Genomic DNA, 59,692 nt, shown 5'->3' with positions numbered 1-59,692 from the left:
AAGACGCTTTCTTATTCTTATTATTTTCTTATTTAATTACGAATTGAAAATGATGAACTTGGTCAATCATAAGTCATTTGGCTCAGAATAGTAAGGATTTCTACCACTTACAGACTCTGAAAACCACATACTTTTATTCCAATAAACTGGAACCAATCTGAGAACACAGACAGCAATGCTTCTTTACAGAGATAAGCCAACTCCCGCACTACTCAACCTTGACAGCAACTTTTATTGATTAAGCTGTCAATTTAACTTTTTCTTTGTCTTTTCACTCTACTTGCATATAGTGATTTTTGCCTTGTCATGGTGTGAAAACACAGGTTTCTGACAAAGTTAACCTCCACAAGACCTGGATGCTGAAACTGAAGTGTTTGTACAACTTTACAAACCAAACTATTTGACAGCTGAAGAACTTAAGATGGCAGTCAATACATGACAAAGCAAAGTTTTTTTGTTTTGTCTTATTGTTGTTGTTGTTGTTTAACATGTGTTACTTATCATTTAAACAAAGGGTGAAAGAGGAAGTGGAGAAAAAGTGAACAACTGCAACAGGAAATGAGGAAACAGTTCAAACCCCCTAAATATAAAATGATATTTACACAGTGTATGACTCAAAAGCTGTATTTATTTATTTAGGACAGTGCATGTTAATGAACATAAATGTAAAAAAAAAATTACATGAATGTAAACATACCAGATTATAGCCAAAGGCTAATTTCCATCTGTTGTCCTTAAGCATAAAAATAGACATAATTCATAAAAATTCATCATTCATTCATAATAAAAACTCCATCACCAAACTTACACATACACACCATTCTGTTCCCAAATAAAACATTAAAACTATACAACTTATACATGATCACACACTGTTATTCATCCCAGAGATGTGTGTTTATTGCACACAGATGATCATGACATAGTCTCATATCTTGATACAGGGTTTCTATAATTGTAGGCAAATGTAGTAATATATCAGCCTACGCACTGGTTAAATAGAAATGTTCATACAACTTCCTTCACCTTTAAGGTGATTGACTGAATACAAAATCTGCACATTGCTCTCGTGCAGCGGACCAGACCCTCAGTTTGGAGCAAAAACTCCAAACCAGGTTTAAATTTTTCCTTGAGCTTTCCTCTGAACTGTAGTTTGTCACTGCGTAGCAACAGTGAGGACTGCTTACTGTAGACTCAGTGCTGTGACACTTTGTTGAATCAATGACTGCCTCATTAATGACTGTTTATTCTGGTGTGCGTGAGATATAACTGTTATTCAAAAAAAGGCTGGCCCTTTTTTTTTTACACCCATCAATGCAAAGACCATGAAGTTTACTGAAACCGGATCTATTTCACTGTGTATATATCATGTAGAAACCTCATTGATCATTTTACATGAAGTTTTACAAAGCCTTTCTGAGCTTCAGTGTTTGTATGTGGGTTTAGTATGTTAAGGCTCGGAGTAGATGTTAGATCAGCAAATCTGATCATGCAAATGATTCACACTTTATCTGCATACGTGAACAGAAAAACATGCAAACGTGCAGAGGACGGATGAGTGGCAACTGCAGTAGAATGAACATGAGTGTCTCATCACTTCAGGACTCATTTGTTTTTGTCTTTTGATCCAGTTTGCTAATGATTTATCTTAACGGAGCAAAAATTATTTTTCTAAAAGGAAGAGAATAACTAAAAGAGTTGAGCACATACCACCAGACATATCACCAATGCTTTCATGTCTGATGTCTCCAAGCCTGTTGTAAAAGGACGCTTTGATACTTTGGTACTGTAAAAATTTGTGAGATGACCAAGTAATGCATTCATTGCAATGAATTTCATTCGTTGTATTGGAGGTGCAATGGAGAATCCTCAGTTCTTTAGTAATGGATGAAATGTACCTAACCAATAGAGTTCCTGCTTTAGAGTGCAGCTCCTGAAGGTGAATTTTACAAAACACAGCCTCCAATGAACAGAGAGGCTCGCAGCTTTGAGACGAGACCTGCAGTCGCAACTATGTTTTTCTCCAGCAGATGTCGGTGTGGTCGCACAGGCTGCTCATCGCTCAAAGAGGTGGTGCTGCAAAACTTTTAGCCTATTTTGGAAGAATAAAGATTTAACTTACCCCCCCCTCCAATGATATACATATGAAAATATGTATATGAGCGTGGTTCTTGGGCACCATTTAGATAACATTCTCACATGTTTATATATCGTTGGATGATGTTTCAGGAAAGATTGAAATTCCACAGCTCACTATAATTGCATGCGTCACTTGCTCATTAGTTCATATACTGATTGGTACAAATGGCATTCACACGGGTCTGTGTATACTAATGAGTCCATCTACGTTATAATTGAGAGCTTACAGACGTGCTGCTGCTTAATGGCTCAAAAGTCTCCGAGGTGTAGGGTTATTAAACATAATCTATCAAAATCATGATCAGCCTTTATGAATGCACCCTTGTACATGTGGAGCTATTATTTTTCAAGGAAAACGTGAGTGTGTCCTTTCTTATTGGTTTCAATGAAAACTTTCACTTTCATTTTGAAGAGCCTTACAAGAATATATCTAAATAATCTGCATAATACCATCTGGTCTAGTTACATGATAAATTCTTATCTTCGAGTTACCAGTTTAATTACACCATAAATGCTATGTGCACGCTTCAAGATTGGCTGTGGTAAATTTGCGAGAAATCCATTTAGCTTTTTTCTTTTTGATTTTTCTTTTTAAATTGGCACCATTGAACATTTAACCTATTTTTAAAAAAAACCACAAAAAAAAAAACATGCGTAGTGAGCAGTTTGCCATCATCCTAATAACCTAATTGGGCTATAGGTTATCTCTAATGGGAGACATTGTTTGTGCACTGTAAAAACATTTATACTCTCTTAACGGTGCGCACACCCTCCCTTCCTCTGTCCCTCTTGACTTGGTGACAGACCTAAAAGCCTTTTGTTGCAATCTTAGCCAATGGAGGCGGATTACGACATCGGGCAGCTGAGATATATAAAGAGCGCCTTTTTGACCGTACTTGCACATTTTTCAGTGACACCTCTGCACATACTCACACCTCCGTGGACTAAAATTGTACAGAAAACAACAATTAGCTTATACTGCACGTGAGCAGGCTATGCATTCACCAGGCATTTAACTTTCAATCAAAGGAGCTTGTACCGACACCCTCTGCGCGCACTTTTTTTGTTAAAAGAAAAAAAAAGAAAAAGAAAGAATATTACAAAAAGAGAAACTTCGGGGTGATCGTATTGGATTAGATGCATGTCACTTATTCTTTGCCGTTTGTAGGCTAAGACGAGGAGCGGCGCAGATTCGAGAGACGGGATCTAACGGAATAAAGTGCGTAAAAAACAAGCTAAGGAAGGGGAGGAAAAGTTGCGTTTTCTGTTGTCCACGCATCGTCATGCCGAGGTACAACTTCTTACTGTGCTTGATGGTGCTCATCTCCTTGGGACAGTCGGGGAGCGATGAGCCCAATCTGCTGCTGCCTCCTGCCAGCGAGACGCCCACGGATGCCGGGCTATCTCTGCTGGACGAGGACGCCGGTTCTCACGAGTGTTCCGCTTGTGTTTGGAGGGAGCAGAGCAAAGTGCTGAGACTGGAGACCATCAAGTCCCAGATCCTGAGCAAACTGCGTCTGAAGCAGGCGCCCAACATCAGCCGGGAGGTGGTCAATCAGCTGCTGCCCAAGGCGCCCCCGCTCCAGCAGCTTCTGGACCATCACGACTTCCAGGGAGATGCTTCGTCCCAGGATGAGTTTATGGAGGAGGATGAGTACCACGCCACCACGGAGTCCGTGATTACTATGGCCTCTGAGCGTGAGTAATAGTTTACAACCTAACAATGATATTGTCTCCAAATGCGTCATGCGCGTAATTGCGGAGCAGTATAGGTTCAAGTGGCTCAGGCCTGCTGCGGGGACAGTCGGTGACCTAACCTACTCTTAGTGATTGAGATTAAAGGAAACTAACTGGCAAAATTAGACAGCTGTCAAAAAGAGGGGATAATGTGTGAAACTGATAAATCAATAACTGGTAGCACAAAGAACCTCATCACTCTGAACGGACAGCGCCAATATGGCTTGATTGACTTTTGTCTTCTTGACGATGATGATGATGAAGCAGAGTGTTTAATATTTAGCTGCTGGACTCCTAGCTGTCACGTTTAAACTCTCCATTTCTCCCATAACGTTTTAAGAACACGAGGCATGGCAGAGCCGTTTGAATGTCAAGTGCATTATTAATGATAATGCAGCATTTGGCTGGCAGTTGCATCACTTTATCCTTTAATGTCTTCCTTTGCATAAAGACCTTAAATTCTGGAGTTATCACATCTCGAGGCCCTCTGATTATTGTCCTCTAACAATTTGCTTGCCCTCCCATTGTTTCCCATAAATCCACAGATAAACCACAGGCAGGCCCCCTCTGAGACATTTTATAAAATTACTTTTGAACCCTGGCAGCTGTGCTCTATCGCTCTTTTATAGGAGGCTCTACCGGTTCCCCTGCTGTTCATCGCAGTGAGAAAAAGTGTGTCCAAAAAGCTGCTATTGTTCGCCTCATGCAGCGGCCCCCCTCGGCCGCACTTGCCTTTTAAATGCGAAGTTTATAGGCGCAGCTCGTTTTCTTTTTTTTTTCACCAAGAGTACACAAAGACAGAGAATCACTTAGGGTCGAGGGGAGTGTGTGACCTTTTCCTGGTGAAGCGCCGGGTTCAACAACATTTACACACGTAATATATTCTGCACAAGGCGGATGAAACACTCTGCAAATAATCCTTTTTTTTCACTCCCTGGTTGAACAAAGACCTATATATATGTGTGTGTGTGTGTGTGTGTGTGTGTGTGTGTGTGTGTGTGTGTGTGTGTGTGTGTGTGTGTGTGTGTGTGTGTGTGTTTACTGCCACTCACCTGTAATGGAAAGCACCACCTGTCTTTGTCATTATAAAAACAAAAAAACATTAACTCAAATGTCAGCTATTGAAATGTCCTCTAAATTGCTCTATTTCAATGCAAGTTAGAGGAGGCCATATGTGCTGTTTAGTTCTCACATTATTAACATTATTTTGAACCTCAGACATCCTTCAAGTTTTCTGTTTGCGTTGATTGTTGTAACTCATAAAAAGGATATCAGTGCACAGATGATGTCTTACCGCAGGTGAAAGATTTGATTTGATTTCAAACTGCTTAATATAAGCAGCAGTTCATAAATACGTGAGTGCGGTCCCTGTTTCCCCTTTTGTTACCTGCTCACAAACACATGTAGAGTGTATTTGGTTTGTTATTGTTACCTCTCTGATTGGCTGATTAAGAAATCTCACATTCGACTGCATTGCTGACACACTCAATGTACGTTCTGGGAAACACAGTGACTTCAAATTATATTTTTACCCCCGGTTTCCATCCTCTGCACTACCTCACACGCATACATATTCTGTTTCTAATGCACACACACACACACACACACACACACACACACACACACACACACACACACACACACACACACACACACACACACAGTGCAAAGGGATTTGATATCTCATCAAGCCAGAAAAAGGCATTGTGTGAGCTTATTGCGCATTTCTGACAGCCCCACAGTGGCTGATTGACATTACTGCTGAATCTGTCATGTTAGGGAGCAGCACTTCCCCTCTCATCTGTTTGCCTCTACGCTGTTTTTTTATCATCAGCTCAGTCTCTCTCTCTCTCTCTGTATTCCCCCTCACACCCGCCTCCACCTTCTTCCCCGTTAGCCCCCTCTCTCCTTCCTCTTTTTTCCCCCCCGGTACTCATGGAAGAATTGAGAGAATGAGCGCATCTCCTTTGCCTGTGGCGCCTTAGTGATCCCACAGGATTAAAAGTGCCCTTTTCTGTCTCTCTGATAGAAGGAAGACTTCAAACACTATTCCCTGTGCACCTCGAACCCAATCACCCTTTCACAGTCGTGCACACTGCCTTTGATTGGGCCACGGGGGTTCACACAGTACATACTGAACTGGACTTGTGCCAGAGTTGCTTCTTAGTATTCACTCAAGGTACGTGGGTGCCGCAGTGGGGGTTGAGAGGGTCCATGCTTCCTGGTCTGTAATTACTATGAAATTTCATGGAAAAGTACATCTATTTATATCATAGTGCGGCACTTTATGTACTGAAACATCTCCCCTCTGTACAGCGTGCTGTTTAGGTAAACCGCTCCGCTTGTTTCCCTCACAGAAAAAGTGACTCGGCTTTGATCAGCGTGTCAGAGAATCTTTATTAACAAATGCATGCATGTGTATCTACGTGTGAGCTGCTCTATTTGTGTTCCTATTTGTTGATTTATGTGTCTAATTGTGTGTATTTTGGGGCTTGGTTTGTTTTGCCCGAGGTGGGGTGAGGATTTGACCCCACTAGTCTCTCATTTGTCACCTGTCCAAAAAACCTTCAGTCCAGACCTTCCTCTGCCACCGGCAACCTCCTCTTTCTTTTTTTTCTCCCCTTTTCTTCTTCTGTATGTCTTAATGCTAATTTGGCACACTTTATGACTTCTGCCAGCCAGTAGAAAACACCAGAAGAAGCATTACAGTAATTGCTCAGACAGTTACTGCACTTCATTTACTGCAATAGACTTAAAGGCCACAAGAAAGTTATTGTACTGCTGGTCATTCTTTAGATTTAGTGAATGTCTTTTCTTTGCTGCAAAGAGTCTTTTTTTCAGCTTATGGATATATTAGTGTGTCCAAAATGTGAGAAATGACTGGCAGTTTGCAGCAAAACACTTAAACCATTAGTGGGACGAGCACTTAAGGTTTAGAAGAACTCAAGACCACCACATTGAATGCATCCTTAAATAGCACTTTCACTTTTAAACTATTTTATCCCGACGTTTTGTTCAGTAAATAGTAGAGGCCTACATTATGCCATTTTATGCTGGCATTGTTATGTAATCCTATTCAGGTGAACCACATTCAGCCAGCATGAGCATCGGTTTACACAACTCTCGATTAAAGAGAGACATCCACACGCATGTCGAGGTATGCATGTGCCATTTTCCACATGTGCACGCTTGTGTAGACACACAGGGTGCCCACACACACCTACTCACACAGTCACACACACACTCCAGAGAAAAGTTCTCCTATTGACAAAAAGGGTCACAGAGTTCACAGCTATGTGATATATTGGAAGAGGAGACTATTAACCTCATCAGGTCTCTTTCTTTGGCAGCAAAGACGAACCGGTAGTAACTTGAACACTTATCCCCCCACCACACACACACACACACACACACACACACACACACACACACACACACACACACACACACACAAACAAGTCTTTTATAGTGTTGACCCTATAAAAGGGTCATTTCCTGAAGGTGCAGGAACCATAAAAATTAAGAGGGAGAGCGCTAAAAGGACAGAGCACCAGCAGCCGGACTGTCTTCAACTCACTGGTCAGTGTTTGCTGGAAGTTGATGACTATGTGAGGTTTTTATAGATATAGTCTCAGTTTGACGATGACACCTGTTCTCCTTGTGTAGTTGCTGGCATCAGTTCAGGGAAAGATAAACTTTGGTGTTTGAATTGTTTGGGCGCTGAGGCATGAGCGGTTTGTTTAAAAAGGAGTAAAAACTTAAGACACGTCCGTACGACTGTAGAAATTGCACAACGTACCGTCAACTTTATGGCTAATAAAATTTCAAAGGGACCAAAGTCTATTAATACGGGGACAAAATTTCCCCAGGACCTCAGGAATCTCACTCCTTCCACCCTCCTTCCTCTATTCCCACGCTCCTGTGTACCAGTCCCTGCAGCTGGCTTTTCCCCCCTGGCATTTGGAAATATACCACCTTCATCAATAATACAAGAAGAATGGATGTAAGACCGCATTAATCCATGTTTGAAGACACTACTGCACATACATATTTCCTCCTGCTGCTTTTTCAGCTGGTGTGTGTATCGCTGCTGAGTTCCTTGTTGCTTCTTTAAAGGGTTTCAGAGAGGGAGCTGGAGAAAGGTGCACCGTGGCTCATGCTATGGCTCTGGTGGGGAGGCGGAGGGAAGAAGAGAGCAAGTCCACAGGGAGCAACAAGCAGCCCAATCTTATCCTAAAGGGACAGAAATAATGGAAGGGTTTTATAGGTACAATTAAAAAGACCTGAAACAGATGTTACGTTCCACTAATAAACGAAATAATTACTTTGGACCAGTAATTAAGGCCTATATAGGGACGCGAGGGAGGAGGAGGAAAAGGGGAGTGAAAAGATAAAACGGAGCTCATTGAGGGGATTATTGTTGATGAATGTGTTCAGGCTCTGTGTGGTGATGTGTGAGGAGGTGCTGAGGATCAGTTTATGGAAGAGTCCATTAAATCTAAGGCATTTAAGCAAACGAAATGCTGCGTGGGCGCAACGTTGGATCCCACGAGGGAGCCAGTATGTTGGAAAGAGGCACAATTAACAGTGGATTACCTCATTATTATCTGCATGAAAATTTAATCAGCCTCTTTTCTGCGGCAAAAGAGAGCAGCTTCGTACCGTATTTATCACCTGTGGTTGTATTTCTCCTCACCATACCCACATCACCCGAGGACATTCATTATGGAAGTTGTGAAAATGCATGGTTTGAGTAATTTCTTTAGGGACGAGGGCCAAGTTTGATTTATATAATGTACAGCAGAATTGGATAAAGAGAAGCTCATGAAGGGAACTATGGCCATATTATGTTGATTATAACTGAGGAAAAGAGGGAAAAAAGCTTCCTCAAGGGAGGTTTGGCACAATCTGGCCACACTGACTTTGCCTTTTAGAGAAAACTCTTGGCTCAGGCTCTGACAGATTTGGGTGGCCTCAGGGATTTTTCTCAGTAGCTTAGTGAGTTCGAACTTGCAGGCAGAAGTGTTTGCATTTTGTTTAAACAGTTGACATGAATGTGTAAGGGGTAGCAGCTAAGGAGGGATGAGTTTTAAGAACAAAGGAGATTCATATTTCAGGCTGCCGGAGCTGCTGATCGGTCAGTGCGTGTTTGATTGTGTAACATATTTATATGAAACATTTGATTTCAATTTTAAAAGACTTCACATAGTGTTTCAACATGAAGTTTTTAAAAATTCACAAGACACTTAGTGTAGAAGTTCAAAAGAGGTCAGTGAGAGTTTGCTTGTGTAATATCTGCTAAAAGTTTGAATGGCTTTGTCTGTGCATTCACATAAGATGAAAGATAAATGAGGATGTCGTCTGCATAATTATGAAACGTGATTTCATTATTTCAGCAGGCATCTAAAGTGACATAATAAATCTGAGCCAGTGGCTGAAAATTTGATGAATTCTCACCTCGATTCCTTGCAGCAGTAGCCCTGGCTTTGTTATGTAATCCAGCAACAATTACATGTTGCTGGTTGAAGGGTGGGAAGCTGCTGACAGATTGTAACTTATAGCTATTTATTTTTACTTTTGTTAACATTACCAACCAAAAAAAAAAAAATTGGAAGCAACACAAAATGTTTCATAATTTGTTTTGGATGAATGATTAAGATTATTGTAAATGGAGATTAAAACTGGTGTTGTTGGGTCTGAATGGTGGATGTACTGGTGAATAGTGATATACTGTAGATCTCAGGGCTTGAACTGGCATGTAAGAGTCCAGTTCACCCCACTGGACACCTTTGGAAAGTATGAAAGTTTCTGAGAAATCAGTCATTAATATTATTTTAAAAATTAATTCTAATATTATTATTGTTCATAGGTATTTCTTTCTCCTACAGTAGTTCAAATTATAAAAATTTAAAATGTTTTCTGCCTTTTCACTATAATCTTTAAATAATAATATGTAATGATTGTAGATTAAATGATTGCACAAAAACTGAAAGATGTGCATCATTTGTTTTCTAAACAGCAAAAATTATATTTTCCGTTATTAACCAAGTGGGGCAAAGCGTGTGTCTTCATTTGTGCTCATGTTTTCAGTTTTGCTTTGCTTTTAAATATCAGCTGTGACTCAGGTGAACATTTTCAGAATCCAGATTTTCTGAGGGCGGTTTTTCAAATATAAACATACATTTTGATGCAGTGGTTTAATTTCCCATCAAACTGAGCTGTAAGTGCATCACAAACCGCTGCTACGTATCGTTTTCTCACAGCATGTCAGGTGCATTGGAATGAAAAGAGTAACATTGACAATAACTACGAATAATGTATTTTTGTACTATCAGAAAAATAATCTCTAATATCTGAGCTAATATCTGTATTTTGCAGGCTTTGCAGTGGAAGATTTCTGGTGTCTGTTTGTAGTCTGCTTGTAGTCCAAAGAGTGTTGACCAATCAAATTTGAGCAGATTTGGCAAACAGTCTGCATGACAGCATTATACGTGCCAAAATAAAATCTCAGTCAGATGAAAAGATCATTTTTAGTGGCTTTTTAAAATTTTCACCTCAAACACTAAGTGTTAGACCACCTGTGCACCTTCCTGTCCTAGTCAAGAAATATATAGAGCACTAAAGTAGACAGATCACTCCACTGCAGGGACTAAACCCTAATAACTCAGCCTGCACACACACAGTCCCTCTAACTGTGAAGAGTTTAACACCAAATGCACAACCTACTAATGTATGGTTCTCGTTTTATGCCTGTTTTTGTCAGAGAGAGAAAGCACCACCTATTACATGAAGTAGTCTGGTCTAGATAAGCCAAACCAAGCTTAGAGCTGTACCTGGTTCCAGCTCTGGTTTCATGGATCTGCATTAGTGTCATTCTCTGTTTTGTTTTGTTTTTCTTTCCAGCAACTTTCTGTGTCACGGTTATTTCTAGCTATCCAGATATATGGGGCAATTTGGAAAAGTTTCATGCAATGTTTTAAAAAATGAAAAATATTGCTACACTTAATTTCATTGAGAAGCAACAACCAGAATACGCTAGGCTGTAGTTATACTATGGCTGTAGCATGTGGTATCACTTGTAGCAGGGAGATTTAGACAATAAATCCTAAAAAATAAAATAAAATAAAATAAAATCTGTAAGTAGTTCACAGGTGATTTTATCCTTCCCCGTTCCATCGTGTAGTTCAGTGATACATCCCTGCTGAAGAACTCTTAAACAGTAATCTTACACAAGAAATTTCAGATTGTTTTGAGATAATAATGTCTGTAAACCTGATGAATATCCACCTGACTGACATATTTTTGGGGTAGCTGCAGTGAAAAGTTTGAGCTGAAGCACACTCTCAACATTTTATGTGAATAATGTGAGACATTAATAAACAGGAAGTTAAAGGTCTAGAATAGCGCTGTGTGAGTACTTCTGATTGGTAGTTTTTTGTTTTTTTTAAAAAGGTTGGCTAAAGTTTCACATAAAAGTTTTTTGTTTGGTTTTGTTTTTTGCTCTTTGGGTCATTTTAGCTCAACTAGGAAAATTTGCTCTGACTTTCCTTGGAAGTTAAATGTGTTGTTGTATAGAAATGAGTACTGTGCATGACAGTTGGGGGAATTTAATACCTGCAAATTCATTTATTTTTTATTATTTTATGGCTCTGTGTCTATTAAACTAAATAATCATCTGATATTTTAGTGTTCATTCTCACTTAAGTCTGATAGCAATTTTTAAAAAATGCCTTTGAGTCAATTAAAACCCTCTACTTGCTTGTGTAACGCATGAGAAAAGTTTTGCATTTAACAAAGCAGAACATTGTCCTGTGGCTTTAATGTCCTGCATGTATGTGTGGCTGCACACAAACACAAGCAGTGAGAACCGGGCGTGCTCCGTGCTGTCCAGCTGTCCACCTTATTGCTGTTCTCAATGCGCACTCGCTCTCCCCATCCTTCTGCCCAGCAGCCGTGCCCCTTCGCTACAAACATGTGAAACTCCAAAAAAACAATGAGTTTTACTGTGTTTGCTGAGGGCAGTTGGTTTGGAGCTGGTGTATGTTGTGCATTTATGTGTGGCTGCATGTTTCCATGTGTGTGTGTTCACTGAGCTAGAACAGGGTGCATTAGGAGGTGTCTTTTGTTGCTCCTGGGGGGCTACTGTGCTCAGTCCTAATAGGAGTCTTGTGCCTGCCGTTGTCCCCGGGAAGGGCTTCTGAATGAGGGGGTCTAACTTTACACACATACACACACACAAGTACGCACACACATCCTCCATCCTCAGCTCGAGCTCGGCCTCCCCCACCACCCTCTCCTTTCCCCTGGGACTGGCCGAGAAACAAAGAGGGAGCGGGGCTGGGGTGGGATGGGATGTTTGAGGGGGTGCACTGTGGCCCCTGTCTTATTAGAAGGGTCGTGAACGTGTCACGATGATTAATATGCCGAGGTGCGCAGGGATACCCTAGAGTCACATTTATTCAACACGAAGGCTCCCAAACACACACTCACTACAAAATGGCACATTTGCATTTCCCATTAAGAAAAGAAAATATAGATATATATGCAAATGAAACTCCTATCTAGGGTCATACTATTATGCATTATCCATGTGGACATTAACAATAGGTGACCATTTCTCTCACCACCACATCTGAGCCGCGTACTTCCACCTGATTGGTGTAATCTGCTGCACAGCTAGGCGTCATTGCAATTTCCAATGCAAGTTAGGAAAGGATATAAACAGTTTATGAACTTTGGTCAAACTATGTGGTTATTCACTATTAAAAAAGTTGTTTCTTTGCTTTATTTGACAAGGAACATTTTTGACTGATTTAAAAAATAAATTTAAGATATATAACAGATAAGTTCACATTGAGGCATACTGTGTATGTGACTGAGTGGACAGGTTGCCACAACAAAACAGTAGAAACCTTTGTAATATATATATATATATATATATATATATATATATATATATATATATATATATATATATATATATACGGACATATATACATATATGTATAAATACATGTATGTATAAAATCTATCCTTCTACTGTAGGTGCATTCCTCGGTCTCATATTACTTATTCATTGTATAACTACACCCTAACTTTCCCTCTCCATCTGTTTTCAACAGCTTACCCGGCTCAGTTCTCATCCATCCCTCAGGAACGTCACTGTGTTCACTTATTAAAAGCATTTAAATGGGCGAGGACTGTATGAAAACTGACAGATGGCATGCTGAATAAACCCTTATATTCTATAAGGCTCCTCTTACATGCATGTATAGGAGGCTAGCCATGGAACACAGGTACCCAGGGAGTCCACCAGATGTTTGATAGGCTCACCTGCAGGCCCGCTGCGTGTTGGCAGTAAAATCCATGCGCTACATATGCTGCAATTATACCACAGGGAAATAAAGCGCTATAATAATGAAGCAGGCAGGAAACATGAGGAGGAAAATCAAACAAACCTGGTTTCCTTTGCAAAAACACAGTCTCTTTCTTTCCGTCTTTAATTTGGATTTCAGTTTGAATAAAATGAGATGAGTGCTCTTACTGTAAAGTAATTAGTTTCTACTTTTCATCTTCAGTTTAGCTGACGAGAGAGGTGTTTGTGCTCCAGTAGGTGGTGCTGGACGCATAATCAGACTTCTTATCTTGACTTCATTATTGAAGTCAGTGTTAAAACACAGAGCTTATACCTGTGTAAATTGCGCAGGAAATTAAGCCATAAAAACAGTCTCTCCATAAAATTATAAGCTTTTCAACAGCGGTTACTTCAGGTGGAAGGATTAAATGTCCCACCGCTTTTTTTCTGGATCTTTACAAGCTAGACCTGCTCGTTTTGCACACGTGGAGCACTCTGGCAAGGCGTGGGATGTAATTAAGCTGCAGGCATTCATCCTCCATGGTTTTCCTCTGACTTGTGCACTAACAGGATCCATAAAGGCACAAATTGATTTCACCTATCAATGCAGTCATTGTTTAACATGACGTAGCTCATATGTTGTGCATGTGTGTTTAATAACCGGGGACCTCGCTGGATCACGGCGTGCAGGCCCTGCTTCTCGGATTACTCTGCTTGAGAAACTGACCATTTCATCCCCTCAGCATTTGTTGGATTTTTCTCACAAAGGCGATGAAATGTGTTTGCAAAGGAAGTGCTGGTGTATTCACGTCCTCATCTGCAGTGACTCAAAACAACAAAAAGTATTAATCACAAGCAAATTTGCAGAATAATTCATTACCAGTTTTGTGCTGATGAGCAAACACAACACCACCCACGTTAATTGCTGTGACCCCAGCAACCCCCCAAAAGGAACATTGTTTGTCCAGCGTGAGACACTGTATAATTTACACTCACTAATGACTTGGAAATACAGGCTGAAGGACCACGTCTGTCCCTAACTTGGCCCTTATTCAATGCTTGCCTTGGACTCTTCTAATGGACAGTCCATTTGTACCTCAGTGAATTCTTATCCCTCAATGCATGCCCATAATTAAATTGCAGTGTCCTCTCCTGGTTTGATAAACAATTCACTATTGGCTGCAGAATCTCCACCCTAATCAAAACAACAACAAAGTGATTCAGCGTTGTTATGTGTGCGCCTGAGGTTTCCAACGATTCTCTGGTGAAAAGGCGTGACGTGAAGAAAGACATATTACTATTGCCAAAGGGTTGACCTTGACCTTCAAACTCAATCTGGCTGTTAGAGCTGCCCCTCCCCAGCACCCCTGAGATGTAAAGAGGCTGACAGGTTTGACCCCTGATCCCATTTCTTAACTAGGCTGAGGTTCCAAATAACCTTTTGACCCAGGAAGCAGGTTGCCCGAGCAACCTCAGATTTAGCAATGATTGACAAGTTGATACAGTTTTTTTTTCTTTTTTAAAAAGATGGACAACCGCAACTCCTAAAAGTGCAGAATCTGTAGTTTTAATTTGTCCGATTTGCTCGGAGATAATGGACAGTTTAAATAATCTATTGTACTCTCGGCACATTATTATGCCAAATAAGTACAGAATAAATTTCCCTTAGTAAATGAATGCTTTACATGGAAATGAATGAACGAATTCAATGGATGGACGTGTCATTATATCAGATGGAGGTCTATGTAAATGACCATGTGCAGATCTGACATGTGGTGCAAATCACCAAAACACCAGAGCCCGCCCGAGATCATGACAGGAATAAATCTGGCTCTTTAAGGGGACGCCTTGTGTTCTGTGACATAACCCTTAATCCAGACCCCAAATACATTAGTAAGAAAGGGACCCACTCGGAAAAAAAAGAAACCTTGAAATGTTTTAGTTTTGCTAGTTAAATGCAGGGGTGGGCCATTTCATTATGAGTGACCCAGGGGAATCTAAGGTTACCATCTGTCCACTGGCCACCATTACAGATTCTTGTTTTTATATGCAAATGTATCTGTTTTCCAACCTTAATGTAATCACACATGTAACTGAATAGATAACTGACAGCCTTCAAGCAGACAGGCTGAGGATGGCTGTCAGTTTACTACAGACATGCTGCTTTTATTAAAATAAATGTTAGGGGGGGGTTTGTTTTGTTTTTTAACATTGTCATGCTGTAAAATGAACACCAGGTATCTCTCTCGGTTTAGATCACACTGTTTCTGTAAATTATGGGCACTTTTCCAGGTGTTTACAATCTAACATAGTAACTATAGTTTTCCCCAAAGAACCTACAAACTATTACATCTAGAATAAGAAGTATCCTTTCAAGAGTGCAACCCTTTTTAACTAATTCAGTGCTTCTGTTTATTTGTGCCATGCAGGCCTATCACAGTCGTTGGCTTTATGATCCATTACAAAGCATGAAGTAGTGCATATGTGCTTTCTGATGCCTTCACAATGCACTGTTTATTTTTATATTAGAGAGGAGAAAATCCCACTTTTACTGAAGCTTCTGTTTTCCTCTGAGTATTCATGAAAGCTGTTCTGAAACAGTAGAGAAAGAAAGCTGCAGAGTGATGCTGCAGATTCTCCTAATTAATTAATTCTTTGTTATCTTCTAAAGACCTCACATGACTCAGTTGGAAGGATGCCTTTTGTTTATTAGCAGCATATGAACAGAGCGTGCTGGTTTGTCCTTTTGATGATGATGGCGATTTTGCATTTGTACATCCAAAACACTGACCATTAAATTGCTACTACTTTATTTATTTATTTGTCTGTTGTTTTAGAAAAGATGATGATGAAAACGAAAAACCATGCGATTAGAGGTGGAAAACCAGAATAAATATGAGTACTTTTTTGCATTTAGATTAAAATGCAAACACTCTTAATGCTGGTGAAACGACTGTCCACGTGTGCTTCAATAAATCTGACTCTCCTCTGTTTCACAGCGGAGCCTCTGGTGCAGGTGAATGGAAAGCCCAGCTGCTGCTTCTTCAAGTTCAGCCCCAAACTGATGTTCACCAAGGTGCTGAAGGCCCAGCTGTGGGTGTATCTGCGACCGCTGCAGCAGACCTCCACCGTCTACCTGCAGATCCTGCGACTAAAGCCAGTCACAGAGCAGGGCAGCCGCCACATACGCATCCGCTCCCTGAAGATAGAGCTCAATTCCAGGGTCGGCCACTGGCAAAGTATTGACTTTAAGCACGTGCTGCAGAACTGGTTCAAACAGCCCCACACTAACTGGGGGATCGACATCAACGCCTTTGACGAGAGTGGCAATGACCTGGCAGTTACCTCACTGCGACCTGGGGAGGAGGGACTGGTAAGGACCCTCAGACCTGTCCCTGGGATGGGGAGGGAAATCACTTTGTGCACATGCAAATTCAGATTTTATTCAAAGAAGGCAATTAGAAGATCATATTATTAGTCGATAAGTTGGTGTTAATAATCGAACAAAAAAGTGAAAGAAAAAGCTTGAAGGCAGTAATCCTGTGCATCATTTCTGTCTCTCCACATATTTTTACTTCTACAATAAACTCTTTGAAGCATGTAGAGTAAAATTTATACACAAAATATACCAGTCGCTAGTGAGGAGCCACTACAGCTATACCGTGTTTTTTTTAATGATCCCCTTCCAAGTTTTACATATATTGTAATATTGTTTCCTAATATCAGATTAACATCAAGTACAACATCAGGATAAACATCCTGAGCAGACTGTAAAATAAAATAAAATAAAATAAAAACATGTGGTATCACAGAGACAAAAAAATGACAAGTATATTTTAAAATATACAATAATGAGATAGGAAGAAAACACAGGGGTGTCTAAGCGGACGAAATTGGAGGTCCACAAAAAGGGGAGTGTATAATGCTGTTTCAGATCGGCCACCATATTATGGATATCAACAAAGTCTAATGACGTCTAATGATACAAAAAGTTCTTTCTGTGCAAAATACTTTTCAGAAAATCTGATTTTTATTCCTTTAGTTTTAGGTAGAAATCTTTTTTTTTTCACTTTCTTAAAGATAACAACACCAGTTAAAGGACTACTCCATTTAAAAATGATCCTGCTAGGACGAAAACATGTTTATTTGCAATGGTTCACCTTGGGGAAAATGTGAAAACTTTAAGTAATTAAGACTAATTTTTACCCAGTGTTCCTTTGAATACTTGGGATTTTTTTCCACACTGCAAGTATGCTTCACTTTTTTCAATGCTAAACCTCTGATGTAATGGATGGAGCTGCTTCAACCTTAAACCTCAAAGGAAAACTCATGAACCATTAGTCTAGTTAGCAATCCCAGAGTTACTGCAACTGACAGTTACAACATCCCTGTTGGATTATGTAGGCCATCTATCCTGGTTAAGCAACACCAAATATTTACCAAGTGATTATTTGGGTCAGCTCTTCACAACACGTATCAGGGGTCAGCTCTGGTGTCTTGGCCAATAAATCGCTGCCTTCTGAGCACACAGCAGTGTGCTATATTATTCTTGGTAACCCAAGAAAAAGGAAAAGATCAAAAAGACATGCAAGTGTACAAAAATAAAACAAAACACAACAAGAAAGAAAGTCAAACTCTGCTTCTTCCTGATCCTCTGGGTCTTTTTTCTACAACAAAAGCCCTAAAGGCCAGGCTGACATGGTCTCACCCCAACAGCCTTTCAGCTTATTTCCTCTTTTCAGTGTGCTCGAGCCCAGCTGGAATCACTGTGAGGAGAAGAAGGCTTTGTAAAACAAACATGATGGAGTAAAATATTTGATGTGCTCGCCTCTGCCCAAAGGTCAAGGTTATGGTAGCCTGCAGATGACCTCTTGGGTCATGAATCAAACCAAGCGTACAGAGTCAGCTATCGATGTTTGAATAGACCAGTTTCTCTCAAAGCCCATGGAGTCAGTGCTCAAATGGAAAGTTGTGTTTCCTATTCAAAGCTGACAAATTAATTCATACATTTTAGTTAATTATGAAATGACTATTCAATTTAATTCTTTTTCTTTTCTTTTTATACTTACAAGTGTGGTTTCTTTGTATTCTTTGTACTCAGAGTTCAGTAGAAAAAGAGTTAGGGGCTGAAATGCTTGCCGTGTGAGCGAAGTGCTATGAAATCCATTTTGTTTCGTTAAAGTAGATCAAAGTCTTTGTAGAGAAAATATATTTGCTCTTACATTATTTAGTATCAGAGATTTCTACTTTCCCATCAGATCCTTTGCACACAGATGTCCAGATCACCACATGAATATTAATGATGGAGTTATAAACCGTATGTCACAGCATTGTAAATGTTTCATTTATGATAGAGTCAAGAGCCCATATGGTTTGTTAGATGAATTGAGCACCTGACATGGCACAAAGCTTACAGAATCTGCAACTGTCGTACAGGGACATACTATTTGTACAATTACTAGACTTTTATTTCAGATATCAATTTCTTATTTTAGCACAGATATTACTAGTAACAATCATTAAAGTGCCTCAGTAAGACAGTATGACAATTGACAGTAAGTCATCACTGTATGTATACAGCACTCATCTTTATCAAGGATTTTATGATATATCTGTTATTTCTTCTGTGATTTTTAGGCTACATTTGTAACTCTTCTAATGCTCATCATGTTGCTATAACAAAGTGCAAATACTTCGTTACTGTGCTTAAGTAGAATTTTGGGGTATCTGTATCTGTACTCCCTACATTTTCAAACAAGTATCTGTACTTTCTACTCCTTACATTTGCAAAACAGACTCATTACTTATGGTTTTGACAGATTTGAGGGAAATTATTATTTCATGTCACTGCGAGCCCTAGAACATCAAACCAATCTGAGCCTTAACAGCAACACATGAAAAGCAGTCCTGTTAGTCTATTAATCACTAGAGGATGTCGCATAAAAAGAGACAAAAGAGGTAAAACCACGTGTTATAATCAGGGGTTAAACTGTTTGTGTCCAGTTTTTTACAGCTGCTGTATTTCGCAGGGAGAGAAAAAAAGAGAGCTAACTTCACTCGGAGATGAAGAAAGAGAGGTTATATTTAAAAGTAAGGACTGCTCAGTGGTAGTCCTAGTGTTTTTAAAATAGGTATTGTGTCATTATGTTTTTTCAAATTGTGAGACCTGCTGCAATGCAGGTCTCTGAGGGAGACTAACTGTGTCATTTAAAGGTGGCATGAAAAAAAATCAGCAGTTTACTGCAGGATAAACAGATTAGTTTGCTGTACTCTGGTGGGTTCAAAGTAAAGAACAGTGTGTGTAACTGGTGCACAGTGGCTGTGGTGCTCATGGTCAGCGTTAGGTTACATCAAGTGTAGCAGAGATGAATTTGAAATTAAGCTGATGATGTTAAGACCCATAAAGACAAACATAAAGACTGTCATTGTAGAGAATGAAAATAGGCCAGGACAACTCATCTGCTTACATCTGGTTCAATTCAGTTGTGTAAATCCACAAGAAGCAGTAACACTCAGAGCAGTAGCAGACTAGATCAGCTGAAAACAGCCTGTACATTAAGAAAATCCAATAGAGCTCTCAATAGAAATTATTGAGAGTCATGAGTCCCTTTCCCGATGGCGAGCCATTAGAACTGATTTTAGGGTTCCTCCACATGCTGAATCACACTTTAACCTCTTCCTTACTCATTTTCATTTTAGTACTGATAGTCTGTGCTTCTACTTAAGTACAAAATGTCTTTACTTTTGCCACCTCTGCAAATAACTACTCTGAAGTCACTTTGGTGGGTTTTTGTACTTAACTCACTGAATCCATTTTGTGGTGGATTGAGTTGGTGTGATTATTGGTGTCTTTATTTAAAATGCACTGACTGCCCCCTCCCTTGCATGAGGTGAGATGTTTGCAAAGGTTTTGGACATATATATTGTGCAGGTAAAGATAATAATATTCATTCAACATTTACAGACATGTATAAAATCTTGGCCATAGCTTACAAATCTGAAGCTGCACTCTCTCTAAAGGGCAGCAGGAGGCGACACCTTAGGTTGAAAAATGCATTGATGATATTCTGATCTCAGTCAGTGGCTTTAAATCTTATTTGTAATATAGATGTTTTAGATTATGAATCCTTTTAGAGTGAAACAGAAGATTAAGCAAGTAAGGGTGGGCCGATTCTCTGCCTGCAGCACCCTGCCTGTCTATGTCAGACTCTTTATTTGTTCTCAGTTCAAGATAATAAAGAAATAGTTCAGGATTTTAGAAAAGAAGTTATTTTTTATTACCAAAGTTTGATTATAATATTTACAGTATTGAGAATATGAAGCTGCTGCAGTTTAGCCTAGTGCAAAGATTGGAAGAAGGGAGAAACAGTTAGTCAGGCTTATTCCAGAAACAGATGTCCAAGGATGCTGATTAAAACACTGCTTTGTTCTTTAATTATGTTTTTTATTCCCACAAATAAATAGAGGAAATAAACTAGAACAGAAGTAAACTGTTTCATCACAAATAGCAGACAGGCGTAACGACTTCCCAAAGTGTGGTTTTCTTTGTGTGGTTGAATATGCACTGCACAAAAATGACGTGTGGATGGATAAAATGTTCTAATCAGAGCTGAAGAAAGAAAGATTTGGTTGATTGTAAGAATCCAGTTGATGAATGGTGCAATTCCTATAATACATAGAAAATCCCAACAATCAGATAACTGCCTATGAGCAAACACTTGATAACAGTGAGAAAGAAAAACTTGGTTTTAACAGGACGAAACCTCCAGCAAAGCCGGGCTCAGGGAGGGGGAGCCATCTGGTGCAACTGTTTGGGGGTGTGGGTAGAAAGACAGGACAAAAGACACACACAGAGAGCCGGAGTTTGAAATTATTACTAATGATTACATTATTAAATTCAGAGTGTAGAAGAAATGCTCCGTGCATTATGTGGAACTAAGGGAGAATTTTTTTTATAATTTTTATCAGAATGTAAAAGCAGGAAATTAGAGGTCATCCAGGTCTATATGTCTTTAAGACATGTCTGTAGTTTAACTAATTGGTGTATGTCATCTGCCTTCATGTATAGATAAAGCTGGGTGTCATCTGCATAGCATTAAAAATGTATGCTATATCTTCTAACAATACTGCCTAAGAGAAGCATATATAATGCAAAAACATTCTCCATTCACATGAAAAAAAATAAAATAAAATAAAATAAAATAGATATGATTCATTTAGAAGTATACTCGAAATATCAGTTATCATTGCTGTATGGTAATAGGTTAAAAGAGTTGGTTGCTGTCCAGCTAGACTGACTGAGATGAGTTAAAACAGTTAATAGCACTAACCCCCAGTCACACAGGGCAAGAGTTGGTTTTACAGTACCTGGCAACCACCAGGTATTGTGGTTGCCAGGTAAAATGAGCATTCCCCAACCAGTTGTGAATTGTTGCTGGCAGTTGATGGCTAAAGCCACAATCATGTAGGCAACTTTTTCTTTGAAGGCAAAACTTCTTTATTTCTGATAGTGTCACACTTTTTACGATTTCACAAGAACTTGTACAGTAGCTGGACAGTTTTTGTAAGCCCTTCACTTCCATTCAAAGTATGATGGCAACTATATGCTAGCTATCAAAGCAATCACAGGGAACCTTTTGTCAACACCAATGACTGGTGGTTTCCATGGACGATTCTCTAGTCCTGATTGACTGGTGCTCTATTCATTTTACCCTACATTATCACATATTCAACATGGTTGACAAGACAATGTGGTTTTTACTTGCAACAGCGAAAACCACACGGAAATGTCAGTATGGGCCCGCTCCTTGTCATTCTGCATATCTATTGGTTACACAAATCTACATTACAAGGTGAAGCTTGACCTCAGCTGGCACATTCTGCTCTGCTTTTTTCAACACTGTGACAAACCATCATTGCACAGCACAGGACATAGAAAAGAATCGCTTCTAGGGTTCTTGCATTCTATGTGAAAGGCCTTAAAGATCATCAACCATCTGTCATCTTGAAATCTGACAAATCCAAGTCTGCTTTACCCATGTCTAGTGGTTAGTATGCCCTGTTACTGGAACATTTGATTTCCTTGACTCATTATACCACCAAAATGTAAGAGTTTAAAAGAAACACATACGAGACACACTAAATTCTCAGACCAAAATGTTGAAAATAACTGATGTTATCTAAATGTTTGCATTAGCCAATTGTCAGTTTATTGTATTTTCCTTTGCTGTCATGTCTCTGCTGTTGTTCTCTTATAACCACCTCTTTCTTTTTGTCCTGCCCCTCCTCCCCCTGATTCCAGCAGCCGTTTCTGGAGGTGAAGGTTCTTGAGACAACCAAACGTTCTCGGAGAAACCTCGGCCTGGACTGCGATGAGCACTCCACTGAGTCTCGCTGCTGTCGCTACCCTCTAACTGTGGACTTTGAGGCGTTCGGCTGGGATTGGATCATTGCCCCTAAACGCTACAAAGCGAACTACTGCTCTGGCCAGTGCGAGTACATGTTCATGCAGAAATACCCGCACACCCACCTGGTGCAGCACGCCAACCCACGAGGCTCCGCGGGGCCCTGCTGCACCCCAACCAAGATGTCTCCCATTAACATGCTCTACTTCAATGACAAGCAGCAGATCATTCACGGCAAGATTCCAGGGATGGTGGTGGATCGATGTGGCTGCTCTTAGGCTGCTGGAGGAAGCACATTTGTGTAAAGCCCACATTAAACCACCTGAAACCCTTTCTGAGCTCTCCCCTGGCACCAGAACCCACTCCTCGGCACCAGATTTCACTTCTGCTCAGCCACAAAAGCATTCCACTGGGTTTCCATTTGTCCAGTAATTAAACTGATTCTAACTGTACAAAAAAGTTATAAATGAAATAAGAATCAAAACAGAACTGAGTGATGGAAATACCATACATTATGAATGATTTAAAGAGGCTGTACTTGTGGAGCAGCTTTCGAAAGTGGTAAATGAGGCGCTATAGGACATATGTTAGTTTTGTGGGTTTTTAAAATATTTTTTTAATGACATCTTTGTGAAATATCCAGGTTAGTGGATTGAAATGACAGGAGACAGGAGTATTTACACTTTTAAGAGCAATTCCAGTTTTGAGGTGAGTTCGCAAATACTTCATTCCACAAATGCGTTTACTTCCAGTGTGATAAAAATGTTCTCAAAGGGGCATTATCAAAATTATTTTGCAATCCATCACTTTAACAAAAGCTCAGAAACAAAAACAAACACGATGTGAATAGGTTTAACTTCTGGACGTACCATTAGAGGAAATCCAAAATCTTCCTAAGAGTATTAGAGATATCCAAAAAAAAAAGAAACAAACAAACAAACAAAGAAAATAAAACTGCACCCTCTTTTAATGTGTATTACCTGAGTTTGACATTTTCAAGTATCTCCAAAATCTCTCCACGGCAACTTTGATTTGTTTTGTTTGTTTGTTTGTTTTTAGATTTTTGTAATTAAATATTAAGAAAGGGTTATACAGATGGTCCATAACATGTTATGTAATATGTAATTTGGCCTCTGTAATGAGAGAGGCTTTCAAATCAAACCCTTAGGATGTGATTCAAGTTCAGCCTTAATTTAAGGGGTTTAACAAAAGTATGGCGTTAACTGTTTAGGAGCTATTTTCATATATAGTTCCCCATTTTCAGTGGTTTAAAATTAACTGCATAAATTATTATAGTTTAAATATAAGAATTGTTTTAATAGTTGAATTTTTGAATTGAACTATTGTTTGAATAGTTGAATACTAAAATGCAGTCTACAGTAAAAGCTACCCTCTGAGATGCATGCTCTACTGCAGTGATGGGGAACTCCAGGCCTCAAGAGCTGATGTCCTACAGGTTTTAGGGCTCACCCTGGGTCAACACACCTGAATCTAATGGTCAGTTCATTACCAGGCATCTGGAGAACTTCAAGACATGTTGAGGAGGTAATTTAGCCATTTAAATCAGCTGAGTTGGATCAAGGACACATCTAAAACCTGCAGTCCGTAAATTGTCCAATTACTTTTGAGCCTTTGAAAGCTATGGAAACTATGGGTATGAGAACTATGATAAAAATGAATGAATTCCTAAACAATTAATTAATATCCTGAACTTCAATCACATCTTGCTTGTTTTATTTAAAATCCATTGCAGTGGTGTAAAGGGGCAAAAATCTAAAAACCATCTTAGTCCAAAAATCTATGGACCTAACTTTACTAGTTCAGCTCCACATTTAAAAACAGATACATAAACTCAGTATTGCTGTTAACCATTTGGCAAAAAAGAGTTTACCTTGCACACTGAAGTCTAAAGAAAAACTGAAATCCAGATGCACCAAGTTATTCAGTACTGTTTTGGGGAGAAGGAAGAGGGCAGGCTTTGCCTTTTTTTTTGTTTTTTTTGTTTTTTTTGTTTTGTTTTTAATTTATCCAACAAAGGAAAATCTCGTTCAGCTTTTGCAGTAAATGTTTAAAACAGAGAGTTAAATGCACTGTTTTATAACTTGAAGAGGCTCGGGACTGAATATGTAATAAAAATAAAAAAAATAACAAAACAACAAAATGCATACCCTGAAATAAAAGACTCAATGCTCACTATGTCCTAAGTGAATAATTGAGCTGAAATTAACACAAACCACGATTACAGTTTTATCACTTTAAGTTTACATTTCTTTTTGTGCAGTGTTTGTGGTAGATGCATTACTCCTGACACACCAGTTCATGCTTCTTCTTTTTTTTTTTTTTGCTAGTTTCAGAATGGATAAAAATACAAATGCAAAAGTGCAGTAATGTACTAAGACATTTTAGCTTTTATGATTTACAGCAAAGAAAACAAACAAAAAAAAGATAATTTAACTCAACCACTGATTTTAGCTTCGAAAACATATTTGACTGCATTTTGAAATGCCCCCATCCACATCAACCTCAACTGTATCATCGCTGTCATAATGGGAAAAAAAAGTATTTGTTAGTGCTTGAACGCAGAGTAGAATTAGTATGCTTGAAGCTTGTCTTTGTCTCCTGGGTATCAAAGCAAAGATATCCTTTTGTTATAAACGAAAGCACTATGCTGTTGGATAAAGGAAGAGCCTTCTGACATTATATATAAATGATATATGTATATATTAAAAAAAAAGAGGGGTACAAAAACCTTTTTGGGGGCACTCTACCTTACCAACAATAAATTTTGCACTATGGGACGTTCATGGCGTGAGGAGGTAAGTGTTGTGTTTTACCAAGCACAAGAGAGCTTGTACAGTATAGGTTAAAAAAAAAAAAAAGAAACTATTCAAGCTTCTGGTGATGAACCATAAACTAGCGAGGTTATCACTTCTTTTGGATGCCATCACACTTTCCTGACTTTGTCTGAAGCGGGGGCCTGTCCATACACTCACAGATCTCTATCAAATCTTGAACCTGGATGTACTGTAGCAGCGGCCTGAAAGGCCTCCACGCCCGCTTTGGCTGATAAGTCTTGTGCGTAATAAGTGTCTGGATCAATGACTGTAGAATGCTTTAACTGGAAAAGGCCCGCCCATCAACTTTAACCTGTCACCGCATTAGAGAGACTTCATTCTTTTGACGTAAAAAAAAAATGAGTCGAGTGTCTTACGTAGAAGTTTGGGGGGGGATTTTATATTTTTTGGTTTTGTTTGTTTGCTTTTGCCTTTGTGTGTGTTTTAAGTGAAAGCACCCATGTAAGAATGGGAGGAGTACCCAGGGACTGTTAGCCAAAGTAGAGAATGACATGTTGTGTGCTGTAACTTTTATAATTGCAGGAATATGCTAGAAAATTTCAAAGGGAGGGAAAAAAGTTGGTTTAGGGGCAGTGGTTGGGTTAAAAAAAAAAAGAAAAAGCTGGTCCATTTTTATTTATTAATATTAAATACAATGCATTTCAAAGTCTGTCTACCTCACGTTAGCCTAAAAATTTGCTATCAGTTTATCAGAAACTTTTACTCATAAGAACATCCCCACCCCCACCCCAACCTTCCAAAAACAGATGAAAACCACAGGGTCCCCTTGCTCTCAGGTTCAGATTGAGTTATTGACAGAGTGACTGATGGTACCAGTTCTGGTAACGCGTGGTCAAAATATTAACTATGGTTAACGCTGTTGAGAAGTTACATTTTGAATTTTAGTCTTTGTATACTGGTATATGTAAGAGGGTTTTTTTTTCCATATAATTATATGAGAGTAAGAAATGTAAATACCAACCCAAATGTTGACATTTATGATGTTTTGGACAGGTTCACCGCTTCTAATGTTTTTCTCTCTTTCCCTCTTCATCCCTCTGTTCTTTGTGTAGTTAAAGAAAAAGAAAAATCACCCCACGTTTGTAGTTCTATGGTTGTGCATATGAGTAACTGTTCAATTATTTTTGCCTTTTGTTGTTTATTTACTGTCATTTTTCTTTTGTACAATAAATCATTTATTTAGCTTATGCTGCTTTTGTTGTTCTTAAGGTTTGCATCTGCGCAAATGGGAAACTTCGGACCACGCAGAATAAAATGAACTAGTTCACAATCAAAGTCCACGCTTTAAAATACAGAACCAAGTTCACAAACTAAAAATGAATTAGTCCACCTGCATGTTTTAGCTATTCTTTTTCAAAAGAACCTCAACCTGCCATCCTAAATACTCTATTTTCTCTTCAAAAATGAAATAAATTACTGTTTACTACTATAGAATCACAGAAAGATAAATGCAAAGAAATGTACAAAACACAGTCTTTCAATTTTACATTTTTATGTATCAGGACATAATAATGATCCAGCCCTTAGCAGCTCTTACAATTATGTAAATACACTACAGTAAGAAAGATCATTCAGAAGTGGAAAACATTCAGTTTCAGGGAAACTGCAAAAAATCCAAGAGCTACAGGCCTCAGTTAGCATCTTAAATATTAAAGTTCATGACAGTACAGTTCAAACAGACTAAACAAGTATGGCTTACTTGAAAAGAAGAAAGCCTCCTTACTATAAAAACACCATGTCAGCATGGTTTTCAAAGCACTGCTCAGGTTTTGCATTTAAACAAACCACCAAACTTCTGGAACAGTCTCCTTTGGACAGACAAGAGAGTCGAGGTGTTTGATGCACAGTGCTGTATTTGGGGAAAACCAAACACAGCCTATCAGCACAAATACATCACATCACCAGTCAAGCACGGTGGTGGAGGGGGTGACGATTTGGGTTTGTTTAGCAGTCACAGGACCTGGGCACCTTGGAGTCATTAAGTCTGAAAGGCCATCTGTCCGACAGGCAAAGCTTGGGCAAAATTAGGTCAAGCAACAGGTCAATGATCCCAAACACACCAGCAAACCCATAACAGAATGACTGAAAAAGAAACAAATCAAGGTGCTGCAACAGCCCAATGTCCAGACCTCAACCTGATTGAGATGCTGTGAGAGAGCTGCAGATAAATCAGTGGTTACAACTCTCAATGAAAAAAAGCAACCTGGTACAGAAGAGAATAATGTGAGGGACTGATAGAGTCCCACAGAAAACAATTACTTCACATTATTGCTGCTAAAGATGGTGCTGCAAGCTACTGATTTTCACACATTGCTTCTGCATTTTAGCGTACTTTTTGTTAAAAAAATAAATAAATAAAATAAAATAAATAATGATGTGGTGTAAGATGTCATGTTTGGTAGTTATGTATATACAATGTATATGTAAAATCTTTATTTTTACCATGATGGTAAAGACTGATAACTGCAAACAGATGAAGTTCATTATTTCCCATTTTTCACCACATTTTAAAATTGGACATATTTGTTTTCAGACAGGATTATGAGCTTACTTTGCCTCTCTCATCTGAACAGTGCCGTGACTGTAGCAAGAAAATCTGTAGCACTTTATAATATGGAAGGAATTTCAAGGTCTTTTATCTTAGAATAACAAGGTAATTATATTTACAAACTAATGCTTATCCGTATACACTGGAATAAGGGGTGAAAATTCAAGTTTTTACAGGAAAGAAGAAATTATTATATATTACATTTAAGTAGTGATTATCTTCCATGTATTTCTGCATAGAAATAAACATATTTCCCTGACTGACTCTGTAAATGGGTAATACCTTTAATGGAAGCAGGCTGAAGTGGCATAGTTTTCCGATCTTACAGCGTAATTACACGTTGTTTTTGTTTGTATGAGGGATTTTTGACTATTCAGTTATACTCTGATAAGAGATGTAAAATGTGATAAGGATTGTTCTCCCTTTCACTGTTTAGGGTGATTTGCATTCAGAAGCTTTTAATAAAAAATAAATACAACACACACAAAAGGAAATTATACTGAATGCAACAAACACAACAAGAACATGAAAAAATAACACTTGGATAAACAAATTGAAATAAGCATAACAGGACAAACACCATTTAATAGGAAAGAAAAAATTCTTTTCATTTACTTAAACTCGTCCTTCAGTTGAGGGCATTTGTTCAAAAAGTGCATCTGATCCTGTCTGTGCAGACATCATTATTATTATTACGTTTGGTCAAATTTACACCAAAAAGATAATCAAAAAGATAATAGAAAAATAAAAATTCTATTCACATGACTCTACTTTTTACAGCCTTTTTGTAACTTATGATTGAAAAGTTTGCACAAAACAACTAATATTTTTGATAAAACCCATCATTAAAAGACAATAAAGAGCCTTTGACCCACAAAGTTTAATGGTGTTTACTTTTTAACTGTAAGTAGGAAACACTTTGTATCACAATTTCACATAATCGAAGAAGATTTCATTTAATTCTAGGAGAACTGCACCCGCTGTGGGCTGTATTATCAAGTGCCAATGGTAAAACTGGTTTCTTATTTATCTATCCTACCTTTTTTTTTTGATCAAGGTCTTTTTATTGAACAAAGAATTGCTTCCAACAACAATTATGGCAATATTGACAAACAGTCAGAGTGTGATTTGGAAAGACTGGCATCACAAGGCGTCACCCCAAAAATAGCTATAAACGGGCAGGGTGCAATTGGAACACCAAATATGTTGGACATGGTTTCAAATATGCTTTTCCAAAAGCCACCCAGTTTTGGACATGCCCAGAACATGTGAAATAGGGAAGCAGGCTCTCGTTTGCACCGGTCACATGTGGGGTCAAACCCATCCTTGATTTTGCTCAGTCTAGTTTTAGACCAATGGAGATGGTGAACAACTTTGAACTGAATCTCCACATGTTTAAGGCAAATAGATGACGAAGAAATTCTATTGATTATCTTATGCCAAGTCTCATCTGCAATCCGTTGGCCAAGATCACTTCCCCATCATTCCCTAAGTGATTGCAATGTGGACAGCCTAAAATTACTTAACAGCTCATAAACATCACTTATAACCCGCTTAGCATTTGGTTTAAAATCAAAAATATCATCCAAAAGGGATGGAGGTGGACAGGACGGAAAGCAGTCAGTATTAGAAGCAACAAAATTCCAGAGTTGTAGATACCTAAAAAAGTGTAACTGAGGGATCTTGAACTTGTTCACCAGCTGTTCAAATGAGGAAAATGGTAAATGGTAAATGGCCTGTATTTATATAGCGCTCTACTAGTCCCTAAGGACCCCAAAGCGCTTTACATATCCAGTCATCCACCCATTCACACACACATTCACGCACTGGTGATGGCAAGCTACATTGTAGCCACAGCCACCCTGGGGCACACTGACAGAGGCGAGGCTGCCGGACACTGGCGCCACCGGGCCCTCTGACCACCACCAGTAGGCAACGGGTGAAGTGTCTTGCCCAAGGACACAACGACCGAGACTGTCCAAGCCGGGGCTCGAACCGGCAACCTTCCAATTACAAGGCGAACTCTCAACTCTTGAGCCACAATCGAAAAGATATTGTCCGTGAAAAGAGCAGTCATTGATGTTATTCCAAGCTTTGTCCATATGTTAAATGCCTTGTCCGTTAAGGATGGGGAGAACATGCAATGTCTATGCGGTGGTGCATTAAGAGAGAGTTCAGTCTGTTTAAAGTGCCGTCTGAGCTGATACCATAATTTCAGTGAGTGGACAACAAGAGGATTCGTGGTGAAGCCAGAGGTAATCTAGCACACAGCAAAGACATCAGGGAAGATTGACAGCTGCTCCAGTGTTACCCATGATGATGATAAATTATCATGGTCTTTTATCCAGTACAATAATGCCCTTATATTAGCTGCCCAGTAATAAAACAAAAAATTTGGGAGTGCTAAGCCTCCTGCGCTCCGCGGTCTTTGTAATACACTCTGTTTCAGCCTAGGTGGTTTTTTGTTCCAAATGAAGGAGGAGATTTGACTATTTAGATTATTAAAAAATGACTTAGTTAAAAAAAATTGGAAGACACTGGAAAAGATATAGAAATTTAGGAAATATAGTCATCTTAATGATATTTAATCTACCACCCAGCGAAAGAGGCAAGGACTCCCACTTTCCAAAATCCTCCTTTAGCTCAGACAATAAAGGAAGATAATTAGTTTTATACAACTCTCTATGGTTCTGCGTAATCCAAATGCCCAAGTATTTGAACTTGTTATAGCTGAGCTTGAAAGCTGCTAAAATAGACGAAAGTTCCCCGGTTATTGTACCTAAAGGCATTGCCTCGCTTTTCCCGAAATTCACCTTATATCCGGAAATTGTCCCGAATTCCTTGAGTACATCTAAAAGTTTAGGGAGGCTATTTGAAGGGTTGGAAATAAACAAGAGCATGTCGTCGGCATAAAGAGAGACTTTATGCTCGATATCCCCACAACGTATTCCCTCAACCTCAACACAGTGTCTCAGAGCAATAGCTAGCGGTTCAATTGCAATGGCAAAAAGGAGAGGTGACAAAGGGCACCCCTGTCGTGTGCATCTGTCCTACCTTTAAGATTAAAATGTACATAAAATATTTCAATTTACCAAATCAGACTGTACCATTAAAACATTTAAGACTAGAAGACCTTCTAATGTTTAAACTCATTGCTGCTTAATATCTGCAGTACACTAAAAATAAAAAAGAGGACGAATTTATTGCAGACTATTATGCAAATTAACACTTGAAGGAGCCCAAATAATAGACTAAATTCAACATATATGTGAAAAAAAAATTGTAGGTATAAGTGCATTACACAAGCATGATGAGCTCTACCTTTCTATTCTGGCAGCATGCTGTCTAGAATGGGTAAAATTATGCTAACCTAAACAAACACTTTGTCTTAGAACATTAAATTTTATGTTTATAATAGTTTTAAGAGAAAATTCTGTATTCAAATCAATAAAATGATCATTTTAGATCACATTTCAAATGTGTCAACCATTACTTACTTACTGTACAGTCAAAGTCAACATTTACCAACACTTAAATGAAGTTGCAGGTGGAAGTTAGACAGTTTAGGGTTAACTAGGGTTAACTAGCTAACTTGTATCCGTTTGTGTTGAGTTTCCTGCTTTATTTTGCTCATGTTCAATTCTCATCATGAGTCAATGTGAGCTTTTTATGCTCATAGCTACATAATATTTATAACCACCTCAAGACTGACTGGACAAATACCTTTTTCAGACTGTACTCACACCAGCCCCCCACCCCCAACTGTCCTGCTCTCACAGATCCAAGCCAAGTACACTTCTGTTTGTCAGAGCATCTCAGCTCCTTTCCTGCTCTTAGCTCTCTCACTATGCATTCGTGAAAAGCACTTTCGCAAAGCACAATGTGGTTCGTGATTTTATGCATTTTGTGGCTTACTTGGGGAAGCTGTGACATACTGTCCTGTCAGATATTTGCTGTTTATCTAACAAGGAGATTTTCACTGTGGCAGCTCTCAGTGAGGAAGCCTTAAGATGTAATTACAGCAGTTATGCATAGCATGTCCGGTACACCGTCATCACACTCAAACAAACTGAACTCAAGCGAAGAACTGAACCCCTGGTGTTAGCGCACCATTAGAGAGGAAATGAGAAATATTACATGAAATTAACCATAAAAGTAAATGTCTTATTTTCTAACATTATAAACATTAAAACAATACATGCTAACAACGTTAGCCTGAACATTATTTCACATTATTAGCTTTTTTAATTTGTGTTTTTTCAGGAAGTTAATGATGTTTGTTAGTCCTGGAGTTCACCCAAAAGCTTTTACAAAATCTGTTTTAAGGGGGGGGGGGGGGGGTTGTTGTTGTTGTTGTTGTTGTTCTTTTACTATTGAAACCAATTTTATACATGTTCAACAGTTCAGAGTAGACTAAACATTTGCTCTTGTTCTTTCTCTTATCTTTCTCCTCACCCGTGACCAAACGTGGTAGATGTGTGCCGCTGCCTGATCCTGCAAGTTTTTTCCTGTGAAAACAATATTTTTCCTTCCCACACTGAAAAAAATATGTTGTTGGATTTACTTAATTCAATGGTGGACATTTGTTGCACACAGATGTTTTGCTTCGGCAGCAACTTAAACAATTGAGTTAAATTAACACAATTTATTCATGTTCAATAAACCTGTGCAATTTGTGTTGATAAAATGTGACTTAAACATGTTTTGATGAAGTAATTTGAGCTCTTGGAATATTTTAATCCTTCACAATTTTCTCACGTTATCCCAACACGATTCAATAACTTTTACCCAATACTCCTTGGTCACTTAAATACTACATGTTATCTTCAAATTACATTTTGCTATTATATTCTAGTATCAAATACACAATTTTCAAATGGAGGCCTTATAACAGATTGTATTGTTCTCTTCCAAGATGGTTGCTGGCATCCACCAGTAACCTTTCAAAACAAAATGTCTAATTTCACTGCATTGACAGTAGGTAAAGAATTAAACTGACATTACTCCTCCACTGAATCTATATAAATCAACAGTTAAATAATGTCAGTTCTTCCGTGTTCTCTGGAATCAGTCACAGTAAAGAAATTAGACTGTTTCTTTTGAAAAATGTTGGGAAAGAACAAATCAAAACATTCTATTTAAGGCCTCTAACGTCAAGATTCAGTTAAACAAAAATTATAACTAAACAATTTGAGGTAATGTTAGTTTCCATTAACATTAAATTAGGTTACTGAATTGGCAAACACCTTCCTATTAACATTACCCATTTTACCCCAATAACTAAAGAAATTAGCACTTGCAGGTCAAAACCTTTATTCAAGAGACGCAAAAATAACATTGATACAGTGACTGTCAAAAATTACAGCACTGATCATACTGTGACATCTTGGTTCAAAACAGCACACTTAGAAATAGTCAACGTTCTTTACTTCAACTGAATGAAATTGAAAATACCATTTCACACGACCCATATGGGATATTTAGACTGTATAACTGTTCACGCTACATCTCTTCACTAGTAAAAGAAAGAAAAAATACAAAGACAAATTTAAAAATGCTGCCAAACAGACAAACAGAACTTGTACAGAGCAAAAGGAAAAACAAACAACAAAAAAAACGGCTTGTCCTCATGGCAGTTGCAGAGTATATAAAAATGAACCCTGCGATCCGTTCCTGGAATTGAGCTTCAAAAATGCAGCAGAACAAGTGTGAGATTTAAATGTCCTCTCACCTAGAGCTGGTCACCTCACATGCATAACAGTGAGCTTCGTTGCAGGAGCAGTTTTGTCTTAGTTGTGAGCTTTTCTTGAGAGCTGAGTTGCATCCAACTCCATTACCACCCTTTGAATCACCTCAAAAGTGTAGCAGAGTTGTGATGGGTAACTCATGTTGAAGGAATAAAAAAGGTCCAAACAGCATGGCTACTGCAAAGGTCACGTTATCCAGATCTTGAAGAACAACATCAGAAAAGTCATTGCCTGGTGCATCCTCTGGAGACAGATGTTCATTGTGGTTTTCTCAATCTGTGCAGTGGCCTCAGTCAAGTCCTGGTTAAACACAAAACATTTCTTTAAGATTCCTTTTTAAACTCATCTCTTTTGAATCTACCAGTTCTAATGTTAGAGTAATTTAAACCAATGCAAGCAACATAGTAAATAGCTATAGCCAAAGAGTGGCCTGCCATGCTGCCATTCATGGTCTAACAGAGTTTCTAAGAGAGGGTGAAAAACATAATAATTTCAAATGCTTTACATTAGTTTTTGTTAGAAAGACACCGGCCCATCAGAAATCCAGGTTATGTCACTCAGAAGATGTTAGAATTTAGACTTTCAGCCCCACAATTTGGTTAGCTGTTGGTCAGTTGGTCTTTTTTTTTTTTTTCAAACAAAAGCTAATGTAAATATTGGGGGGATTTTTCTTTGTTCATTAGAATGACAAATTTAAAGTTTTTTCACACTGATGTGACCCCTAATACAGGGGTGGGGGTGGGGCCTCAAGGGCCGGCGGCCGAGTTCACTACCAGGCCTCATGTGAACTTCAAATTATTAAAGAGGACTACTGGTCCTAACCAGTCCAATGAGGATCAAGTGGATAATTAAATGCATTTTTAAATGTTGCAAAGCCACAATCTACTCATAAAACACTCACCATGAACTCCTGCACCAAGATGTTGCAATTGTCTTTCACACAGATGCGGAGCACTTTGATGAGGGACTCCGAGCATTAATGTCATCCTAAAGTATTATAACAAAGAAAACAGAGATTTGTGAACTTTTCAGTAGCACAGAAGAAAATGATCCCAGACAAAAACTCTTGACTTTTTAAACCAGTCAACATGCAACCCCAGCATCTACAAAGCAATATCAAAAGTTCCTGTTTGACATCAACTTTATGGATATATCGTTTCCAGAACATTTATTTTTTAAAAAAGATAAATTTTTCTCAGTGGGCCAGTAAATGCATGACGAAAATTATGGCATCCTTTTAGTGGAATCAGTACTCACAGGTAATAGTTGACGGTTTCAATGGATGTAGCATAAAAATCTTTTACTGACCTAATGCAATACATATACACTTTGTAGTTAAAGAATTTTAAAGTTCTTACTGTCATAATGGCAGCTACATCCATTAGCTTTGTGCCCTGTTCCCCCGATCACTTTGCAAACACTTTCAGCAGACTGCCAGAGAGAAACTCAGCTCCGTCAGAAATCTTGACTGTATGCATGGTTGGGATGCACTGGAATGCTGCATTTCATCTGAAATGACATAAAATTATTTTGAAATAACAGCAGGCACTGTGCTTGGTTAATCAGTAATGTTTTGTTGAATAAAAACTGTGTTTCCAGATCTTATGGGATTAAAAAAATCCAAAGATGTTTGTTTCTGATTTGCAACCCAAGAACCCACAAGTTACAACCTCATTTCAGTTCAAGTGTGCATTAATGCGAGTCCAGTAATCACCTTTCTGGCAATACATACAGGTATAAGATAAACCTATGGCAGATTTTGGATTTCTCAGTTGTATTAATAGGGTGAGTATGCATGCACCTAATAATTATAAAAAACCTATTATAATTAAGTTACAGAAACGAAAATAGAATATACTTTCTTACCATAACACCTTGAACCCACAATCCATCAGCTGACTCCTGGTGAAATGCAGAATAGAGGTCGTCTCTCAATGTGCAGCAAAAAAAAAACAAAAACAAAAAGAAAAGGACAGCAGGTGAGGGCAGGAGGGGTAGGGATGTAAGCTAGCATAATGCCGCTGATGATATTAGCTAAAGCTGTTCAATGTCCAAAATCTCACTAACACCACGGTGCAGTAAATACACAATGTAACTGAAGAGTCAGTTGGCAAATCTATTCACACAGAAAACCAAATTATGTTATGAGTGCCTCGTAATTAGGTTTAATGTGATATTATGGCTCTTGTGCCAAAGACAAATTCAAATGAAAAAGCGCCAATTCTTTGACAACAGATAAAACAGCAAATAAGCTAACGGCTCTTTTTTAGCATGTTACATGGCGACACTCTAGACGTTTAACTACATTTGGCTGAAATATGGTAAAAATTAATTCAAAAAATCAAGACATACCAAAAACGTAGAGTTGGCTGCTCGACTTGACTGAGATGGATGCCTTTTTTAAACCACGATCCAAAGCCCGCGAGATGAAATCACGCGTGGTTTCACGAGATTTAACGTTGCTATCTTATTAACTTACTTCACCTGAACATGATATGAACAATTTAATACACCCTTTCTGCATATCATGTAGTTTTTACACTATATAGTTACATTTAACTTTAAAACATGAGGCAATTGTGTTAAATACATGCAAGATGCTTACATAAATCCAAGAGATGGCCAGTCCCTTTTTTTCAGTGCAAAATCACTTAATGCTTTTGCGTTTTTCTCTCTAACACTGTAGGGTGTTTATCTAGCAGTATAAATTGCCTTGAGGAGACTGCTGTTGTGATTTGGTGTTATATACGTAAATTGAATTGAATGGAATTGGATAAGCTAAGTGTAAAAGCATAGATTACCATTTAGTTCTTGTTTAAAAAATGGTGACCATTTTAAATTAGATCGTAATATTTTTTGGGTTTGTTTATGTTGCACTTACTATACATGAAAACTATAATTGTAATAAATACTGTCACCCGGATGTCAAGAGGGAAAATGCTGATACATTTATTTTTCGTATTGTTGTCCTAAAACTACTAAATGTAACCAAATTGAAAATGAACCTTTAAACTTGCAGAAATTTAAATAGGATAAATAGATGGATGGAAGTTCTTAAACGGGCTATGCAAACCTAATATATAAATAAAACAAATACAGAGGACAGGACCTGCTCAGTAGTAACAAGCAAACACACTCCTGTCTTCCTCTAATGCACACACACACACACACACACACACACACACACACACACACACACACACACACACTTGCTTGAGCAGCTGGTGGCATCCTAATTCTTGGTTCATAGTGACAGGCCGCAGAGGTGGCAGGAAGCAGATTCACTGCGAGGCTAATTGGTGAAAGAGAGCACTTGCAGGACAAAGGTTTAGTGTTGGGGTTCGACTTGCCATTATTTGGATTTCATATAAAATCCAGCCTGACCCAATTAATATGCCACCTGATAGGAGGGCCTCTCATCAACCTAATTTAGAGAATCAATAGGGGACAAACGAGAGTGAGAACGAAGCTTTTTACGGATGCAAACAGACAAAGACCACCCAGTACAAGCTCGAGGAGCCCGATGCCAGCAATGACATAAACCTTTTGACAAATCCTCACTCGACATAAACAAACATTCACACAGTCCCCTGGCCCTCAAGTGCGTCAATGCACCGTACACATCATCAGTCATAAGCGCCCTACATAGACAGGGACATTGATGGATGTTTTTATTGTTTTGGCACATAAGAAGGGGTTGTTCAAGTTGGACATGAAGTGTTAAGGGCTGAATGCTGCACTTAGAGCCTTAAACCCGCTAACATGATGAACTCTGACCCAGCTTCATTAAATAAGAACTAAAGTATGCCATACTGGCTCTTATGGAAGGAGAAGAAAACGTACAGTACAATGGGAGTGCTGAACATGTCACAAAGATCGCAGGGTGGTGGGGGCTGGGAGGGTTTAGGAGGAGTTTTATGGCAATTATAGCCATAAAGTTTAGAAAGAAGGTGAAGTGGGGGCAGCACTCAACAACTTAAATTGCTGGACACAGTTATCAGTAACACCTTTTTGTCTGGCTTGGAGATGGGCTGCTGTTTAGAGAGGGGGCCTGTTCAAGAAAGGTCACACACTCAGAGTCTCACGTGACAATAAAATGAACGGTCACACTGAAAAATCCTCATTAAATGTTATAATTATCAACACTGCAATAAACCTGACTTTTCAAGCTGATCATAAATATTTTTTTCTTTTTGGTTTGGTTCAGATTTTGTCATATGGTTCACTTTTATGAGCTGTAAATCACCCCTAACCTCTCTAAATGCAGAGAAAAGAATAAAACCGAAACACTTTTATTGTACATTTATCATCTTTTAATATAAAGCTCACACTTAGTCATACATCGAACTCCTGAGTTTGTACCTTTGCATCGATTTTAGTCTGCTTCACGTAACCTAACCCTGCCACCTTTCTATTTTGATGCAGGGAAACACAGTTACCAACTTCATTTAATCTATTTTATTCTCTCCTCCGGTGCAGCTTGCACACATTAACTCACAGCTCACTACAGAGACTCTTTCATTCCCATGAATGACAGCTGTCACTCTTTTGTGCTCCCAGCACACCATCTGGTTCAAAGCAGACAATTGCTGGCCCTGATGGTGAGATGGTGGAGGTGAAGTGCAGCTTTGCTCGGGCATGTCGCAGTACAGTCTCACAGACCCACAGAGTATACCTGGGGACAAGATGACCAACCCCAACCCTGAAGGATTTTCTTTGTTTAAATACAAGGCACACGTAAGGAAGTCACAAATGTTTCAATTATAAGTCTGAAAACCCTCTGCAGTCAGACCCTCTCATTCTCCTGAATTCAGCAAGTGAAATGTCAGTGAGTGAAATGCATTTTACTTATAAACCTTGGGAAATTGAAGGTAATTAATTTACTATGAGTTAATTATTTGGTGTGACCTCGGACAAGCTGTGGCTTTTTAAAAAGTTTATTTTTACGTTTTTCTCAAGCTTTTGAAAACTGCTGATCTCTGGAGCTGTGAAACTTTTCAATGTGTGTATTGTATTGTAAAACAATACACACACGGTTTTAAATGTTCTACATAAAAAATACTTGAGCTTTCTTCTGAAAGCTGCTTCACCTCAATGTAGGACATGAGAGCATTTTTATTCATCAGTTGTTTAAATAAACTGGAGTGTTTTTAAGTGCACACAATACAAAATGCAGGCATTAATTACATATGCATCGATGTGAAATATCATTTTACATTTCACACAGAAATTGTAGGTTAACTATCTAGTAAATACTTAACAAATTACTACCTGCTGATGTTGTTTGTTTTCATTTTATTCCCTGTTTTTCCTTTTCTCCTCATGTCCTCATTTCACCCCTCATCCCCCTAACCATAATATGTGTTACAGGATTTTTGCCAAAATGGAGACAAATGCTTAGAGGAAGGTGTATCTATAAGAAAAACACATAAAAAGCAGATAGTTTTCTTTCTAGTCCTCACAGGTACGACGTCTTAATGACATCCTCCTCTGCCAGTAAACAGCAATCAGCACATTTGCTCCATTTATTTTGAATGCTCCTCACAGCAGCGTGTGATTGCTTGAAAGTCAGTCGGACATCTCTCTTTTGGCAACAACAGGAATCAGCTTAAGAGTGAAAAACAAAACCCCACACTCTTGCCCCTGCAGTACCACGAGTATTAATCCTATCACTGCAATATCTTAAATCTGTGGATCAACAGGAGACAAAAACCCAGGAGTAAGAATCTCAGAAATATTATGTAATACCATTAATGAATCCTGCAGCAAATAAATTCAATAACATAACACAAAATACCCAAAACACCAGGATGCCGTGTCTCTATAATCAAGAAAACGTACAAAAGTTGTTCCTCTGTTGAGTTGCTTCAGATGAATTTCACTGGGATGATAAAACAGGAATAAAAAGAAGGGGGTTAGATGAGGACACAGCTGCACTCCCTCTCTAATGGTAAGGCTGGACACACCAAATATTCCAGGTCACTGACCAAACCTGCAAAAACACAACCCTTAATCAACTTCCTCTTAACTCTCCTTTTACACCAATAGCTAATGTGGGGGAAATACAAACAAAATAAAGGCCTCATTTCAGGCTCTTGACAACTTAAACTGATTGCTTCATAATCACAACATCTTAAACATTTTTGTTTTTATTTTTTTCACATTTGCTTTATGCAGTGTGTTCTGCTGATGTTTTGTTTTTTGCTCTAAAGGGTAGCATTCTCCTTTGGTTAATATGTAGGATAAAATGTGAACGGCCTGATAAACAGTCGCATGTACTTATCTATATCTTTTTATCTCCATGTTTTGTTTGTTTGCCAGTTTTAAAGTACATCCCTTTAATATACTAATATATAGAGAACACCAAAAGGGGCAGGGCTGTTTGGATGAATTTGAGCTTTAATGCCACGGGTCAGCCGACCTTAAGAGTTCACACGGGATGAAGTGAGGAGGAGTGAAAGGTTAAAAACGTGAAGGAATGCCCCCACGTTTATTTCTTGCAGATTAAAATCCCAGAACTTCAAGTTTTGGGGTGTAATGAAGCCAAGTACCAAACTGAAGCATTAATGAGCTGCCAAAATATGAAACTCGGGGGAAGAGGTGCCATCGGTTACAGTGCCGACCAATAAAAAAGGCTTGAGGATTTCTTTGGGGCTTGAGCAGTCAGTGAAAGGCACTGTGGGGTCTCCATAGTTCACATGGCAAACTCTCAAACACCCACAGGGGGGTGGGGGTGAGTGGGGTGTGCTCCCTCCCTCCCCCTGTCATGCCTTAACTGAGGCTAGTGTTGACACAGTGCTGGCCAATCTAATTTTGATTGTCAGGAGCAAGGAATGGTGATCCTCCCCCCGCCCCCTTGAGATCATCAAGTTCATTTCTCTGGTTGCATAGGGATTTTTTTTTCCTTCCCTCAAACCCCACCACCACCCCACCAGCCCCTTCTCCCCACCACTAGAACAATATTCAGCCGTTCCTGGGCCTCTCAGAGTGAGCTCACTGGAGTTAATCTCTCCTCTCTATTGCTGCCTCTCTCTCGCTCGCACTCTCTCCCTCTCCTTCTATTCAAAAAGCCATTCGAGAACAGCTTGAATTAGTGACAGTTATTATTCAGGCTAATGAGTAAAATCTCAAAGGCAACAAAAGTGGACTGTGACATCAGCTATACCAGCATTCATAAATCATTCATTCTCAGCGAGAGCGATTTATTGATAAGTGGGTGACAAATATAATTTTCTGCAACTTACAAAATTCTAATTATCACACCCGACAGCGGTGACAAGAAAAGCAGATGTCTGTTGTGGTGGTGTGAAACGTTTAGAGGCAAATCTGTGAAATGTCACGAAGCCTTCATTGTTATCCCAGATCTGCAGCATCAGAAAAGACAGATGGCCCACTGCACATTTGTGTGTGTGTGTGTGTGTGTGTGTGTGTGTGTGTGTGTGTGTGTGTGTGTGTGTGTGTGTGTGTGTGTGTGTGTGTGTCCACATCACTCACACACTGAGGAATAGAAAAAGGTGTGATTCATGACAATGTTATTTTACATTTGAATGCGTTTTTGGGCATAATTCAGCGTTTATTTAACATAATAAAAAAAAAAACGTAAAATCTTAATTGATTTACTTTTTTATTAATGAATAAATGACTGATAACGATGGAGTTAAATATATTCATCCATTATTCATGCATACAATTATACACTAATTTAGTTCAATGCTTTCCATCATTTTAGATTTAGGTATGCATGATGAGTTAATGCAAAAAAGGGTCATTTAATATCGTTTGTGCAGCACAGAAAGTGGGGGAAAGCGCACAGTGACAAGCCGTGACATTTGGTGGATGCCTCTGAGCCGGTGTAATCAAATTCAAGCAGTTGGAGAGACATTAAGACAGATGTTAATTTTCTCAATGAATTCTGTGCCAATGAGATGCATCACCAGTCTGTTGTCAGGAGTGGATGTGTCAAGCATCAAAGAAGAATGGAGATGATGGTTCATAATGGTGCGCACCAGTTTGCATGATCTTATTTAAATGTTGGCTTTCAGATAATGATCACGTTTGTTGTTAATAAATACGTGTCAAGTAAAGGTTTTTAATTGATATGTGCAGTTCCTGTAAAGGTTGCATAAACCAGCAGGAATAGTTTTAGTTGCAAAAGCTGCACATGGACGATTTTAAATGCAGTATAACAACTTGACCAGAGGGGGGCACTACAACTAAAGGTCAAAGTTTAGACTTAACACAATCAGTCTTCATACTTACTTAATCTTACTGTTACTCTACCATAATGGTTAAAGCATTTTTATCAATCTATTTTATTCTGATAGATAGATAGATAGATAGATAGATAGATAGATAGATAGATAGATAGATAGATAGATAGATAGATAGATAGATAGATAGATAGATAGATAGATAGATAGATAGATAGATAGATAGATGAAGAAAGAAAATGAAAACTAAGTAACTAACAAGAAAATGAAGTTCTTGTTAGTAACAAACCTTAAGAATAAATTGAGGAGTGGTTGCTGTTGGCGTGCAGGAATCAGTATTGTGACTTAATGTGTAGTTCTACTTATGCAACAACCTTTAATACTCAAATATATTTCAAATCAAAGTTCGGAAATGACTTTTAGCTTCGCCGCAGTCAGAGTTACATAAATCACATTGATGTTTGATGGTGACATATAACATTCATCTCTGTATATGACACAGTGCTCAGTGTCATATAAACCACTAATAGTCTGACAGCGTGCTGATAAAAAAAGTTGCCCTAAAGGGGATTAACTGCTGAGACAAAACGGAACTTTAAGCATGACATAAAAAGAAACACTCAAGCTGTGAGTTCACACAGTAAAACAACATTTTGTTGTTTCCAACATTTCTGTCAGTAGCATCTACTCAAAACAGTTAGGTACAAATTTAGAACACATGACAGGGGGGCTGCTTGTAAACCTTAAACACTCATTCCTTAAAATGACATGTTTGCACTTGAGCTGAGAGCGCAACTGCAGCTTGTCAGAAGCAATCTTGACATCATGGAAAACTTCAAATTGAAAGTTCAAAGGTGAAAGACCAGAATTGCTCTGCCAGGGGTGGTAGGCTCACTGAGGTGAAAAACTGACCAGACCAGACCTTCAACCTCCAAAGAAAACAGAAAACACATTTTATATCCCTCAGAAACTGGACGCAGCTCTTTTGTGATTCAATGAAATGCATGTTTAAAACTACGGATAGGGTGGAAATTAAATGGGGGGGGGGATTGAGGGGTCGAGGTGCGTGATTTGCAAGCTGTCAGATGATGGCCTTGCGGACGAAGAGCAGTAGGCCCCCATTCTCTGTCCAGTGTGAGGTGCTCCCCACCCCCCTCACTCACACGCCTCTCCATACCCCATGGGAGGAGGTCTGTTGCGCTGTGGCCACACTAAATCAACATCGTCCTAATGAGGTGTCACACTTGACCCCCAGCAGCCTCAGCCCCTCACACGGGTGTCAGAGCCACAATGAGCGACCCTCCATCTCCAGCGACTGGCTGACACATTTTGATTCATGAGAGAGCCTGGGCCCTGTCAGGTCAAAATTACCCCTATCAAAATGCCACCATCAACACATTCATCAACCCCACCTATGAATCCACCCCCTTTCTCTTCAGAAAACAATTCTTCTGCAAAATCAACAATGCATCCATGCTTGTGCAAGTCCCCGCCCTCTTCCTACCTAAAAGCACACATTTGCTCACATTCATGCCAGGGGCGCCTCCAGAATTTTTTCATATGGGGGCCACTAAAAATACTGGCACGGCACACTAAAAACAAAAAAAAATATGGCAAAAAAAAGAAAGAAAGAAAATAATTATAAGCCTAGTTCACTGTCTGCTATTAAAGTTGATATCACTGAAAATAGGTTGACATAAATAATAATCTGTTCTAACTGGCTGACTGGAAGTCCCAACTACTGCTTTAATAAATTCAGAAGCAGAAGCATTCACTTTCCCAGAGTTAAGTTTAAGAGCAAACTTGTTCAGGAAAGACGAGTAAGTATCAGATCATGTAAGAGTGTGAACTGTTGCCTGTCTCTGTGTTGGCCCTTAGATGCACAAGTGATCTGCCCTGGGATTGGCACCACCTTTTCTACAGCCTTATCACATTATTTCGAACATAGATCAGTCCTGCTGAGGGGGGGCAGCAAATTGTGGGGCGTGGCAAGTGCCCCCCCTGGCCCCCACTTGGTGGCGCCCCTGATTCATGCCTCTAGACAAATGCATGTTCTCTCTGATCACCCCCTATACAAGTGATAGGTCTGTCTTTGGTCTTGTTCAGACTTCTGTTTCTTAATGGCTCACTGAGTGATGAACTCTGTCCCCCAGGTGTTGGGGGAGCCTGTCCTCTGACCTTGTGACCTAAAACACTCTGGAAATGAACAGGTCTAAACAGCTAATGACAAAACTGAGAATGAAATCTGTTCTACTGACAAAACACAGAATGGGAACGGTCCCAGCTCATAGAAAGTGAGACACATTATCGCCTCACCGGGAGGCCGGTAGTTCTGCCAGCTCAGGTGGTAAAAGTGCTCATACTGACAATAATGATAAGGAAAACGCTTATCATTGATTTCAGAAGGAAAGTGCTTGCTCCAGAGGTGGGAAGTAACGAAGTACAAATACTTTGTTATTGTACTTAAGTAGAATTTCCAGGTATCTGTACTTTCCTTGAGTATTTGTTGTTCTGACAACTTTTTACTTTTACTTTCTTAACTTTTAAACAAATATCTGTTCTTACATTTTCAAAACAGACTAATTACTTTAGGTTTGATGGCATCATTTATAGGGTTTATACTCTGGAGTCAAAGTAGGCCGGACGAGTGCAGGTGTCCGCAAGTTGTGGTCGCAGTACTTCAGAATAGCTAGCATTACAGAAGAGGAGGAAGCATGAAGATAGTGACAGAATTATAGGTGTCAGGTAACTTCAAATTTAGTGTTTCTATCAGCTGAAGAAACATCAGCAAACACAGAGACTGTTTGTGTGCAGTTTATCAGGCTGCGTGTTGGTAGCTAAAGGTCTGAATTTCCCAGGAGGGAAATTTAAACAGAAAGACGTAGGAAGACAGACAAGACAGCAGATGAAGAAGAGAGGTTATATTTAAAGGTAAGGACTGCTCAGTGACACTTGATAAACTGCTGCTTTTAAGCTTACATGTAATGCCATACTTTTAATCATATATTGATTAAAATTATAAAAACATATGATATACATACATCATATTGTCCATGATGTGTTTTGTTAACTTAAGATAAGAGATAAGATAAGACTTTGTTGATCCCATGGTGGGGAAATGTGTGCATTACCTCAGCTTAGGTTCAGATAGCAGAAGGAAAATACAAAAAATACAAATAAAATACAAAAAAATACAAAATAAATAAGATAATACACTACATACAACGGTAGCATACACCGTATGTGATTATGGATAGAGGGTTGTGGAAATATGCAAGAAATAAATTTAACTATTGTATCACTACTATTACTATAGATATCTAAATAATAGATATCTATAAGTATCTATGAGTATAGACATGTACACACACACGTACACACTACATATACATATATATATACACATATACATACGCATATATCTGCAAACGTCCATACATATAATTATGCATTTTCATTTTGTGAAACGTCCTGCAAAACAAACTAAGCTATACTAACTTTGTGTTATTGAAATGTTGCATGAAAACTCTGGTTAGTTTTACCCTGGATAAACTGGTTAGCTTGCATTAAAGCACTGCGTTGGTGCACAGTGTCTCTGGTGCTTATGGTTAGATTTAGAGTTTATGAATTTGCATGTAATTTGCATTTAAGATGCAAATGCTTAGATTAATTCACTGGAAACGAACTTTATACCAACCATATACTGTCTAGTATGAAGGCAGTATAAACTCTATACTGTCAGAGTAGAGGATAAACATCAGTCAAGATAGCTTGTGAAACTGCTGACATCTTGCTCAGATTAGTTCTGTGAACCCACAAAGAGCAGCAGGTCAGCTGATCACAGCCTGTACACCGAGAAAATCTACTGAAGCTCATTTTTTTGTTTAGGTGTGGAGGAAAGCCATTCTCTTCAATGTGGGTAAATTGTTATTGTTTAAAATTCTCTTTCACTGTATGTGTCCTACATAACAGATTCATTAGAATTAGAATATTATTTTATTATTGTAATAATATAGCGCAAGGTTCAAGGTACCTGCAAAAATGTCAGGTCAAAAATGGTTAGTAAAATTTTCCTTCAAAGAGCTACTTTTTACTTTCTTTCATTCAATTTCATTGCTTGTACTCTTTCACATTTACTTTAGTATAGAAGTTGAATCAGTACTTCTACTTAAGTAAAGAAAGTCTGTACTTTTGCCACCTCTGGCTGGCTCTGTCTCTATTATCATGACCACAGCTCAGGCTTTCATCGTTCTCGTATCACCCTGGGATCAGATTGGGTTACAGGTCTCGTGACAAATGTCATCGACCAATCGTGGCCTGTTTTGCTGGTCAGTAATCAAAAGCATTGTCACATCTTTTGTTACATTTAGATAAAACCTTGTTCTTCATTTTACAAGGGCAAACTATAGCATGATGGCCCCTTGCTGAGAAGATCATCTACTGTTAGCTAACACTCGTCCACTCAGGCAACCATCTGCTCCTAAAAATTTCCCCTGGGAGACGAGGCGAAACCAGCAGGAGCACTATACCTGTAAGCCAACAAACATCCACAATCTCATTGCTATTATCATTAGGAATGAGATTGCAAATCTGTTGCTTTTTATTCCCTTAATTATCACCAATCTGCTTGAAGCTGATTGAAGTTTACACAACATAATGACTAGATTATAAAGTGTCTAAAACAAACCGATTAGGGAATATGCAATATGTCTCCAATGGACTCATAAACTGGACTTCATGCAGAACTTAAGTGAAAAGTAATAAAAGTTACAACTTAACACCAATAACATTAATTTAGTCAATAAAATGTTTGTGTTTCTGACTTCAACCAAGGCTTAACTAGAATAGCACAATAATTAAATCAGTCTAGAATTCATTAATAACTGAATCTTTAATCCCTTTTTTTAGGTTACTTTTAAATGCTAGCTATACTTTAATTGTCTATTATGTTCTTTGGGATTCCTCCTGGGATTTTTATTTGTTTTAGTCTATTTTGCTGTAGAGCACTTTGTGACCAAATGTGTTTTATAATTAAAACACTGTGAGACTGTAGCGAGAGATCAATAAACAAATGCACAAATGCTAATTTTCTTTTGCATTATTTGCACATTTTTTAATATATGCTCATCATGACAACATGACATGATGTTGTATGCACATTATGAAACTGCTGAAATAAAAATGTGATCCGGCTGAAAGAGTTCTTTGCTCCGTCCTCTCTCGTGCCTGCTTCTTATGTCAAAAGCAGATGAAACATGACTCCCTGAGTGATTCAGCAGCATGTATGCTAAATGCTGGGGGATGAAAATCTAACCTGTACACATTTAAGCTTCCAGTCCATATCAAGTCACCTTGAGTCATGTAGCTTATTTCCCGTTTTGCAAAAACAAGCAGGTGGATTAGCGTCATTAGTCATGTTCCTTGAACTGATCAAAATAAACAGTGACATGCATGGCATGATGAAAAAGGTTAAAGCAGATCTTGCAAAATCAAGAATGAAAAAAAAATTCAAATAGACGGCAGTCTTCTTTCCATTGCATCATCATGAAGAATAGCAGTAATAGTGTTGTATTCCACTTGTGGTCTTTTTATTGGTGTTTAGTCATTACATTAAATTCAGCCACAATACAGTGCCATCAAACTAATGACCAACAACTTCAAAAACAAACCAAAAAAGTCCCTCATACATGAACCAATATTTACTCATGCAAGGTGCCTTTGCTAAAATTAAATTAAATACCAAAACCTCTCTGGAATGTTACATATAATGACCATTTTCACTGCTTTAGATACTGTGACCAAAATAGCAACAAGGTTTTGGGGGGGGGGGGTTTGACAGATTTCAGTAATTATGTTTTAATGATTGTGATAACTCACACATACAAATACACTGTTATTCTAACATGTATTCTTTTTTCTACACAGTTTATAGAAAGGAGAAAATTCCCATCCACATTTCCCTGTCACTACTACTTTGAACCAACTTCTTTGTTGGTAATGAATAAGTGACTGTGGGCACAGCTTCAGTGTTCACCTAATGACACACTCACACTAACCGGGTATCTTCAGATATTTACCACCCCAGACTACATCGCCACTAATACTTTCAAACTAAAAACTAGAGTAAAATGTGGATATTATATTAAAAACCTAATTAACCACCTACATGACCGAATTTATGGAGCCAGAAAATGATTAAGGGCCAAACATTTTGTAAGTGTTAGTAGTGTTTCTATTAAGATGATGATGGTTTCTCTTCTCTAATTGTCTTTTTTTTTTTTTTTTTTATCTTTTTCAGCAATCTGTGTTGATGGGAAGACATTTCAAAGTAGGGCATTTGCAGGGCAAGTTCTCGCATTACTATTTGTTGGAGCAAGTAATGCTGAACATTCATTTAGCAGTTCTACAAATCAGTTAGCTACTTTGTCAAGCAAACTATCGCAAATGTAACTGCATGGTTCTTTTATTGTGGCCAAAGGAAATCCCCAACACATTCACGATGTAGGCTTTGTAAGAGTGTATGTTAAGGTCACCTAGCAAGCTGGCACAGAGGGCAGTCATTGCACTGTGGAAACATTCACATTATTTTACAACCAAGCAGCTCCACTTCAAATCTGAGGAAGTTTGTGCACATTAAGAGCAGATACACAGCATGGGCGTTGAAGAGGAGAATGATGCTGGTACCACAGCTATCTTTTAGATGTTTAAAGATGTCGCTCAGGGGAAAAACACGTTTTGCTCGTTTTTTTTATGTGGTGGAAGAAATTCTACTAGCGTGTATGCAATGAGGTCAGTGTGCTCAGAGGTAAATGTAGCTACAGCTGGCTACACAGGAAAAAAAATAACCAACATGTACAAGCTAAACTGATTTTCTCTAATACCTACCTCTCACTGTAGGTGACATTGTAATATAAAACATTATTTCTAAATGCTCCAATTATCAAGTGACTATTAAAAGTAACTTTAGCCAACTTTGGGAGTGTGACTAGTCTCTAGTCTGCTGTAATAGTGGGAGAGAAATGCACTACTCGCGATATGACATGAACTGCTGATAAAGAAAATGCATTCTTAACCTGCTGTGGGCCTGCAGGCCTCACTTTGACAGCCCGGGGAAAAACATCTACTGTTGTCTTCTGTTACTCACATTGCCAACTCTTTGCTTGGGTCGTGAACTCTTAACAATGACAGAGGAGAGTCAGACACCTGGGAATTGTGCTTACATGACATTTAACCCAAGTTTCACAGGAATGACTCTTTTAGTTGTTTTTGACTCATTTATCCCCCACACTTTAAATCTACATAATCACGTATATGTGAGCATTCAGATGTTATTCTGCGTTTTGCATCATTTGGTTTTGTACGTAAATGAGACAAAAAGTGGGTTAAAACTGTGGAGTATTTCAGACATCAGGGATCAGGTAAAATAGAGCACTGGGGCTGCGCAACCCTTTGTGTTGGGGGAACTTTTGATTCAGTTAAACTGCTAAAACAAGAACCTTTCACACCCAAACAATGGACTCCCTTCTTAAACGTAACACTTGACAAATGAGGAGCAAATTGTACATCTGTGTGTGTGTGTGTGTGTGTGTGTGTGTGTGTGTGTGTGTGTGTGTGTGTGTGTGTGTGTGTGTGTGTACAAGAGCGCACATGTGTGCATGTGACCCCCCACCACCACCACCATGTCTAACAATCACCCTGACACATACCACCCTTTCTCTCCTCGAATAAAAACAGAGTAAAAGGAAAAGAGAAATCATCCACTGTTGAAGTACTTTACGAGATCCTCCTCCAAACAGAAAAAGGACTGAGTATCCATGGGAATCTTAGCACGTTAGGGAGGCCTTTTTCCCTTCCTCTCATCCGCTCTCCCCCGCTGCACCCATGGACCAATGCAATTGTTTATTTTCTCCTATTGAGGCTGCTCCATTCACTGGCTCTCACATTTACTCTGCTCAATTGGAGTGAGACAGCACTTATTCGAGGAGAGGAATGTAGCGTTCCACTGACAGAGCAGCAAGAATGCAGGAGAAATAATTAAAACTTTTCCATGGAAAAGGTACAGCTGAGTGTGAGGGAGAACAACGTCGAACCAAACAATGAGCACTGACAGGATTTTCTGCCGTGATGAGTATATCCACACATCACCTTGACACTACAAAGTGAAGGAGTGTTTGAATAACGTACAATGCTAGAAAGTGGAGCAGGGATCCCATAAGAAGGTCATTCACTCACTGCGCTTTCTTAACTGAAACTCTCCGCAGAACAATAACACATTCTCCAGGCTCCTATAAGATGTGGCCAGCCTCACTTTTTCTGGCTCTAACACAACAGCAACGAGCCAGACCAGGGACTTCGTTTCACCTTTGGTCTGCCCTGTCGTGGTCGAGGTAGTCGTGATGACAGTTTCCTTTCCTGTAACAAGGGTCCACTCAAATTCCAAAATCAAACTCTGAAGTCCATTTATTTGACAAAAGTGATTTTCAGTGTTGCTCATGGTCGTTTTTTGTGGTTATGCGTGGAAACATCTGTGCACAATGTACACACATCTCTTTAGTGTCTGCTTGGTTTTATGACTAATATCCTCTGCTGACTCTGTTGGTATTCAGGCGTAACCGAGTATATCTCTGGTTCGCGAGATACATGTTTTCGTTTTTGTTCTTCTTCTTTTTTTTGGTTTTGAGGTTTTGGTCATATACATTTCCTTGGCACTCTGAGGGTTTCACACAAATGTGTTTACAGTTGTACAATGAAGAACTTCTATATCTAAGTTCAGACATGTAGGTCAGCTGCTTCCTAAAATTCAACAGTATAATATGCTGTCACACAATTACAAATGTGTGCACTTATGCAGTCACATTGTCTGAACACAGCATAACTGAAATCATGATCACTATACTGTTTAATGAAAGATTTGGACTTAAATAGTAAGAGTCGTGCAGGCAGGTGTAAGCAGGTTAAAATCCGCAAAAATCTGCACAAACAAAGATGAATGCACCGCTGAATTTTAAGTAATGGAAAGCTTACTTTCTCTATAAAACAAAATAAAACAGAGGTGAGATCAGCAGTTCAAATATCAAGTCTGACAGGAAAAAGCATAGAAACAAGAACCAAACAGTGTATATCCTGTCTGTTTCTACTGCTTTGAAGTAGATCAGTGGCATTTTCTCAGGAATCACAGCCCCTGACATTAAGTGGGAGGTCACCACATACAGTATCAAACTGCCCCCTACTGGTGTGGCACATCAATACACAATTTCTTTGATAAAGGAAAAAGAAAATGCGCTCATGTAAAGCAATTTAAAGGTGAAATCTGTCCTTTTTTATGAATATAGGCACCATCGTATAACAATCTAGAGTAGAAAGTTGCATAAATATGTATAAGACTTCAAAGTTTTTCAGAAGGAAAACATTTGTAGGAGTTCTATACTTTAAATGCAAAAGTTTTGCACTCATACAATCTGCTGTACCCATAATAATGCACTGTAATATTGGAACATCACGTTATTGTATAGCAAGTTTGATTAATGTGTGTCAAGTTTTTTTGTTTGTTTGTTTTTGGCAGACGGAGAGACGGAGAGACGGAGACGCAGCACAGTAAAGTGAGAGGAAGAGAGCTGAAATAGGATTCTCTGTGGTTAGCACTTGCTGACATGGTTAGATTAACCACTCTGCCACAATACAACGGCTGCACTACAGAGCCTCTGTGTGATCTTCCAGAATGGACGGATACACAACTCCTGTAGACTATTTGTACATTTCTGAGAACTACACTGACAATTTTTCGCTTTATGATCTCCAGGAAGAGTGTGAACAAACCCTTAATGGCTCAGAGTATTTTTTGCCTACAATTTATTTCCTGATATTTTTCACAGGATTTGTGGGCAACCTCCTTGTGATCCTAGTGGTGGGAAACAAGAAGAGAGGTGGTCGTCTCGTGGACACCTTTGTTGTCAACTTGGCCCTGGCTGACCTCGTCTTTGTCCTGACGCTGCCACTGTGGGCCATTTCTGCAATGAAGAAAAATTACTGGAACTTTGGGCAATTTAGCAACTTTCTCTGCAAGATGAGCAGCTACATGATTGCTGTGAACCGCTTCTCCAATATCTTCTTCCTTACCTGCATGAGTGTTGATCGCTACCTGGCTGTTGTGAAGCTGATGGATTCGAGGTACCTCAGGAGTAGTTTGTGCATTCGTGCCACTTGTCTTGCAGTGTGGGCAAGCTCCTTGGTGCTTGGCATCCCATCTCTGGTGTACCGGAAAGTAGAGAAAGATGGCAATTTCTGTACAGAAGATCTAGGTTCACCTTTTTTTCTTGGAATAAGCCTGGTCATGGCCTTACTCACCTTTATCTTACCAGTGTTTATCATTATGCTCTGCTATGGCACCATCATCATGCACCTCAACAAGCACTGTGCTGCTGCGGGAAATCCTCGTGCTGAAGCGCGCCGCAAGCACTCCCTGAAGATGGTCCTCTGCATCATAGTGGCCTTTGTGGTGTCCTGGCTCCCCTACAATGTTTTTAAATCCATCACAGTTATTTTACGTCTCGCAGACGTTGAAACCAGCTGTGAAGTTAACTCACAACTTAAAAACGGGCTCATCATCTCCTGCTGCCTGGCATTCCTCAACAGCTGCGTGAATCCAGCCATTTACTTTTTCTTGGACCATCACTTCAGACGACGTGCTGAGATGATGTACAAAACCTGCTTGGGAAAGTCAAAGATGCTGCAGAGCTTCAACTCTTCAGCTTCATTCACCAACGGCTACACTTCAGAGAGCAATGGAACAACTGGTGGGAGAAGTCAAACTCAAATGGTTTAGTAGGAGGAAGATTGATATGGTGAACTCTGGAGGTGTTAAAGTAATAATGTTACTGCCACCCTTAAGATCAATTTAACATCTTGTTTGTGCATCATTATATGTTTTGTATTTTGATTTTTATGATACTATACTTTCAAATTTGTTTTTGGCCTTTTATTGTATTTAACATAACAAGCATGCATATATTACTTGGAAAAGTATGATATGGATTTTTCTTAAATTGCAATTTTCCCATAATATCTGCTTTGTATGAAATGTATTAATGTTGTAAATATTTTGCATTAACAGACAATATCCTACAGTTGCATTAATTTAGAAATGTAAATAACATTTAACATTTGTAGCTGAACAGATCATTTGGAAAAGTGGAAAATGAAAATCAAAAAATATTCTGTGTCTTCTGTGTATCATTTTTATAACTATTATAATTATTTTCTATATTTGCATAATATGGTTGCAGTTAATAAATAAAATCTGAACAAAAATGTTGTGGGACTTAAAACTGAATCCTCTTTAATAAAGCCTCAGATTTCTGTGATGAATTGATACTATGACTAAAAATCTGCTAAAAACAGTAGTTAAATTTAGTTACAGTTACACTTAATTACAGTAGTTACAGTAGTTATGGTTAATAGCGCTAAATGACATAATTTATTATTTTGGTTTAATTTAAATATAAAATTAAACCAAAATAAAATTAAATTAAAATATAATGATCTGCAGATGTATTTCGTAACTTAATTAAAACTCAACAAAAAATTTGTCATCAACATAAAAGGCTGCACACTGAAAACTTTTATTAAAAAAACTCTCCCCAGAGTTTTATTTAATTTTCACAGTTAATTACATAACACTAAAAATAACAATAATAACTAATATAAGTCACAGCGGTACAATTTCAGTTGAGCCAGTTCACTAATGAAGAATAGATAAATAAGAGATGTCTGTGAAGGTTCTGAGAGATGAGTTCACTGTAGAGTAAAAGTTTGTCTTGTCCTTACAGAGGAAGTGTGTGTTTTCACACATTATTTCTCACACGTTTATTAAAGCTGGCTTTGGTTTGGTTTGGGGGTTTTTAACCTACAATGATAACGCATATTTTGGCACAAAGAAATTACACAACTGCATTAAAATGTGAACAAACAATACTTCTCTAATTGCAGCAGAGCAGCATAGTTCTGCTAGGTGTGAAGCTTAGGGTCTTACAAGGGACCCAACTTCCTTGTCTTGTTATGTTATACTTTGTCTTTTAACTCTACCTAAACAGTTTTATCATTTTAGTACTGATATGAATCAATATCTTCTTTTTCATGGAGCCCAAATAGGTGATAATATATAAAATAAATTTTTAAAAAAACAGAAGTGATGTGGGATTCTCGCTAAAATATGAAGTATAGGGTCAGTGATCTCCATGTGAACTGCAACAGAAACCGAACAGAGATGAGAAGGTGAACATGAGAAAAAAGTGCGCTGACACATATAAGGAGGCACTGAGCTGGCAACCCGAGGTCAACCAACACAGAAAATTGCAACAGGAAGCAACAGTTTGGTTTTGTTGAGTGAGTGGGGGTTGCTTTTTCCTTTTTCTTATTTTTTTCAAATTTTCTTTTACTTATTTATGTTCATGTGTGGTGGAGAGGTCAGGTTATCTGTAACACAAATGTTTAAAAGTTGCATATTACATATTACAATCGTTTTTACATTTACATTTGCATTGTAGCCCCTCACCCACACACACACACACACACACACACACACACACACACACACACACACACACACACACACCCTTTTGACCCCAACTCAGACATAACGTGCCCCAAATGCAGTTTCTCAGAAGTCAAATGCATTCGCATGATGGCAAAGGGGACGTCAGGTGTGTGAAAGTTCAAATGTTCATGCTTGCCCACTTGTTTTTCAGTTGTATGAGTGATTTGAATCATGTGAAAAAACAGACTCAGTGCTGGCTGTGAGAATAGGGAAGTCACGAATTCCCCTTTCCTGCTTTTAGATATATCTTACCAGCTTTGGTTATAATGCTGGCACAAATATTTTACCTGCTGTTTCTGGCATATAAAAATCACAGCTGTTAGACAGCTGTATCTTGTGTGTGGAGCGCACATGCACACACTTGAGAAACATTAGTCTATTCTATTCAAATATATAGACACAGTGGACATGTATGTTGCCTGATATAGATAATGGTCTTTACTAAAAAGTAGGTGTATATATACTGTGAGTGAATCATGTTTAGGTGGTTTGCGATCTAAAAACAGTCAAAATCCAAACCCTTTATGTTAATATGCAGTTATTTCTGTGTTTTTTGGTTTGGGTTTTTTTTTTTTTTTTTGTTGCACCAGTTTGCCAAAGTCATTTCAGTTAAACTTGTTTTTGCATTTATTGCACAGGTTGCTTTGATGAAATGTTTGCAGATAATCACAGACGATGTGCAAAGAGGGAACCAGAGGTGCCAAGTGCTGCAGCTCTCGGGCTCAACGAACAGCTCTGGGACACTTAGTCATAATATTTTTCTTAACTGACTAAATGTGAAATGTTTCACAAAGATGACATGTGTTCTTGAAAATATATAATGATTCATTCCCTTTTTTGTTGTCTTATTTTTAAAGATGGCATGGGTCGTGTGGGTAACAGGAGATGCTTCTCACACTTCGCCTATGAAGTCAGCATACAAATGCTAAAGCATGCTAATGATGGAAAAATGTTTTCTTCAAAGATTAAACTTTATTTGCAAATAATTTTTTCTTAAATGCAATTAATTCAGTGCAGCCCATGTTGTTGTTAATGCTAAAAGTCACGTGGACTTAACCTGTGAGGTCAACACTAACTAAATGCTATTTTCACACAGCCAGATTTTATCTCTAACCCAAAACTAAAATACATTTCAAATACGAAATGTTATCAGATTATTTTGTCTACGCTTCAGTTAAAAGCTGTGAACATTTTGCAATGTATCACTTTTATATGACACAACTATAAAAGAAAATCATAAAATAACTTTTACAGGCAATGTCTGCTACCTGATATCTACCCCCAACTGATTTAATTCTGACACTTCTACATTCACAGCAGAAAATCTATGGAAGAAATGCAAATGTTAAAGCTCAAACTCTTCGGGTAAGGAAATGACTTAGTCGTCATTCTGCCAGTCAAGCACACGCAAATTGAAAGGTGAGACCTTGGCACTTGGTTTTTATCAAACCTTTCTTACGTTTGAACTGCCAGTTTCTCTTTCTAGTGTTGGCGTGACTATGAACTTGCAGTGTTCTCATAGCATTATTGCAGTTCTTTCCCCTGCACTTGTTACAAAACCCCTATGGGCTAAAACAGTCGTGCCCTATGCCGTGTGAACGTTTCTGTTCGTTTTTAAAATTAAAAGTAAGTTTATTCTTGAGCCGTTAAGTCATTTTAAGAAAAGAAAATATAATAATAAAACAGTGGTGTTGTATTTTAATGCTGACATCAAAGCTAACTAGAACCATTGTGGCTGTTGGTCCGTGAGTGTAATCTTCAAAATATTTTTGGTTAATGTTTCAGTCTTCACAAAAAGGCCATTTATGTAACTTCTGCAAGTATCAGATTGATTGATTACTCAACACAACTTTCTACTTATTCTTTCAATTATGCTGGATTTACACTTAATATTAGTTTTTATTTTTACTTTATTTTTCCTGTAGTTGTCCCTTGTTTTGGCTTGGATCATAGTTTCTTTAAAGAGTTTTAATGAAAGAGGTTTCAAGGCAAAAACGGCAAATAAATGCATTTCATTCAAATATTAATGTTACTAATTGCAAAAACAAATATAAAATGAGTATGAACGTAAGTACATGCACAGTAGTGTCAAAGTAGCCATCACTTTTTTTTCTTTCTTTTTTTGTTTTTGCCCCACTTCAAGCAGTACTGCAAAATAACGGTGAGCAGCTAAAAAATGTTTACACCCCCTTTCGACCACAAACACATACAACATTTGCAATGAGATCATGCCAGCATTGTAAGCCTCAGATGAGACGACTGGCTGTGGTTTTTATAATCTCATAAACAAAGCCTGCATGAGCAACATTTGATAAACAAGGCGTCTCAAATAAACACTGAAAGATTTAAAATCATGCACCTGCACAGATATGCCTTTGAGACTTTCCTGTAAGGAACCCTGATTAAGATTTAGCAACTTTCTTTCCTTTGCTAACAGGAATAGATCATTTGGCTTATACTGAAAGTTTTCATAATAATTCTACATGAACTGTGTTTCTGAATAATGTGTATGCTATGTTTTTAAAGATAGCTCCTGTTAGAATAAAAAAAGAAAAGAGATGTTTCAGATTTTTTCTGTCTACCTGAAAAATGAAACAACACCTCAACTGATGTGGTTACATGTTGTTGATTACAAGAAGCAAGGAAGTGCTGAGGAAAAAAGAAAAAAAAAAGACAGACAGACGTTGTTTACTATTAAAAACTGGCTATATCCTCTTTCAATAACACATCCAGATGAAAACATCATCTGCTTTACACTGACTTACAACTCAGGATTTTATTATGATTATGTCACTCAGTGTTCAGGGCACATAATGGCTTGATGTTTGGGATTAAAACCACCTGCAAAATCTGAACAAAAACTTTAAAAAAAACTATAAAAAATCGACTGGTTACATCATTTAATATTCAGAATTATGTTATTTAGCAGCGCAGTGGTTAGCACTGTCACCACGAAGCAAGAAGGTCCTGGTTTTGAAACCACTCACTTGTGTAGTTTGCATGTTCTTCCCACGCCTGAGTGGGTGCTCTGTTGAAACTCCAGCTTCTTCACAATACAAAGACACACACGTTAGTTTACCTGATGATTCTAAACTGGCTACAAGTGTGAGTGTTTCTGTGCGATGACCCGACAATAGACTGATGGCCTGTCCAGCATGTACTGCCTCTTGATCTGTGACACTGATGACCCTGAATTTAAAATGTAGTGGATATTCAGCTGGAGATTTTTATTGTGGTTGTCCTAAACTGTCATGGTCCTGGGTCGGTGACCCAGCGCTTTTAGTTTATTATCATTTTCTAGTTTATGATGATGATGATGATTATTATTGTTTGAGTTCTATGTATTATATTCGGTCTGCCTTTGAGTCTGCGTCTGTGTCTCTGTCTGTCTATGGTGTCAACCCGTCTATTTGTGAAGCTGTCTGTTTAGTTCTGTGTCTTGTTTGGTTCCCCGTGTTTGAGTTTCCTGCTTTATTGTGAAGGTCTCTGTCTGATGTGAGTGTGTTCAGTTTACGTTTCCCCTGTCCCGTCAGCTCCGATTCCTCCCAGCTGTGTTGCCCTCCTGTCTCTCATCCCCTGATTACTGGTGTGTGTATTTAAGCCCTGTGTGTTCTCCTGCCTGTTACTCGGTGTCAGTCTGTGTTACTCGGTGTCCTGCTCGACGTCTGCCTCTCTGCCTCTCTGCCTCTCTGCCTCTCTGCCTCTCTGCCTCTCTGCCTCTCTGCCTCTCTGCCTCTCTGCCTCTCTGCCTCTCTGCCTCTCATCCCTTTGTCGTATGCTCCCAGGTCTGTTATTTTAGTTCTCCCAGTTTAGATGTTTTCAGTTATTTGTCATGCCCCCACTGCTTGTTTGCCACTACACCTTGTAAATAAACTTCACTAGCGTTTTCATCCACTGCTTGCATCTTGGGTCCTCCTTCCTCCACACCACACGGCTCGCCTTCCCAGCCGTGACAGTAACATTTATTAGACTTACCGGAAAATTGTCTTCTTCGAATCATTCCTTTTTTTAAATAAACCTCATTTGTTGGCCTTTGTTAGTTTTGAAACCTGCTACGCAGGCATAATATTTTCTCCTACACGGAGGGACTCATAAGAGGAAATATGTTATGAGTGTAATGTAGAGTGATAAGAAAAAGAAAGCTTTCACAGGACTCTATGCGGTCTATACAGTACAGGACTCTGTGAAAATCGACGTTGTCTTATCATACAGTAATAACTTGACGCAACGTGAAGTTTCTGTATGACTTGAACAGTCTCTCACATCATTGTGAAGGAATTTTGTTCCACTATTCTTTGAACGTTGCTTCAGTTCCTTGAGGTTTGTGGGTATTTTTCTATGCACAACTCTCTTAACACACCACAGCATCTAAACAGGCTTGAGGTCTCGACTTTGAATGGGCAACTCCAACATCTTCTTTTCCGCAATTCTGTTGTAGATTTGCTTGTAGCACAAAGCTGTAGCTGTTGCACAGCTCACATTGGATTCTAGAATACTTTGGTATGCAGAGAAGTCCACGCTTTACTCAATGATTGCAAGCTGCCAAGGTGCTGTGGTTGCAAACAAGCCTAAATCATCACCCCACCACCATCGTGCTTGACACTTGGTATGAGGTGTTTGTGCTTATGTGCTTTTGCTCTCCCCAAATGTACCACTTTGCATTATGGCCAAACATCTCCAGCTTGTTTGTGGATCCAGATGAAACTTTGCAAACGTAAGACATGCTGCCAGGTTGTGTTTTTTTTTTTTCTTCCAAACAAACCATATTTGTTCAGTCTCATTTTCTTATCAACATGCTGAGTCCTGCAGCGTCTTAGAAATAACTCTTGCGTTTTTGCAATTTCTCTGAGTATTTCAAGGTGTCATCTTCCAGTGAATTTGCTCAACATCTATTCCTGGAAAGACTGTGGCATTGCGTTAACACAAGCCTGAATGCTTCAGGCCAGCAAACTGACAGAACTTCTGCAGTTATAGAGGTGGTCACACTTACTGTTGATCAATGAATGAAGTGCATTTAATTAGCAGCGGCCACTTACCTTCTTAACCCTAGAACACTATCGCTATAAATAGTAACACAATCACTAATGCCAGGTGATTTTTACCCG

At 38.7% G+C, this 59,692-nt stretch overlaps 2 protein-coding genes and 1 long non-coding RNA gene across 4 annotated transcripts; 2 read left to right on the top strand and 1 right to left on the bottom strand.

Annotated features, from left to right (window-relative positions):
* The first annotated feature begins 3,052 nt into the window (after window positions 1-3,052).
* On the top strand, window positions 3,053-26,671 carry LOC147330500 (growth/differentiation factor 11-like). 2 transcript variants are annotated; one of them, XM_086292088.1, is made up of 3 exons: window positions 3,053-3,837; window positions 16,231-16,604; window positions 22,536-26,671. In XM_086292088.1, the coding sequence occupies exons 1-3, from the start codon at window positions 3,423-3,425 to the stop codon at window positions 22,911-22,913; spliced, it is 1,167 nt and encodes a 388-aa protein (XP_086148214.1). In that variant the 5' UTR covers window positions 3,053-3,422; the 3' UTR covers window positions 22,914-26,671. The 2 variants fall into 2 exon arrangements, with proteins under 2 accessions (XP_086148214.1, XP_086148213.1); XM_086292087.1 differs by having other exon boundaries at window positions 22,533-26,671.
* A 6,598-nt stretch (window positions 26,672-33,269) lies between these two features.
* LOC147330499 (uncharacterized) lies at window positions 33,270-36,417 on the bottom strand. The gene is made up of 4 exons (XR_015129090.1): window positions 35,652-36,417; window positions 35,144-35,294; window positions 34,687-34,772; window positions 33,270-34,085 (listed from the first exon to the last, which is right to left on the bottom strand). It is a non-coding gene; the product is annotated as an uncharacterized LOC147330499 (long non-coding RNA).
* A 15,227-nt stretch (window positions 36,418-51,644) lies between these two features.
* On the top strand, window positions 51,645-53,255 carry gpr25 (G protein-coupled receptor 25). The gene has a single exon (XM_086294205.1). It carries the CDS (start codon window positions 51,714-51,716, stop codon window positions 52,815-52,817), a length of 1,104 nt encoding a protein of 367 aa, XP_086150331.1. The 5' UTR covers window positions 51,645-51,713; the 3' UTR covers window positions 52,818-53,255.
* Window positions 53,256-59,692: the final 6,437 nt, after the last annotated feature.

This window comes from Aulonocara sp. 'chitande type north' Nkhata Bay, linkage group LG5 (assembly GCF_057382095.1).
Source record: "Aulonocara sp. 'chitande type north' Nkhata Bay isolate Kocher_YH1m ecotype deep benthic linkage group LG5, A_spYH_male_GT1.1, whole genome shotgun sequence".
Classification (NCBI taxonomy): Eukaryota; Metazoa; Chordata; class Actinopteri; order Cichliformes; family Cichlidae; genus Aulonocara; species Aulonocara sp. 'chitande type north' Nkhata Bay.
The sequence above is the reverse complement of the archived record's forward strand: the minus strand, read 5'-3'. Positions and strand labels throughout refer to the sequence as shown.

What these genes read in the sequence shown, in the direction of transcription:
- LOC147330500 (XM_086292087.1), top strand. Translation starts at nt 3,423, where the DNA reads ATGCCGAGGTACAACTTCTTACTGTGCTTGATGGTGCTCATCTCCTTG. An exon ending in GATTACTATGGCCTCTGAGC is followed by an intron (nt 3,838 to 16,230) that starts GTGAGTAATAGT and finishes TCTGTTTCACAG; the next exon opens with CGGAGCCTCTGGTGCAGGTG. An exon ending in GACCTGGGGAGGAGGGACTG is followed by an intron (nt 16,605 to 22,532) that starts GTAAGGACCCTC and finishes CCCTGATTCCAG; the next exon opens with CAGCCGTTTCTGGAGGTGAA.
- gpr25 (XM_086294205.1), top strand. Translation starts at nt 51,714, where the DNA reads ATGGACGGATACACAACTCCTGTAGACTATTTGTACATTTCTGAGAAC.